Here is a 72,089-nt window from a genome sequence, read left to right on the forward strand (position 1 = left end):
TGGGACAGACACAAAGAAGCTGTAAGAGACACATTTTCCAAGCTCATTTTGATAGAGGCATTCACATTAAAATGACCAGTTTCTGGGGGGAAGGTCGACCTCGCCTAAAGAGAAATGAGAGAGTTACTAATATTCACACTATGACTTTTTGATTTGGCTACTAAGTGAGAAGTTCATGGAATTGTGAATTTGGTCTGAAAGTCCAAGCTGCTTGTCATCATTTTCCAAGCCACTTGAGTTGCACGAATGATTCTCAAGCAAACCTGTGTAAATGAGAATTACCTGGAATAATTTTTCTTCAGTAGACCTTAAGTAAGTGTCAGGCATTCATACTAATTAACTTGCTGATGCTCATATAATCTTTTATTCCTTGTCCATGAAGCAGGCTCCCAGCCCAACTGCATGTGTGCTCTCAGCAAGACTGTACTTACATAACTATAAACAAAAACTTGTCCTCATCAAATGCTGTCAGGGACTAAAATAAAGTTGTATACTATCAGCATAAAGTGATAAAGACTATTAAGTGAAAGCAGACAGCTCAGGGAAGAAACAGCATTTAAAAATAGGGGAAAGAACAAAAGTCATAATAGAGATACTTGTGGAAAACTGAATTGAATCAGGCAGAGGACATCTCCATAGTCACTGACTGCAGGAAATTTGTTAGATGAGAGTGAAGATCACTCACAGCAACCCCCTATGATCTGAAGGCCAAATGTTTGTGGTGCATTGCACAACACAACACAATTATGTCAATGAAGCAAGCCAAATAGACATAGAGGCTTCTGATTCATTAGTCCTAGAGGGAATGTACAGCTCTGAATATCTTTCTCTCCTTCAGACACACATCCCTCGCTCTCTTCTTTCTCCACCCAGAGTAGATAGGCAAACAGTGTTTCTGGCTACAGTTTAAAAGATTATGGGATTCTCATTACTGTAAATACTCAAACATAATCACAGATAAGTTTCAGTCTGATGTAATTAGCAGTAAACTGTTCAAACAGCTCATGCTAATATAATAATATAATCCCTGACAACAATATGAAAACAAATCTCCACTAGGAACGGTAAAAACTGAACACTCTAGATGGACCACTAAAGCTAATGCAAGCTCAGAGCATCTAAGGGATTGCAAATAGAAGTAAAATGGAAATAAATTCACATGGTAGGCTTAGCTGATGAAGTAAGCCTTCTTTTGTAACACATTGAAAGCCCAGTATCACGGCTGAGTTATGGACTCCATGATAATATGGCAAACACAAGTGATTTTTTCTGGAAATACATGAGGTGACTTCTGCAAGTTCCCCAGAAGGGCAGCAGGCTTGTTAGCTGAAGGCCAGGAGCAGTTTGTAACTGAGGAGGACTATACCAGGGGCAAGTTGCTGCTCCTCACTCCAGCCACAGGTTACAGCACTGCTGTATGAGTCATTGGCTTGGCCCTGTGCAGTGAAGGAACAGATCATGAGCCTGATGCATTTAGTATCATACATCACTGAGCATTTGGTAAGGATTTACTAAGGGCATAGCAGTGATGAATAAGTGTAACTTAATGGCTGTCACATTCCTTGGCACACTTTTGTTCTGGGATAGAGATGGTTGAATAAATGTGTTAGCCTAGTTGGGTTGGTGGGTGGGAGTGGGATGGAAGATGAAGGTCAGAGCTGAGCATAGGAAAAATATAGTAGAGTATCTTTTTTCCTTTTTAATTTCCTCATAGCGGAAGAACAACAACAAAAAACAACCCAAGATAAACTTTTTTAGGTCAATCTTCAAGATTTTTCTCAGGCAAAAGAAAAATCGATGTTTCAATTGTGTTACTCTCTTGTTACCCTTTCTTTTAAATGTAGATCAATTTTAAGTGAAAACAGTGTTGTCTTGAAATGAAAACGAGAAACCTTTTGTCTTGAAAATGTCAATTCAATATGGGCTGAAATTTTCATTATTAAAACATCTAAATGAATGCTTCTGTCTATCAGTATCGTCCTCCTTTCCTCCCCCCAACCCAACCCCTCAATAAAAAGCATTAATCCAACCTAAAGCCATTGGTATCCCCAACAAATACACTACTTTTCATCTGGTGAATGGCTGCAGCATCCCCATAGCTAGCTGCTGAGGCCACTCCCTGCTCTCCATGCTGATGGGATTTCCCAGAAGCAGACTGGAGCTACTGCATCCCTCAGAACTGAAGGGGAAAAGACAGTGAGAAGGGAAAACAAAGCTTGGCTGCTTTCAAAGTTCATTTCCCACTCTCCTTGCTGCCCAACCCAGTGTCTCAAGCACCTTCTCTTTCTATTGGCTTTGGTAGGAACAGCTCTATTTTGCAGCAGCAAGGATGGAGATGGAAATCTAGCTCTGCATCACCATATTGTTTCATGGTCTTTGCGAATTCATCAAGGGAAGGTTCAACCCCTACTGCCATACCACCAACATCCGCCTCTGATGTCATGAGCCAACATCATAAAACAGGAACATTACTTTTGGAGCAGCCATCGTAGCTCTTTGAATGCTGTGATCAATATACAAGAGACCAGAGATTATTTGAAGTTGAGCTGTTCTAATTAATCTGCTTTGTTCTGTATTTTCCTTATTTCAGAATAATACAATTTTACTCCGAATTTATTTCTTGTATTAACTGGTACTGCTGAAGCTGGGGCTTGGACAAGTTGTTCAGCTTCATATTTCTGAGATACACTACAGAGAAGGAGCTAAGCTCTGAGCAGCATCCTGCAAGAAATAATTGTATATACATATATATATATATACATACATACACACACACACACACACACACACACATATATATGTATATATATGTATATATATATGAAAACATATTGACTTCTTTTGCAAATTCCTTTTGATTATCCTGGGCTTACAGGCATACATAATCCTTAGGCTTTTCTTACAGCAGTTTCTGATGTTGTACCAAGCCTTAGCCTAATACAACATGCCAGACTGGGATTCCATTACAACACTTACAGCACGGTTACTAAACATCTTCTAGAAGGAGCAGTGAATGTACCCAGAGGCTCAGGGTAAGTAGCTGCTGTGTTTAATTGTGTGACATAACTGAAAAGTACATAGCAACAAAACAGGTATGCAATTAACAAAGGGCAGGCAACTTCAAATATATTTAGGTATGTCATGTTAAGCATGTCTTTTGCTCAGAAGAGATAATTTGCTGAATTCAAATCCCAATTAAACCTGAAAGTACTCTCTGGGTCTATACATCATAATATGTAGGTTCAGAGGTCAGATCATCTGGGTTGGAGCATCTGAAGTCAGACTCATATATGTCCAGAGCATAGTACAAATGAATAGTTTACACTTGCAGCTGTCTGTGGTGTGGGTTAGTATCCCTTGACTCTGAGGAGACAGCAATTGCCAGAAGCCCCTGCCAAACTGAAAATTAAAGACGGTGTTATTTTGTCATTGCAGGCTCTGGGTAATATTAAATATGCTGCACAATTGTAGTGAGATCCCCAGAGTATGTCTTATACTGTACATGCAGTCCTCAGAGTCTTCCCATACTGCTGGAAAGAGGATGCTGTGAAAGGAAATGGGCATGTGTTTACATTATTTGAAGGACCACGCTCCAACCTCTCAGTGCAAAGTGCAAAGCTCTGATGGTACAAACAAACTTACCTTAACCTTACATGCTACCAATTGGTATACCTTGCAAACTTAACAGTCTTTTAATGGAGACCTTAATGGAATCTTATTAAACATGAAAAAGTATTGGCATCTGGAGACAGACAGCTCAACAAATGTTAATGAAAGTCAGCAAATAAGGAGAGCGGTTATTAAGCATAATACTCTTTAGCACATTGCCCTTCTGTTGTCTGGGCGTTAGGGGATCATTACATACATTGGGATTGCAGCCATGTACTTAATTGCAAGATTTTACTAGTAATTGACAACAGGATTATCTTCCAAAGTAAAAAAACTCATCTGATGTATGTGTAAGATAACTGGAGACTGTAAAGCTTAAAACAGAGCAGAAGTCATCTTGAACTGATGGAAAATTGCCAGGATAATAGAATAAGCAGTGGTTTCACTGGCACTTTAACCAGCTTTAACTGTATTTTTAAAGCATATCCAAAAGTGATATCGTATATTCAGTGGCAGTAATTTACTTCTAGAGGCTTTTAATAATAGCCAACTGGTCAGGAGCATTACAGTGTACAGATAATTAATTACCTATAAGCATCAATTTGCATGTAGATGACTCCAATGTTCTTTATAGTTTTTTTCATCTTTGCCATGAAGACTTCATTTCAGTTTGAAGATGCAATGTTACTTTTTTCATGCACATTGCCATTAAGCCATGGATGAGCAGCTGCCTACTAGCTCTCAACACTGCTTCATGTGAATTCAGATAATAATATTTTGATTGAAACCTAGAGGGAAATAAGATAGACCTCAATAATGAACTGAGAGGTTTGGGCATGTATGAAACTGCCTGGGACCAATTAACATCACTACTATTGGTTCATAAATTGGAGCTATAAGGCAATTATTTACCTTTAGATTTTTCCCCTTTAGATTGGCTAAAGAATATACTTTTTTTTTTTTTTATATAGACCTGTTGCTGTGCCACGTTGACCCCCTAATTACTAACAGCCCCTTCACCAAACACTTCATGACATCAGTGAGATTCCACCCATGAAGATTCTTTGCATATCATGACCCTCATTTTCATCCTACGTGTGGCAGAAATATCAGAAAAGGAAAGGCAAAAGTAAATAAACAAATAATAGTGACACAGAAACTTGTGATTAATCTTCAAACATTTTATCTAGGATGGAACAGCTACCTTGAGTCAATTATTAATTACTAACATCTGTTTCAGCAATAGGTGGACCTGCCGGAGCTCTCCAACACTTGGTTCCAGAAGGCAACTTTCCCATGTTCATCAGTGTTTGGCTCTGCTTTGAGTTTGGGTTTATGCCATCACTTGTTTCTTCTATTGCCTTTATAAATAGAAATCTCTCTCTGCTGTATGGGAAACTGAATTGTAGCTAACATTAATGTATTTCTCTTATCAATGCTCAGGGAGGGGACAATCATTAACACACTGACACAAACCTGTTAAACTACAGAGAGGATGTTTATTTCTCCATGAATGCCCACCACTAACATGTAATAACCATAGAGGAAAAACAGCTGGTCCTGAGCCCTGCTATGAGCTCCATAGAGGTGGAGTTGTTTCCAAGTTTGTAACCCACTGGGATGCCCTATCGCCCTGTGGCTTCATGGCCTGTCAAGTCCATGGAGTGACTCCCACTGATTGCAGGAAGCTCTGGGTATTCCTGATAAGACTGGTTTTACCAACGAGCTCTGGGCACACTGTGTCCCCAGTGCTCCCAGGGATGCGGTGGTGGGTTGAGTCTGCAGTAGGCATAGCTCCCCATCAGTGGCTGGAGTGGACAACAGCCTGCTGCAGGACAGCATGTTTAAGGCTGTTTAAGAGATGGCTTTGCAAAAACTTGGGCGTTTGCATTCAGGTAGCCAATTCCCTCATGGATTACAGATCACACTCTGTGACTGTGTGCATACTTTGGTGACTCACTAGCAGCAACTGCTCATTAATTTGTCTAAATATTTTCCACTGTATGCACTTCCAGCTTCTTCACCACCCCTTGCTTGCATACATCTACCTGAACCCATTCCCACTGAGGTGGGCATACTGCTGCAATGGGCCTGGGATCCTGGTGGTGAGGAGTGAGGGGATGGTGACCATGCCACAGAACTGCACATCCTCAAGCAGGCACTGGTGTCTGCTGCAGGTGGCCGAGGAGCTGGAAGGAGGCATCACACTGGGATTACCCAGAGTTGCAGCAACATATTGGGGCATCACAAGAAAAAGCTTAATGTTATGGGGGTAATATCCCCATAATAAATCTGTCTACAAAATTAAAAATCATTCATTATTTTCATAAAGAACTACAGAAAGACTGCACAAGGGTAACTTCATCTGAAACTAGAGAAAGTAGCAACTCTAGCAGAGATCAGCTGGGAAAAAGACCTTATGCAAATATATGAAGATGGAATATGAAGCTCACAGCTTATTATTCTGCTGTGGGGTTTTGGGAAACCTACCTAATGTGTCTGACATTTGGAACATGAGAAACTCAAGGGATTTCAGATAAAACAGAAAACACAATCAGTGAACTTTATCCATTTGCCAAAATGTCACAGTTGCTTTTTAATGAATTTCTCAACACTGCAGCACTTTTACGGACCTTCCAGTTGCTTAATATTGATGCCTGATATTTTTTCTTCTGGTGCATGTCAGGGAAAGGATGAAGAAACCTGTACTCATCTCAGTGGACTCACAGGGTTCTGAATGCTTCAATGCCAAATCAAAAGCATTAATAGTTACTGCATGAGTTATCTCACTGAGTTCTCATATCTGACGTAAGTCTGAGCATTCAGATTTAATATCAGAACACACACCCCTGGTCCAACTCATGATAGGAGTAGAGGGTGTAGCCATCCTGCCAACCCAGAAGGGTTCCTGTGCATTCACTGCGTTGAGAAGCGTACCTAAATGCCCAGCTGCAGGACTATTAAATGCACTCACAAAATGCTTTTTGATTATCTAGGGCAGTAGCTTGTTCAAATGTCAGTCAAGCCATATTACTTTCTGTTGGTCACTGTTCCATAATTCATTTTCAGGAGATGGCATTTGAGGATTCAGTTTTCAAAGTTTTATTAAACAACTTGAAAAACAGCAGAACAACAGAAGGAGTGAAATATTAAAATCCTCTAGAAATACATAAAAATACTGGTCAGTATTTTTATATATAAGACAGTGATAATTTGGAAAATAATACTGCTTTTTGGTCCTATAGGATCTTAGGTGAATTAGCTATAATCTCGTGTCTGCTCTCACATTAAGCTGTCAGATGAAGCACTAAAGTGGAAATAAAACAAATACCAGATTTCCTTTTCTGTCTGGCTTTTACAAATATAAAACAAGAGCCCCAAATAAATCCTCATTATGTTGCTTTTCTTAAAATAAGATTAGTGAGAAAATAGTTTGGTTCATGGAAAATTCCTCTTCCATCGTAGATCAGTTGGCAGGCCCCAGCAAAGAGACTAGAGACATTCCTTTTATCTGATGGAAAATCTTTCTTCCTAGACTGAGCTGTGTCAGCTTAATTCATTATTATTTTCTTTCTTTTTCTGTTGAAAAAATGCCAGTGGGTAAACGCTATCTTGGGTTGGACATTATTAACTGAGAATTTGGGAAGCTGTAGCTCATTGCTTCCCACAGTCCTGGCAAATTACTGAAATTCACACTTTCATTGACACCAGTTCCCTGATGGACCTGAGACATCACATCACTCTGTACCACACTTCACTACCTGGAAAATGAGAGTCAAATATTACATCACTTTGAAAAGGATGTGAAAGAATGACACTAATCTATTTCCCTTGGTAAGATACCAAGGGAATCTTGGTAAGATCCTTTAAGAATTACAAAGTTAACTGTCTCCTGATTGCTTCTCTTAAGCCAAACAAAGAATTTGAGAGCATTTGTCACTTGATACTGAAAAAATGTTTAAACAAGCACAACAAAAAACAATCTGATAGAAAGCGGCATTTGGAGGGTTAATTTCCTTAGGACAAAAGGATGCTGGTGCCTTTGTGACCTTCATGCGTTTTGAGTCCTTGATTATCTTTCTATTTGGTGCTTGTACAGTCATCAGTGTAATAGCTGTTCTGATCTGTGACAGGCACTCACAATAACACAGGTCATGCTAACAACGAACAGGCTTACAAACAACTTGGAAAACCAGGTACCTTCTGCTGATTCACAAGGATCAGATCTGTGGGAATACAACAACATACATTCCAGGGTACATATTTCTTTTCAAAATTTTAGTCTAGAGAATGTCAGGTCCTGATGCCTTAAAGGCATGAGTCAGAATAAACAAATATGGAGCAGAGGACAGCAGCACATTTGTCAAGTGAAGCGGGTTATCACAGTGTAGCTGGGAAGGTACTTCTGTCTGTTGTGGCAGCATATATTAGAAATCTCACCATTTATATGAGAAAATATTATTTAATATTAAAGGTTATGTTAGTGTTATGAACTAAATGAGATTCTTTTGGAATTTAATGTCCTCTAAAAAACCAAGCAACACAGGCAGATTTATCCATTGCCTAGCAAGAAGAATTCACAAATCAAGGCATCAAAAATAGCACAGTGCCATTTCTGACTATTGTGCTGAGAAACAGTGAATAAAAAAAACTTCTGTGACCAGGCAAATCATTGCATACTCTCAGTCATAGCTCACCTTGATGGTAGATGTTAGGACATTCTTCCTTTATTTTCTGAAGGATAGGTTATTGCTTATTGTTATTTGTAGCTCCCACTACAAGCACCTTCCCACCAGCCGTGGTAGAGCCCTCCCACAATTGTTGCTTGTTCCATCTTCCTACTTCTGACAATAGCTTTCCATCAAAACTTGAGCTTGAGAGATCCAGAAACTAAAGACTCAATATGAATTGTTAAAGTACAAATACATCTGGCAGTAACTTTGCCATTGCTTTGTCCTTCCCAGCCTGAGTGACACACATACAAAATCTCCAGATGAACAGCTTTGTGCTCAGATGAGCTTCATGACTAAAACTGCTGAACTAACATCCTATTCATGGCTCAGTCTTGCACACCAATCTGAAATTGCACAGATCATGAGGAAAACTAGATCAAGACTTATGTCTCATATTTCTTGTTAAGAGATGCTTTCCAAAAGTTTCCAGAAGACCAGCTGAAATTTTCCTTCCTGTGTTCAGATGAGGGGCTGATGGAGATGGAACTCTTCAGAAAGGACTGTGTTTATCCATTACAAAACAGATGACTTTTTGCAGGAAGTTGTAACGGGGTACTAAGTAGTCATTGATGTGACTGAGCTGCAAGTGTTCTGATGGATCAGACTTCCTATGTGATTCATGCTCATAGTTAAAGATGAAGAGAAAGACAGCATGGATTTACCTGACCCCCTATTTCATCCTCCAATACTGAAAATAAATCTATGTTTTCAGTTCAAGTTAATGAAGAAATAGAAATATTGAACACCATTTAGGTAATGAGGTAGATTACTTAAGGATTTTGGGCTCTGTTACTGCAGATACTTAACTGGTCATTGGTTTTCTTCTAACAGTTTCAGTACCACTGCTCATACTAATTATTTGCATGGCTGGCAATGTAAGCCTGGATGCAGTCTATTGGTAAGGTGACCTTGAAAGCCAAGAGTTACTAATCAGGGGCGGGGAGCGAGATCAAATTTGGGTCACATGATTTATGTCTCCATGATATAATTCACATTAAAATGTAAAAATAGAGCTAATAAATGTAAATTTGTTTGAAAATTTATGTTCTATGAAGCCTGATTCCAGAGTTAGGCTAAGTCAGCATCTTCTGAATGTCCTTTCCATTATTCCTCAAATCCACAGATATTCCACAGAATCCACAGATTCCCTTGTTTTATCGTTAAAAGCACAACACATCCTTGGCTAATTAGTGTATTTATACTGTATTAAGTTCCGGACACCAATTCTCTGAATCAGAAGCTCAGCTCTAGAACAGGATATACACATTCTAGGAGAAAAATTAAATAGAAGCAAACTAAAATATAATAAATAAATCAATTTAAGTGTTTATAAACAGCCCTTCACTTTAACTGATTAATTTATGTCACCTACGTAAAAAGTTTGCAAATGGCATATGAAATTGGGCATCTGACTGAAAGCTAAACAGTGATTTTAATAGATCTCAAAAACAACACTCCTCTTACAAAGCAGGACTTTGTAAGCTCTCTTAGCTCACACTGAATAATTGGCCTCAGTAGTGACAAGCGGCTTCCAAATGAATTAGCATCTAGTAGGAGACTCAATGGAAATCTGATCATGGGAAAAATGTTCACAGGAAACAATTGCATCATGCAACACTTGATACATCTCTTCAAAAAACAAGATTCCTTGGTAATAACTCCTTTAATAATAATGTTGTATAAAACAAAAGCTAAAAGTCATATTTGTACTAAGCAGTTTTGATTTCTTGCTGTTTTCAGTTGATTAGAATGCATTAATATTTGCATTAAGGTATTCAATGTTTATCTAAAGCTAGAATTTTACTCTAGTTTATACTCTTCAGTTCACTCTGGTTTTGCACTTCCAGCTTGATTTTCATTTTAAGCTAGACAGTAAATAACATGCCTTAAAAAAACAAATGAACAAACCCTAATCATTACTGTAGCTTTCTTTTGCATGAAACATATGCATTTTTTTCCTCATTGGAATCTACTTCTTCTAATCATACTTCTACTTACATCTTAATCATAGAGATAAATTTAGGCCATTTCTTTGCAGGCAACAAGAAGAGATTTCATCATTTTATAACATAAAATAGCTACTATTACTCTTACTAGGTGAGACGTAGGGCTAAGCTCTTTTGCAGCTCTGCTCGTTTCGTTTACTTGCCTAACTGGCAACAGAGATTTTGGAAAGGTATGCACTTCTCAGGCTGAGTGGGAAAGGAATTATTGATGAAACGCTATGAGTATTGATAGGATGCATGAATGCAGTTGAAAAGGAAATGCCTTCTAATTAAATATCTGGCTTAGGATTTGAAAATGCATGCTGTCCTAGATAGCCCATTGATCTATTCAGTGAAGATTATTCCTACAAAGGAGTGTATCATGTGCTGCAGGACATAGTCTCGTGACAGGAAAGAAATCACTTATTCATTAAGAATTTCAAACTGGGAGTCTATAAAGAATCTTTTCCCCATTCTCCTCCTGCCTTCTTTGCTGCCCACCTCCCGTGCATAAACTTCTCCTCTTTTAAAGGACAAGCTTGATAAGTCAAAACCCCCTGAACATTAAAATAAAGAAAGAAAGAAAGAAAGAAAGAAAGAAAGAAAGAAAGAAAGAAAGAAAGAAAGAAAGAAAGAAAGAAAGAAAGAAAGAAAGATCTCAGATACATTTTGTGCTTGATTTAAAAGGGGTGAGATTACCCCTACTACGTGGCCTCTTCCCCTTTGCACCTAGAAAAGACACCCTATTGCACCACAACAGATCTTGGGGATGTCGGCCCAGGCTGCCACACTATGAGCTCTGAAGCTGCTTTTTACAGTCTTGAGGAGAGCATATCAGATGGGAAGGAAAGCAGAGAAAATTCCCCTGGGAAAGCTGCCTTGTTTCTGCTGAGCAGATCCCCCAAATGACATGATTCTACAGGATGTTTTGATTTCTTCCATACTGGCTTTTCCTTACAGAAAAACAAAGAAATGCTCCCTCTGAAAAAAGCCATGGGATTAAATTCCAGATCTTTTACAGCAGCATGTTTGTTGTCAGATCCTAGGAGCTAAAGGAAACAGATCTAAACAGCCTGGTGATCAATAGTTTATATGTGGCTGATGTTAAGGAGGCTTCTGTAGGTCTCCAGACAGCTTGCTCAAAGCATACAGCGAATTGCTATAAATGCCCTGACATAAAGTAGTGTTGTTTCAGTACCCCACCCTTAGAAAGCTTACCCTTTAACCACGAGCACTAAGGAAACTGCCACATCACCGATCTCTCTGTATAGCTTATTTCTGTTGAAGGGCAAGCACTCACCTGCAAATACAGGTGAGCTGTATATGCCATTTATCTGAATCCAAACAGATGAAAAAAAAAAAAGGTTTATCCAGTATCTGCCATGCTCACTAAATAATTCAACAAGCTATTTTTTCTTCAGGCTGTTGCCTGAAGGTACATGTATTTTAGGTCTGAGCACACTGCTGTTTGTTTGGGTTTGCTAATTTCCTACTGCTAAATTGACCTTCTACTTTTAATTTTTTAACATAGGCAGGATTATGATTTTTCCTACCCCAATTAAGATAGAGAAAGTCTGAAGCGTTTGAATATTGACCTGCTCTATCAAGATTGCTTTGAGGAAATAAGCTGTTATTTGATTTCCTAGTGGGATTAGTTCCTGTCAAATACATTTTTAATGCACTTCTGGTATCTAATGAATTATGTAGCACACTCTGTTTTCTTCTGTCAAATGAAGTTTGGAAGAAACCAGGTCAAGTCTGATGGCAAAAAAATGACATAGTATTCTGAAATAACCCCAAGTCTATGTGGAAGAAATGTTCTGATGGAAACTAATGCCTCATGAAAGAAAGGAAAGCGTTCCAAGGAAGCTGGACCTCCCTATTTTCTGTATCCACTAACAACAAAGAAAGGGCTTCCAATAAGGCAGACATCAAGTGAATTTTTACAGACATTGAAAAGAAATTAATGAAAGCCAGGTTTAAAGCAATCAAAGGAAAGTTGTTCCTGTGTAGTGGGCCTGCGGCACTCATAGATCCTGGATGCTGAGGACATGAGAAGATTATGAGTGTTGATGTCAAGAAATCACAGAACACTCAGGAAATTCCTTGAGTTCAAAATGCTCAGATCCTGAAAGAGTATTAAGAGAAAAGTCACAGCAGTCTGTCCTGTTCCCTCTTCTCCACTGAGCACCCACTTCTCATCACCGTGGATCACTTGTCTAAACTATTCTTGTTCTTTTTGTGTTCTCATCATCCTGAATTTGTTAAAATCTGGAATAAGAGAAAAATTGCCCAAATGCTTTTCACAATTCAGTCATAGGTCCAAAAAAACCCCACCTTTTTCAGAGAGGGCTGACTAATATTGCTGTTAATAGCGCTGTTAACTCTGTTGTTCACTGAGAGGTGCAGAGATGACTTCCAATATCTCCTTCCACCTGGATTTGCTTCTGTAGTGCTGACAGACTGATTCACTCCTACATAAGCAACAGGAGCTCTGGTTAGAAATGAGGCTACAAATATGTATTCAGGTGAATCATTTTACCAATGTCAACTTTTCTGAGTCTTATCAGTACAGGTTTTACTTTTTTTCTTTTACAAAACATTTTGTCTATTGCAATTAAAACCTGAGCAGGTACATAATTTCTAATTAAACTTTGACCACAGTCACATTTGTTCCATTTTAAAAATTGGTCATTTATAATTTTCTTGACAAGAATCAAATTAACAGCTTTGAATTGCCTTGAGCTAATACCATTCTCCAAGTCTCGTATACCTACATGATCCATTTTGGTTGGGACAATTGCTATTTCCAGATCAGACATGGAAGACTATTTGTCATGTGGGTTTTATACTTAATTAAATGGGAGATACACTGCTTTTTGAGGGAAGCAATTGGAACTCAAATCTTCCCTAGGGAATTCTGGGGAAGAAAATTGTTCTTCTGCTTCTGTTTTCAATACAGTGATGCTTCTTTTTCAGCGTTTCTGTTTCTGAGATGACCAAAGACATCACACACATCCTAAAGGAAGATAATAGTACAAGTTCTTTCAAACACAGAACTTTTTTTCCTACCAGCAGTACTGCTTTTTAATTTGCATTTACTTTTTCCTGAAGAAGTTGTCCATAGTTCCTGACCAACAAGAAGGACTCAGCTAATAAAAACCTGTTTTGTCACAATATCTCGTAACAACACTTCGTTCTTCTTCCAGGTCAGTAATTATCCATTTCATTCCTATCTCTGTGGCTCAGAACTGGATCACGAATTTAGCTTATCCACCCCTCAGAAAGTGGCATCATCGGCAGTTTAGAGTGTATGGAACCAGGTTTCTCCTAATTTCTTTGGTTTTGAAATTTCACTTTCATGTGGATACATTCAGTTGAATAGCAATTGTCCCCAGAGGCAAAAATGGGGAGATGGTGACTTCTGCTGGGTTAAAGTGGGAAACACATGTTCCTGTCTAGAGTCTGATGACTGCATCATTACATATTTAAAACATAGCTGTCTTTTTACAGGGAAAAGAGACAATTCTGATGTATCTCTAGGTGCAGGAGCTCAGTTTTACACCAGTTTCTCTCTCACTGAAAATGTGTTCCCTGATGAAAGAGCTGGAAGAAACAGATGCAGCATTAATAACAAACTTCCCTGGGCTTTTTGTGCAGGATGAAGTGTATTCTGAGCTTGTTTATTTTTAGGCAATATTGTATGCAAGGTGTCGTGGCAGAGCTTGTGGGCTGAGCCACAGGCTATTAAGACTGGAATAGTTTATTAAATGTACAGAATTTTTGAGCAGACCATTCAAGGTCCCAGGCACGTGTGACTTTATTATCCCAGATGGCTAGAAGGCCTTCACTAACTCAGAGTAGAGGTCACTCACTGCCAGCACATGATGCACATGGAAATTAGACAGAGAACTTCATGCATGACAAATGAGACAGGGTTTACTCCCATGCAGTACAAGGAAAGCTATGGATGTCTTTATTGGATCTGACCTTAGTCTCTCATAAGAGAGAATGAGAAGCAGAAGACATCTGGACAACAGATGTGTAATGCAATCCACCCATGTCTACTACATTTGCACTGTTATATACGGAGCAAAACCCAGGGACATAAATCATCATTGTAAATGACTACAGAAAGTGAAAGATAACAGGGACTCAGGCAATTCACCTCCAGATGGGCAGCAGAGACATACAGGATCAAAGTAATCAGACAAACAAGAAGAGCTAGGAGTGAATCTGCAAATTAACATATAGGAAAGAAAATTTGTTACTGTAGGAAACACTGAATTGGGACTGGTATGATCTATTTTAGTACCTTTTAGACAAAATCACACATGTGGTTATTATCAACTTTTGTTTCTCTTTTTCTTGGCTTCTTGCTTCCCCTGGTGGCGTAGATAGGTGAAAAACTCTTGTGACACAAACTTTCTTTAGGGATGCTTAGAAATTCACAGAACCACAGAATCTTGGGGGTTGGAAGGGACCTCCAGAGATCATAGAGTCCAACCCAGTTCATTGAATGTCAATTCATGCAATGACATCGGTGGGAGGAGGAACTACTGGCTGTTATACTGGGGTGGCTGGGGTGGGAGGAATCCAGTAAGGTAGCATGTGGATTTGTAGCAATTTAGCAAGAGAAACTGAACACAGAAAAACACCTAGGGGCTGAAATAGGTGGGCATTTCTAACCTCACTAGGCTGAAAATCCTGGCCTTGTATTTCAGATAGACATAAAAACCACAGTAAGAGAACAAAATCCCATCTTTCTAGATGCTATCTAATCACAGACAGAAGAATCTGCTTCAACGAGATAACAGTGGGAACAGAAAACACAGCAGAAAACTCCAATGGACTCAGATTTTCCACAGAGTACTTTTTCACACTGAGAAAGAACAGTATATGGAAAGACTAATATGAAACATTTGTGTTTTAAATTTATCAGATTAGCTTGGTCTCCCATGAATGAAACAGAACTTCAAAACTGGTTAGAATCGTTAACATCATCAGTTTAACAATTTTGTTCTTCTTTTTTTCTTCTCATTTTGAAATCTTTAGCATTGTTGTTTGGAATTGTAAATATAGATATAGATAAGACAGTTTAAGGGAACTTTAAAAACCACTGTTAACCCTGTCCTCCTAGAATGACCTGGAAAATCTTTTTCAGGCAGAAACTGAATTTTGGTTTGGCTTTGATGAAAAAAATAAATAGTAAAATACTTTGGTTTCTACTATTTTTTTTAATATTATTATTATTTACTTTTTAGCTACAGAACTGAAAACTCAGTTGCTTGCAGCATTGCAAATTAGGATGACTGCTTTAGTACCCCACAAGAGCAAAGCACTTGTCATGTCCCCATAGGTATCACAGAAGAAGCTAGTTTTCAGAATTACTTAGTAGGAGAGCAGTGCAGCCACTACCTGGATTTTGGCATGGGAAAGGATGAAAGAGACAGATGGAGAGTCTGACGAAGAACAGGATCATCAGGAAAGGGAGAGAAATGGGACAGAGGAATTGTGTCAGGCTAAACTACCATGGTCTTCCCAAGGCAAAGACTGTGATCAGAAGGTTGATGATAACATTCTCCCAAATTTGATAGGAAAATAACGCTAAAGGTAAGGCAGTAAATATTTACTAGTGCAATTGAATAACCATTCAGAAGACAGGAAACTTTACTTCAACTGATTGAAAGAGCAAAGCAGGCTTAGAAGTTACTGTAGGACAGCCTCCTTTATGAGTTTCCCAGGGCTTCTCGCAGGTTGTAGAGAAGTATCTCAGATTTGCCAGCTGGTGGGCTTGCACTTGTAGTGCTGATTACACAGTATGTCTCCTGCAACCCTGCACCTTCAGTATAAGGCAGAGGGTAGAGGGGGCAGAGAGACTGGCATGGGGACAGAGGATCTGAGGAAAGAATCCTTTCATCTGTCTCAGTGCTACTGCCTGTGCCAGAGGCACTGCAGCTGTACTGTGATCATTTCACACAGCTAGCACTAGGAAATGCACACACCTGGTAGTCCGGGAGTCACAGTTCAGTCAGGAAACTAGTAACAATAAATTGAGTTCTACTACAATAGAGACAGAAAGTATTGATAAAACCCCAGAGGCAGGGCCAGGCATGACTTTTTCTCTTTCCCTTTGAGAAACATAGTTTTAAAGAGATTGTTTATAGCACAGAGGAGTACTATTACTGGCTTTGAATACAGCATTGAATTAGTGCCTAATAAGCAAGTGTAACAACTGCACTGTACAGAGATCTAGACCATCTCTTTGCTTGATAGGTGGCTCAAGTTGCTGCAGTGTACTTATTTTCAAAAGCTGCATAGCGTAAAGGCTTGCTTCCCCTTGCTAGTAACCATACCTTGCAGGCAATGCATGTTCCTTAGGGCAGAGCCACAGATCTGGCAAGGCTGCACTGCTTCCAGGACTTATGTCACTATTACTACAAAACACCGCGCTGAGCTGTCTGGTTTGAGCAGCTTGCATGGATCTGTCCTGGACTATTTTGCTCTCTAGTGGGCAGTACAGGGAAAAAAAAAACATGAAGGCACCAGATGATAACTTCTGTACAGGGCCTGGAAGATTTTGCCTTTATTTTATTTTTATTTTTTCTCTAAATCATCTAAGTTTTTGGGTGAAATATGACTTTATAAGAACTGTCAATATCTCAGTGTCTGAAGTAACTTGGGACAAATCCTTTCTGAGTATTTAGAAAGCACACAGTAATAATACTGTATTAGTATTGCTGACTGGCACAAGTAAAACATGGGAATTCACCTCTTCATTTAAATAGCACATGGAATAACTAAAAACAGAGATTCTTGTACCTTGTCATCTGTTTACCATCATACTAACAGAGTTTCAACAAGTTCCAAATTAAATCTTCATAAGGAGGAGCGGTGTTTTTCCTTCAGCATATATTTTCTTCAAAATACTTGTGCATGCTTTTCATTGGGGAGGGGAGGAAAGAACAAGGCAAGGCAAAGGCAAGGTAAGGGAAAAGAGAGGAAAGGGAAGGGAAGGGAAGGGAAGGGAAGGGAAGGGAAGGGAAGGGAAGGGAAGGGAAGGGAAGGGAAGGGAAGGGAAGGGAAGGGAAGGGAAGGGAAGGGAAGGGAAGGGAAGGGAAGGGAAGGGAAGGGAAGGGAAGGGAAGGGAAGGGAAGGGAAGGGAAGGGAAGGGAAGGGAAGGGAAGCTGTTTGTGGTCAGATCTAGGACAGCATTTCAAGAACTGCAATACCTCTTCCTTGTGCAATAACTACTTCCGTATCTGTCTCAAGAAGGATGCTCTGTATGGCTGATATTGAGATGGGGAGCATACACATATTTTATCTTAGCATATGCCACTAGCATTTTACAAAAATCCCTGGGCAACATTTAACTTTCCTTTTTCAAATCCTCCTTTCCAACAGTTATTTGGCTAATACTGTACCTCTGAGCAAAGTCTCAATAAACTGTGCTGAGATTTACTGAGAACTGTGAGGCAGCTTTTCATGCTGGGGCACTATAGGCCTGGAGGCTTCAGTGTGAGATATGGCTCAGAGTGAGATATGGCTGAGAGAACTACTGGGAAAGGAGTACAAGTGAAGGCTCAACAACTTCTTGGCCAGGAAAAGGCATAGAAGCTACTTGAACTCTGCTTCTGTTGGATCCTGTGCCTACAGTGCAGTTTCACATCATAGGAAGTTCTAGCTGATACATGGAAAACCATGGCTTTTGGAGAAACAAGCACCTGTCAGTATCCTTAGAGAAGACCCTGGAAGACGTATTTTTCCCATTCTTGGGAGGAAAATATCCTATACATTTCAGCCTCACCTTTATGTACTAACTTTACATAAAGTTAGTAACTTTACGTAACCACCCTCACATGTAAGATGTTGTCACAGTACTTCTGAATCTGACATATTTCTCCTGTTTCTGATTCCATCACTGCTTCTTCTGGGAAAAGGCTGAGCAGACAGAATGGTGCCTCCAGAACTATTTCTGCCTGATGATCTTTATCTGTTTCCCTTTCACAGATGACTTGTTTTCCAAACAAAGCACTTGAAAGCAAGAGCATATGCAGCTAGGTTATTTCATGGAAGTAAAAAACAGCTGAAGCAAAATCCACCCAAAGCTCTAGGTTTCTTCTTTCTACCAGTAAGAAAACACAGTTTTCATGTCTTGAATGCCCAGAGTTTATTTCACTTTTGCACAAGAAGTCCTGGAAGTAACCCACTAAGTACATGACCAGAATCTCCAGCCTGTGTGAAATCCTCATTTCATCCTCATACCTGTGCATTTGTTGATAAGTATTGATTACTACTCAACTAAGGGACTAATAATAGCATGCTGTCTCTCCCCCAAGTATTTCCATGCATTTTGCAATGAGAAACTCCACCAGCATTTTCACCTGCTCACATAAAACCACTGCTTTCAAGTCATGTGGCTGTAAGTATATTCAGCAGCCTCTCCCGTTCCTCACCCTTCCTTTTGCACAGTAATCCGTCACTTTGGAGATGCTCTTCCAGGAAACTCCTACACGGGTACTTGTTCAAAAGAGATTTACTCATCAAGGTACCTTCAAACAGCATAGCTGTGATGGACCCTCAAAGCTGTAGCCACATGGTAAATTCACCCAACTTTGTCAATCATCTTCATCAGGAGATGCTTCCAGAAGGAGCAGGCTGTCCTCGACTGAGTTCAAGCACAGCACAGATGATGAGGTTGCTGGAACTCATATTGCTGGTGGAGTTTTGGCTGCTTCAGTGGAGTGCTGAGAACAACTGTTTTAGAAGAATCAGATCAGCTTTTGACAACTTGTCAGCCTCTCTAGGAGAACACAAACATAATGTTCATAAATTAGATGTGGGCAAGATGCATCATCCAAGCTTTCTAAGGCACATGGAAGCCTGGATACAGTACTCCAGGTGAGTCCTCACCAGGGCAGAGTAGAGGGGGAGGATCAGCTCCCTTGACCTGCTGGCCACACTCCTTTTAATGCACCCCAGGATCCCATTGGCCTTCTTGGCCACCAGGGCACACTGCTGGTTCATGGCCAACCTGTTGTCCACCAGGACCCCTAGATCCTTCTCCATAGAGCTCCACTCCAGCAGATCATTCCCCAAACTGTACTGTACCTGTAACATGCTGCTATTCCTTCCTAGGTACGAGTCTCTACACTTGCTTTTGTTAAACCTCATCTGATATCTTACTGCCCACCTCTCCAGTCCATCCAGGTCTTGCTGAATGGCAGCACAACCCTCAGGCATGTCAGCCACTCCTCCCAGATTTGTTTCTTCTGTGTACTTGCTAAGGTTGTACACTATCCTGTTCAACTGTTCAATCACATTTCCAGGGACAGTTGTGAGGCTGACTGGCCTGTAGTTTCCTGTCTCCTCCTTCTTGCCCTTTTGTTCTCACATAGATTATTAAATAATAGCATAGAAGTGTAGATAGTAAATAGCAGATTATCTGCATTAATTGTGCTAATGGTATTGAAATTAATTTGCTTTTATGGCCTGAGGCAAAGAGTATAAATCAAATTAATCTACTGAACTCAGTCGTCTACTTATACGCACATTTAATTTCCTATGTTCAAAAAAGAAAATACGTACAAGAAAGACATAGTTTATCTTGAGTATTAGAACTCATGTGTTAGGAGCTATAAAGATAAATAATACATGACTCTACCCTCCCCAGGAAAAGGATTGGAGAAAAAAAAGGTTCCACTTCTAAAGCAATGGAACACTTAATAGCCAAGTAAATTTCCCTATGTAATTACCATTCAAAGAGCTACTTCATCTTACATTCTGCCCCAGTACCAATATAGTTCTTCAGGTAAAATTAATCAAATAGAAAAGTTATATATTCATCCACACCATGCTATAGAAGACATAAAATTCTTCTTTGATTCAGAACTTTCCACTTACATCCAAAAACATATAGAGCACTGTCACTTTACAATCTACAGGTACTCACCTTACACACAGGCAAATCTGTGATAATAGATAACAGAGAGCATCTCTTCCCTGTCCATTCCTGTCTGTTCTTCTCTACACCAGATTTCTTATCTCATCTGTCCCAGGCCCCACCTTGCAGTTTTTAAGGTTCAGCCTTATCTGGTCTCAAACTCCCACATGGCCATTCCACGTCAATGTACATTGCAGCTGCTTCTGGAGATTGATCTTCTGCTAGCATAGCCATGTTAACTTTATATGAATTAATACAGGTAGTGTCAAGAGTGAAACTAGAACTGAAAGCCTTCCAAGGCACTGGTAGACACTTTGTGGGAGCCTGAGCTGAACTCCATGTCACCCCAGCATTCAATGCCAATGTAGCACTGGGACTACCACTCCCATTTGCTGATGCCAGACGCTTTCAGACTCCTTCTCTTCAACTGTTTTCTCTTCCAAGGCTCACATCAATTTTAGTCTCTTCTGAATAGATTTCTTTTTCCACTGTGTTGTCTGGATGTCATCATGGGAAATACAGAAACATCCTTATCTAGACAACAGCAGAAATGGCAGTAATACCGCTGTTCATTTCTGTGTCTCCTAAACAGTTCTGATTTCCCATTTTGGCAGAGGTTTCCATTTTGTCCTAAGAGCAGAAACATTGACCTGTTCAGTCCAGGTCATACTCACATGCGTAGTATTGCTGACATCAGCTGAAAACTAGAAAAGAAGCTCTTATGTGACCTTGCCTAGACATTCTGTGGGTAGTCAGAGCAGAAAGCAGATGCTCTCAAGAGCCTGCCCAGAAGAGAAAAGTTCCATCTCAAACTGGTGCCAAGCTCCCAACCATCTCCAAGCATTGCCCAGTTAACTAACTGCAGAAGTGGGACCTTCTGCAAAAATGCAGCGTAAATTGGAATCCTCAGTGTAAATGAACATGTGGTCGTAGAATCATAGAATCATAGAATCACAGAATCATAGAATGGTTTGGGTTGGAAGGGACATCAAAAATCATCTAGTTCTAACTCCCTACTAGGAGTAGGGTACCAACCAGTAAATCAGGCACCAGATCACACTGCCCATCACGTTCTATCCAACGTAGAACATTTCCAGGGATGGGGCATTCACAGCTTCTCTGACAGCCTATGCCAGTGCCCTTTCACCTTTTCATGATAGTCGACATCACTGCAGTAAATGCTTATATTCCTGGGGACATAAGCTCATTTTAAGTTTGCTTACCCAGGATTTACTTTGTCTAAAATAATACCAAAATACAAAATTTTCTTCAGCCTTTTCATAGAGTTACATTTCAATCTTCTGCATTTATTACTTTGCACTCATTGCAATCAGTCAAGCATATTGCTTTCATAGTAGCTATATCTAGGGAAAAAAAAACAAAAAACTGCCTAAATAATCTCTAATTTAGTCCCTCCAAAAGAATTTGGCAGCCATTTCACATGATTAAGCTGTGATTAAGTAGCTGTCTAAATTGGGAAGAAAGATGCTTCTCTATGGCCTCCAAAGCTTTCTCATAAAGAGCTGACTTGTGTTATCCCCATTACCCTGGGAGGATGACAATATGCTGCATGGTATTCAGTGGAAATAAGACTCCACTCTTTCCTTATTTTCCTATCATCTTGCAAGTGTGGAACATGTCTGGCTCTCTGTTTCCTTGTTTTCAGACTCACCCTGTAAAGCCCTCAGGCTGTGTCTCTTCCCTGCCATGTGTTAGTGCACAGCCTGGGCTAACATAGCTGAAGAATGAACTACCCTGGTGGGTTGTCTGTGCCTTTTCTCACCAGAAGTCTAATCTGACAAGTTTCCATCAGTCTGTTTATCAGATTTTGGATTCAATTAGTGCTTCCAGTTGAAGTATCTACTTCAGTCACAAGTGGAGGTTTTGTTCATATTTTTCTTGGCATTAGAAAGATTTTGGCAGGTTTCTTGGGGCTTGGGGGCTTTTTTCAGAAGATTCTAGACTGATATATGTATATATGCCTAAACCTGCTGATAATTTTCTTCAGGAGGAAGCTGATAACAATTTTTGCATCCAGCAAGACACCGCGTGTTGAGGGCATGGGGTTTTCCCATCACTTTTACTTCTCAGATAATGGATTTTTCTCCACCTTCGATTTGCAAGTTGATATGCTGTTAGCTTTATTGAGTATGATGCTGTTCACTTCAACTTGTGCTTGACCCAATGTACACAGCTGGACCTCCTGGTGTTCCCCAGTCAGATCCAGCAGGACTCTGCCAGGGAGTGTTTGCATGGATTCCACTGCACTGGTAACAAAGAAAGGCAACTCAGTCTGTATGCAAGGAATCATGATGTCCTGGGGAACCTGGCTGCAAAGACTTTTTTATTTATGATGTTTTTATTTACTGATGTTTCATCAGCTCCACAATACATGTTAGGAAGTTTCAGCTTCTGAAATCATACCATTAAATAACAATATTTAATAGAGGTTATTTGTGACTTCAAATACAAGGTAATATAGACAGAAATACATGCCTATTAAAAAAAAAAAAAGGAATTATCCTAACAATTAAATCATCAAATACTTGCTTATGATTTTCAAAATTCTGCCTGTGTTCTGGTAGTTATCTTTTTAGGCAGCTGTTTTCACACTATGAAGCTCCTCTGCAGGGATATATAGCATTCACTGAAAATATATGTACCTCAGTCTCTATTTCCTTAATTCTCTATGCTGACTGTTACCTGTGTGGATTTTTCCTGACTTTGAATGAGCAAAAAGCGTGAATAACATTTCAGTGGAGGTAGAATGTGGATGATTTACATGCACTCTGTAATCAAACGTCAAGTACCTAAATAATATATAACCTTCCTACAGCATTTGGGCTGTATGCTTTGGTTTTAATTTGAACAGACTTTGTGAGGAAAATCCTCACATGATGAATAAACCAAGAATGCCAGCAATATGGAGGTCCTGAAGTAGAAAGTATTTCAGTAAGACTGTGCTATGTCTTAGCACCAAGGCATACTAAGAATGGCATTCTGTAACATACCAACACTGGTGGTCTTGCCTGAGTTGGTTTTCTCTGCTTAAGAAACATCAACATCACTTAATATCAACGAGGAAGTTATATGACTTTAAAATCGCAGCTTCCAAAGTCAGAATCTGTTCAGACTGAAGGCAGCATAAATGTGAAGTAATTTCATTGCTATTATTATTATCAGTGTAATCCCAGCAAGCTCTGCTAGCCCTTACTATAACAGCTCATTTTAATTCGACATAGAAGTTTTACTAATGCAGCCTGAAGAGGAAGATAGAAATAGAAAGTGGAGACAAGTCACTTTCAAATGAATGCATATATAATGCCTCCCAGTGAAGCAGCTCCTCATAGGCTTTTTTATTATTATTATTTTTAATTGTAACTAATGTTAATTTAAATACCATTTTAGTAACTGTGGAAAAAAAATTCTACATGATTAAATTTTATTGTGATTAATTACTCCAGTATTTTTTAAGCCTGATGTGTTAGATTCTGATTTCACTCACATTTCTTCCCCCACCACTTTAATTTCATTAGCTCCAGAGAAATCACTCCAGAATTTTATAAAGAAAACTTGGAACAGAAATGGGTTCTGTATAAATTTAAATATCATTAAGTTGTGAATATGACTGTTTTTCACACCTCCTTCTATTTATTCTGAAAACAGGAAAAATATAGCAACTCAGTTTAGCTGAACAGTATGCAGAGCGTGACTATTTAAGTGTAGATCTAAATAGGTAACTTTAATGTGATTCGTTTTCTCCTTTATTGTGTAAAATGATGAAAAGCCTTCAGGTCAAGTCACTTCAAAGGGGGACTTCTGGAGGATGAGGTTAAGGTTATGGACCTCCTCAGCGTCTGCAAAGATGCTGAGTTGAGCCCCTACAAGTGAGACATGTATACTTAGGAATGACCACTCCTTTCTCAGGTCTTAGACTCTCCAAGGTGTCCATACGGTAACGCTACTTAAGTAACATTTTAGAGTGATGCTAAATTTGCCAGGTGCCCGCAGCAAGAGTTGTGTAGAGAGACTTCTGCGTTTCAATGATACTTTACCACCAGCTACGATTACCAGCAATAATGAAACAGGAAAAATAACACTCCTTCACATATATAGTGTACCACATCTCTCCCTGGAAACATAACTGCCGTTCAGTCTTCACTAAGTGAATATTCTAGAGGCATTCAGAGCATTGCTTTCATGAGTTATTGATGTATTCTGTTAGAAGCTCAGGAAGTGAGACATGATTGGACGCAGGGCAAACGCAAAGAGCTCCAGTGACTGATTTCCAACCCATGAAACACAGCTGATAGACAGGAACACAGTGAGAAGGCTTGAACACAGAAGGAGATGCTCAGAGAGCCATAAATGTCCAGCTGTACTTGAACTTGGTTGGTGAAGCATGTAACAGAGTTTCTGAGCTCAAGATGACTGTATTAGCAGTTTACAATTCTATGATTTTTTCAGTGCATTGGTTAATAGCCACATGACATTCTGGAATATTTTGCTGCTATGTTATGCTTTATTACATTTACATATCTATATAGCAATATAGAAATATTTCTCTAACTCAGAACAAATAAATGTCCTAAAAAGTGATTCTCTCGAGTCTTCCAGCAGTAGCTGATATAGAGTGACTTCAATGAAGAAGCTGTTCCATTTACCTCTTCACTCATTTTAGCATGTCTTTACAGAAGTTCCAGTAATATGCAGCTTGTGTCATTTATTTTTGCTGTTGCTTCTGAAGGGTTATAACATTCAGTGTTAATGTACCCATCTTTTTATGGATTTTAATCCACCTCTACGGTGGATGCTTCAGATGCTGCTCACAGATTCCATTAGTATTGACTGTTTATCACACCAAACACTTTATGGGCACTGTCAGACTTAATCGGGTGTTTGCTAAAACAAAAATTATTACCTTTGTTGTACTGCAGAGTACAAAATTAGCAAGGTTTCTCATCTCATGGATTATTGAATCTTTTCTATGAACTATGCTGATTGTTGATGAACTGAGTTTTATGCCGAGAATTCTAAACAATACAAAATAATGTTTTCTGGCAGCACTTTGAACTCCACTGTCCTTCAGAGCAAGTCCTAGTACACAATGAATTACAAAGATAGTAGTAGCAACTACTGCTCTCTGTGTAATACATACATACATACAGAGAGAGATCCCTGAAGCACTGGCTAAATCAGTTTCAGTTTAGGCAGAGCACTGTGACAAATTTAAACATGGATATGGCATAAACTGTTTTCTTTAAGATCTCTTTCTGGACAAATCCACCTCTCTTGAGCTCCACCATGAGTATGTTAAAGTGCTTGTTAAGATTGCATGTAGCCCTCTGGTGACAGCATTGATGGATGATAGCTTTCTGCTGTGGGAAGAGATGGAGTGCCCAGGGCTGATTCTTTCACATGTGTTAGTGGTTTTTTTGACCATGAGGTTTTGTTCATATGTCAGTCTCCTAGCAACAGCAGGCAGCCCAATCTGTGAAGCTCACTGTTTCCTCCCTGGGAAATTAATACAGTGGTGACATCTCAGTTTAATCCTCTGTTTCACTGCATTTTGAGGTATGGATGATCAATTTATTAAGTGCTGCACATTACAAAGCATCAGTTCCAGAGCAACCAGCCCACAAAGGGTTTGAGTAATGTTTCTCTAACAGGGAAAGCAATCATTTTATTAGAAATATACTGTGGGTAACAGGCAGTTCTTTGGCAAGCTGCTAAGTTCATAACCTAGAGGATTTAATGACCTTAGAAAGGTTAGAAACCTTGGTTTGGTCTCCATTTCTTTCTAACACTGATCGTACTTCCATTCAAGGGCACCACTGGATGTATAGGAAAGAAGTGTTGTATCATTAAACGCACACAGAACAGGACCTATTTTAACTCCTTGCTTATAGACACTGATCTAAATATTTAGAACAAAAAGAAAAAATGTTTGTAGGGCATTACAGCTAGATTTGTTTTTATACTCCTGTTTTAAGAACAAGATGTCATCCTACCTTGTCATAAATATCCAAAAGTTCAAGGTATGCTATAGAGGATGCAGGGAGAACTCAGTTCTACAGCCCCTACTCAGAGGAGCAGCCCTGGGTAAGAAAGCTGAATAATGTCTGAGAGGGATATTACTCTTCTACACATCATGTATTTTAAAAATAAATAATTAAATAAATAAAATTAAAAAGAGTTAAGTCCAGGCTTATAGTTTCTTGTTCAAACAACAATACAGTGTATAACATTCATCTAATATCTGAACAGCACTGCCCGTCCATCTCTATCTTCTGTTGTTCATATTTACTAATTCCTCTAGAGTTCGGAGGCATTTATTTGGTTGCATTCACACAGCAACATATCTGTGCAAGTTTCAGCCTGTTACACATTAGTGACATTAATGCAAGAGCATCATGGGTTAGAGACTTGTACTGTAAGCTCTAACTGACTGAAACAGGTGTAGGAGAACCTGATCTCTTCTTCTGAAACTACAATACACCTTTCACAGCTTCCTGCCAGTTCATTTCCTGCAAAACTCAATATTTGTACACTGTGATTGAGCAGCAACAGCAAGAAGCCTTCATAGTGTACAGTATTTGTAAATTAGCATGGAAACCTGAAGAATTAAACGTGCTCTTGGTGATGAGACCACACACTGAACAAAAGATTAGCATGAGATGAAAAGTGCTTTATTGAGGGTGGTTGCATGTTCAGAGGAGAGACATATTCTTCAGGAAATATTTACTTAAAAGAGTAAGAATGTGGGATCAGAGGGGAAATCCTTATTGAGTTGGATTCAATATGCTTGAGGCCTTGGCACTGTATGTGCCTTGGAAATACTTCAGTTTATTTCTGAGAAATACTATAATTGGCAGGAAATTAATTAAATTTTGTTTGGGGAGGGTTGATCCTTATGAGCAAGTGTCATACGTAGCGGTGTCCTTCTAGAAATACAGACCGAGGAACTGACTGCATCAGTAAAAAGCAAAAAGACACCACTCCTATCAGATATCCACAATTAGCCATGCATGACATTCACGATGTTAGTACAAGCAAAAGGACGGCTTTTTTAACAGAGCAGCTGTTACTTAGGAATGTTTCAGCTAAAAGTCCTTCAGAATTCCCACTGATATCTACAGAGATAAAAAGTTTCCCATAAATAGACACTTGAGAGCATGTGGTGCTATTTTACACCCTTCAGCTCCTTTCTTCCTGCTACTTCTTTTTATCTATGTTGTCTCAGAGCTAAAAAAGTATCGAAAGCACAAAACAACAGTTATTCTTTCTGTTATATTTTCCTGGAGAGCCTTAAATCCAACCTGTAATCTCCTCATTTTCCTAATTAAAGCCATAAAAATTAGCAATTTAAAAAGTATGTTTTGAAAATTAAGTATTTTAATCAGAATCATACTAGGGTGATAATCAGGCATGAACATATGCTTTTCACATTGTTGGAAATAAAATTAACATTCTTAAGCGTATTAATAATAACAAGGTAAACAAGTGAGGACTTGAAGAGGGATTTCAAAGATATGAAACAAGATACAAGTATTGCTGATGGGTGATGCCGAAAGCATCTAATTACCATGGGTTTCAAGAAGATACTTAGAATGTGAATAAGCTGGTGATCATTTAATATCTCTCCATTTTATAAATATAACCTTGTGTCTCCTTATAGTGAGTATGAAAGCTATCATGGAACTTACAAAAGAGCAAAGAGGAAACTTTAACTGGAGCCTCTTCTTTAAACATTCATTGGTTCTCTGTCATGCTGATGATCAAATCATACCGAAAACAACTGGCAACATGAGAGCTCCAGAGACCAGGTACACAGTAGGGCCTTGCGCAGGGAGCACTGACAAGTATTTCTGATATGGCACTACAAACAGAATCAAAAATATTCACAAGCTGACAAGAAAAGCCCCCTGAGGCATCCACAAAAAGTGTGAAATCCAAACACAGGTCCAGCTCTGAATACAGAGTTGCTGGACAGCTGGACCTACAGTACCTCTTACAATTTGTGATTGTGGGAATATAAGAAGGACTGTACAGAGCAGCATGTAATTGCTCCAAGTCCTGGGGGTTATTTGCATTGTAAATCCTTATTCCCATGAAAGATGATGTGGGCGCCTTCCCAAATGGAGGAGTACTCCAAACTAGACAGAACCAGAACCAGACCTTTTCTAGTGCAGGCAGAGGTCATCCTATCAAGCTCTGTGTAATTCTTAAAAAAGCTGTACTTCATGTGTAAGGAAACAAGCAAGTGAAAACAAATTTCTCACATCCTGAGGAAATTTTCATGATAAGCAAAGACAATCCAGTAGGCATAAGACCCATTGCCCTGTGCAAGTTAAAAATGAAATACAGGTATTTTACCTGTGATAACTATGGAGACCAGAGAGTGGACGTGAGCACAGTGAGGCAGTGGGTGGTGCATTTCAACAATGGTGACAGTGATAGTGGGTCTTCTCCACAGGTGCAGATTTCTACAAGTGCACCATGAAGTATTGTGCTTATGACTGGTGAAAATGCGTAGGTAATGGTGGTGCCGTTTCTAAGCCATAGCACAGAACTGGACTTCTGTAAGCAGCATTCCCTGAATGCAGCTCAGAGCACTGAGATGAACACAGGGTAGAATAATCCCCTGGCAACCGGACAGTGAGGAGCTTTGCTGAATCATTTCTGTCTGAGCATCTGAGTACTAGCACTAAGTGGACCTGGAGCAATGCAAGGAGACAAGCTCTGAGCAGCATGCACCGGAGGACTACAAATGTTCATGACAGCTCCAATTCTGGTAGTGTAATCTGCTGCAAGCTCTAGGAGTTGGATCCTGTTCTGGTGAGGAACAGAGATGTAATTCCCACATACAGCACAGGCTTTTTCTTTATTAGGATTTGGGCCCATTTCTTCCCCATGCAGCTGAAAACTGGGCTATGGGAACTAGGAGCTCTTCAGTTCTTCAAGCCAATTCCAAGATCAAGATCAGATAAGAAATTCCCTCTGGGGGACTTTTCTTAACAAAGTAATCTCCTTTTCTTGTCTTCTGGGTAGGCAGCCATGCCTTGGGCATTTAACCAATGCATCAACTAGTGTGCTTCACCCCCAGCAGTGTCCAGCATTGTTGTCATCACTATGCTCCCAACTCCTCCTGCATTTATAAACAGACCCATTTAACCTGCACCATAAACGTTTTATTGCCAGCTATGAAGAACTGAGCCGCCGTGCTCACAGAGATAAAGAAAGCTTGTCTAACCCACAGACAAACAGATAAAACTGAACGAGACATCAAACAACCCATCCCTCTTAATGGACTACAGTTGCACATTTGACCTCACCTAACATATTATGATCTATGAAACCATACTGTGGTTTGGTTGATATTATATTTCCTGATATAATGGACTTCCTTGCAGAGTGGCTGTGGGTAGCTCCTTCTGCCAAGACAGTTGCTCTACCTATCCTGCTAAGCCATGAGCCACAGCAAGCAGGGAACAGATATGTTATCCCGAGCTGACCCCAACGCTGGTGCTATATCATGTAATATTGGATTTGTCTGCAAAGGGATGTTCTGTTTCCATTGCACTCTTTTCACCTACATATCCACCACATACATATCCACCACATACAAGTCCCTCGCAACACCAGCAAGCAACATCCCCATCTGTTGACCTGTACCTGGTTCCATTACATCCAGAGCTTACAGAGACTCAGCTGCAGCCTGCACTTCTGTGGGCACCATTCCCTGATTCATGCAGCTTGAGAAGTAACCTATAAAACCAGGAACAGGTAAAAACATACAGAAAGGATCTGTGTCATTAGCAAGGCTGTGGGTAGAAGTCTCTAAGTGGCTCCAAGAATGCACATCACTTCAGATTATGAATCTTTGGAAGTGGGAGGGCAGGAATGAGACTACAGTTGTAATAGAAAAAGTATGAATGAATTTTCATGCTCTTAGCAGGGATGGATTGGATTGTTCCATGGTGGCCATGGACAGTCACATGCCAAGTACTATGATTTTGTTTCTTTCAAACAGGCATAAAGTTGGTTATGGAAAGGTGCAGAGATAACAAAAGTTGTCCAGTTAAGTCCCTGCAACAGCCATGGAGTACTTCTGTAAATCCCTTATTACTTTACTGTTGGCTTCTATGCTATATGTACAGCTTCTATGGCTGGAGTTTTGCATTTCTCTCCCATGCAAACTTCAGAGCACTCTTTTCCTGTTCTGCTTGAGCAAGAGTGGGTAGCAAAAAACATGGCAGAAACACTAGTTCATTCCTATTTGGGATACACTCTAAAACATCCTCAAGCTTTGTACATCCCTGCATAAAGCTCCCAAGGCTCTCACACCATGGAGACAATCAGGATATAAGAAAGACTGGAACTGGGGCTGCTATTGCAAACAAGATGGTGAGATGGAGTTACAACCAAAATTAGCTGGAAAGAGCAGGAGATGTAAGAAGAAAAGAGATGGAAAGAAGGAAGAAATGACTTAAAGAAAGTCAACAGTGACTACTAGTCAGATCTTCCCATATAAACTGCAGCTGGGTTATCCAGGTGCTGCCCTCACATGAGGCTGAGTCTTCACCTAAGACTGCAGCTATCACAGTGCCCACATGAACTTTCAGATTTACATAAGGATGCCAGCATATTGCCTATTGGTTATGTGATTGCATTCAGCAACAGACACTGTGAATGCTGAAAGCCAGCAGTTAGTACATACAGTACCACTGACATAAAGAGCACTCTGTGCACTGTTCACTTCACAGCTTACATTAGCATCAGTATTTGCAAGCTGTACTTACCACAGCCATAGAAATCTTTGCAGAAAGTAATAACTCCCTTATTTTTCAATGCCTCTGAAAAGTCTCTGCAAACTTCAGTGGCTTAAAAAGCTGAATATTTTACTGTTTTTCTGTTAAATAAGAAACCAGCTCAGAAAGCCACAATTCAAAAAATAAAGAAAAATTCCAGGTCCTTTCCTTCTCCGGCGTTTCCTCCACTCATAGCTTGAAATTCCAGTTCAATGAGTATACGAACCATTCCTGACAGCATCATGGGGCAAAGCTGCCTTTTGCATTGGCCAGCATTTTTAAAAGGGGCACTTAAAATTATAAGGGCTGCTCTGAAAGCAATGTGTTCTGTTTTATTATGTCGGCCAGTAGTATCAGAGAGAGCTGTTGGTGGTATGGCAGAAGAGGATGAACCTTCACACCAATTTCCTGTTATATTTTGTTGCCAATGACAAATGGCAGCAGCAGAACAGTCTGACAAAATGGTATCCAATGTGGAAGTGCGTATGAAGCAAAGGAGTGTCTCTGAATTCCTTCACACAGAACAAATGTCACTCGTTGACGTTCATCAATGCTTGCTGAACATTTATGGAAACCAACCAGTGAATGTGAGCACAAGACAGTGGGTGGTGTGTTTCAGCCAAGGTGACAGCAGGCTACATCCAAGTAACTGTGAACCAAGATGAGTGTCGGCTTCAGTGCATTGGAAACGATGGTGACAATGCTGGAATATCATAAAGTTTGCACCAGGTGGGACCCATGAGTGCTCACATAGGAACAGAAACATCATGTGTAAGTTTGTCAGAACCTATTAAAAAAGTATGAAGCTTAATTGGGCAGTTTTCAGTATCATCACTCATGATGAGATATGGTGTCACCACTATAAGCCTGAGTCCAAACGGCAGTCCATGCACCAGCAACATTTCCCATCAAAGAGGAAGTTCACGACACAGCCCTCAGCAGGTAGTGATGTGTGCTACCTTTTGGGATAGAAAAGTGGTGATCTTTCTGGATTTCCTGGAACAAACCACCAATTCTGAAGCTATACTGCAATGCTAACTAGACTGAAGGCTCAAACTTCCAGAGCCAGGCCGGAGAAGAAACCAACTTTTCTCTTGTATCACAATGTCAGGCCTCATATCAGTCTGAAGACCAATCCTGGCTGTGCTGTACCACCACATCCATTCAGTAACCTGAATGTAGCAGCCTAGGAAGTTAAATACCAGCACTGCTAAGAGATACAGCACCTTCAGTTTGCAAGGGCGATCTTACAGTGGGGCTAAGCTTTCATATTGTTGTTTCAGGTCAGACATTAGGAAATGTTTGGCTGGCGAGGCAGTGGCACAGGCTGCAGTGACACAGGCTGCCCAGGGGAGCGTCAGAGTCACCGCCCCGGAGGTGGTCAATAAACGTGTAGATGTGGCACCGAGGAACACTGTTACCGGGCACGTTGGCTGGACTGGCCGAACTCGGAGGTCTTTTCCAACCTCGGTGATTCTATGATTCTAAAAGTTTAACACTTCAAAGAAACACAAGTCGCTACGAGCACCGCTGCGCCGCACATCCCACCGCTCCCTCCTCCAGACCCCCCAAAGCCGATCCCACATCAAACCCCCATCCCCTTCCAGCCGCCGGGACATGCTCAGTGCTGACGGCGGCGCTCCTCCCCCGCCTGACCCGGATACAGACGGGCTGGGCTCCGCTCCGCCCCGGCCCGCTGGGAGCTGGAGCCGGCCGGTCCCGCAGTAGCGGAGCGAGCCGAGCCATGGGATCGCACTGAGCGCCCGGCATCGCCCCGCTGCGCCCGGCCATGGCGCCTATGGGGATCCGCCTGTCGCCGTTAGGCATGGCCGTGTTCTGCCTGCTGGGGCTGGGCGTCCTCTACCACCTCTACTCCGGCTTTCTAGCCGGCCGCTTCGCCTTCTTCATGCTGAGCGAGCCGGCGGCGGGCGGGCCCGACGGACCCCGTGGTTCGGCAGTGGACCTGCGGGAGCTGCTGGCCGTGTCCGTGCTGGCGGCCGTGAGGGGTGGCGAGGAGGTGCGGCGGGTCCGGGAGGGCAACGTGCTGAACGAGAAGGCCAAGGGGAAGACGAGGGAGGGGGCCGAGGAGAAGCTGACGAGCGGAGACCTGCTTTCCAATCGCCGCATGTATCACCTGCTGAGGGCCGCCTTCCCTACTGTGCAGGTAGGAGGGTGCTGCCTGCTGCCGCCGCTCGGGGAGCGACACGTGTCACCGTCCGGCTGGGGATGGGGAGCAGAAAACCTGCCTTTTTCCTGGCTTGGATCTCTTATTATTTGGAGGTTGAGTCCTCGTCGTGTGTGTTAGGAGGGTGAGGAGTGCGGTGACACCGTAGGTCCAAGCCCTTCTCGCTCCTCTGACTCTGTAAATACACATTTAGTCAGTCTTCGGTGCCTGGATAGAGGTTGCTTCGGGTATTTGTCTGTCCTTAAAGTGCTGTACAGACTGTGGCTGCTTGAAGTAACACATTATGATCCCTCTGTAGGAGGAGGGACTGTGTTTGTGTAGGTATAAGGGCTCTCTGTGTTAACTGAAGGCTGGGGATTTGCTTTGGGCTTAAAGCAGTGCCTGCTCTGTGTGTGGCTGCCTGTGTGAGCCCCTCTCAGATGATGTTCTGACATGGGTCTTTTCTCCTTGATGGATATGAATATCAAACTTTTTCTGCTTAAAAAACAGTGTTCCTCTGTATTTTCCAAGTAGACAGCATTTCCTGCTAGTCCTCAAAAACAGAAATCAATCACATGTGTATACGTCACTGAACCAGGTAAAATTCAGGTGTATGACCTTATCTCCTCCCCAGTTCTCTGCTCCATTAGACAGAATGAGCTTGAGAGTTGTGGAGGATGAGGAAGAGTGAGTTTGACAAATCCTTCAGATGATTTAATGTTACTAAGTCTGACAAGCCACCTCTAGGATAATTAAAGTACATGATCTGAAAAATAACACCTTCTCTTGTTATGTATGTAAGAAATATCTACCAAACTGTATATGCTGGTAGGGCATGCTGTCTCAGGCTGTAGCGTGCTGAAGTGGTGAGTCTCTGGCACAGAGAGGTACGCTGTGGATGCCTTAACCCTGGAGGTGTACAAAACCAATTTGGATGGGGCCCTGGGCAACCTGATCTGGTGCCTGATTTAGTGGCTGGCAACCCTGCCCACAAAGGAGGATTGGAACTGAAAGAGCTTTGAGATCCCATTCAACTCAGGCTGTTCTATGATAAGTATTTGTCCAAACCAAAATAACGATTAAAAAAAACACCCTTTTTTTACTACATGTGTGTTAGAGAACAAAATTCTCAGGTGTAAAGACAAGATCATCAGTAATTCTGTTATGTACCTCTTGCATCCTCTGTTTTAACTTCCTCAGGCCTGTCATTTGTGTTGATAACAGTATGAGGGCTACGTGGGGTTTTCTGAGACGTCTTTCATGTGAAGCAATAAAGCCGCAGCCTTATCTCCAAGTACAGATGGACACTCTGGTTTATAAATTGTTGCTCAAGTCAAATAGAAACTGTTTGTGCTTGAGAAGACAGTGGTTACAAAACAAACCGTCACACAAAAACTGAAAGAATTCAACAAATTTTTTTGAGTAAAGCAAAATACTTGCATCGTGGAAGCCCTGAGCTTAAAGGGTATCTCAACGTTAAGCTGATGACAAAGCATGGCTTTCCAGTGTTTAAAAATAACTATGGGGAGAAGTCATTTGACTGAAATGAACTGAAGTCAGTGAGCAGTTGTGGATGTCCTGTATCATGCTGCTCGGCAGGGCACAAAATGTGCAGTCTGTCTGAAGTACAACTTCTCCTAAGGCTTGGTTATGAAGAGAATACAGGAAGAGCTAGGCTGTCACGTTTTATATATGTATATATAAATTTGAGGGGAAGAAGGGGGAAAAAATGATGAATAGACAAAGAAAATGTTTTGGAAGTAAAGCCGTTTTCATTTACAGATTAACTCCACTGGTTATGTCACCATTTCAGTTTGATACAAATGAGCTTATTTGCATCAATTTATGAGCAAAAGCTGTTGCAGCAAGGTTAGATGAGGTGGAAGAGCAGCAGATCAATTCAGTTTTATGACTACTTAGGAAATGGAACAGTACTGAGTATCGTTGTTATACCCCTCAGGAACAGGTACAGGGAAGTGGCCAAGTCCTTGCCAACTCACATATTACCCAGAATTGTCTCCACATAATCAAATTCTAACAATGCACATTTGCATCTCCTGTGAAGCTTGTGTGTGCAGGTGACTTCAAAATGCATTTCATGGTCCAATATACACAATGGTTTCTCTTGATGAAGTCTTCAACTGCAGTCATGGGCTTGAGACTTACCCTCAGAAGTGTTGTCTTCTTGTATTTGCTTGTCGTGCTAAGAAATAGTTAGGGATCTGATCCAACTAAAATCATCTCCTCTGCTTCTTTCTACTTTATTCTCCTTTTCTGCGTTACTTCGCTATTTGGTTGTTTTTCTTTTTTTTTTTTTTGGTTGTTTCTCCATGCAGCTCAATTTATTCCTTGTCCAGTGTTTGTGAAATAAGGACTGGGATGGGAATTGGGTGAAGGCTTTAAGGTGATGCTCAAGCCAGCCCTGATAAAGGGTTCAGAGAGTGGAGTGGAGAACCTGTGATTCCAAATCCAGTTGGAAACTGGCAAAAAGCCTAGATATGCTCTGCCTGGAAGAGCTGCTCTCTTTGAAGAGGTGACTTGTTCAGGAGTTTCAGTAATGTTACCCACTACAGGAGCTTCTCTGAGCACAACCTATCAGGGTTTTCTGTTTTGACAGTGCTGCCTGTGCGGAGGTTGATGTTGGGAGCTTGATATCTGAAGGCATCCAAGGTAAAAAGTGTAAAATAACTTAAGAATACTCTGCTTTGCATTGCGGCCCTACTGACAGCCTGCATCAGCACATCTGAAGGAACAGTGTGCTTACACAAAGGGGTGGGAATGATTTACTAGGGAGGTGCATTCTCCTTAAACCTGAGCTTTGGCCAAAGTCCTGTCCTCACACTGAAAAAGCCACTTTTAAAGCGGCACACACAATTCTGCTTTTTTGCTTCTGCACTATGCTACCATGACTTTCATAGGACGCAGATTTCAGTCTTGCTGACTCAGATAGGCTCTCTCACTTCTTAGGCTGTTTGTGCTTATTTATTTTTGACCAGTACTTTGATATTTTTGCTCTCTAGTTGTGCCAGCTGTGTGTCTTGTTTCCTGGTGTGAATACTGAGCAAATAAATACCCTTATTTTCTTGGTTTATTGTGACTATGATGGAAATCAAGTCTTCTATTACAAGCCTTTCTCTTCAAGCATCTTTTCATTGGTCTTGACACTGCCCTGAACCTAATGGTTCTTCTATCTATTTAGAATAGAGTAGAATCATAGAATCCTTAGAGCTGGAAGGGGTTTCTAAAGGTCATTTAGTCCAACTCCCCTTCCCTGAACAGGGACATGCATAGTTAGAACAGTTGCCCAAAGCCTGGTCCAGCTTAGCCTTGAATGTCTCCATGGATGGGGCATCTGCCACTACTCTGGGCAACCTGTTCCAGTGCCTCACCACCCTCACTGTAAAATAAATTTTTCTTATGCCTAATGTAAGTCTATTCTCTTGAATAGATTGTCTTGAAGCCATTTCCCCTTGTTCTGTCACCACAGACCCTGCTACAGAGTCTGTCCCCTTCTTCCCTGTAGCTCCCCTTTAGGTACTGAAAGGCTGCAATCAGGAGCCTTCTCTTCTCCAGGCTGAACAGCCCCAGCTCTTCCCAGTTAGGACAGATAAGAACCTCAGTTCAAGTTTGTGCATGGTAATGCTGGAATCAGGCATCAGTGTTTGAAAATGGGAATCTATTAATGTGTTGGTTTTACTTTAAATGAGCTATTTCTATATGTTAATTACTTTTTTTTTTTTTTTTTTTTTTTTTTTTTTTAAGTTTGATGCCTCTAAGCACTCCTTTTTTTGTTGTTTTGATTTTTTGTTTCCATCAACCTGAAATACCTTCTAGCTTTAAACCTACTGTTTGTGGATTTCTGACCTCAGTATCAACTCCCTTACAAAACTGGAACCTCAGTTAAGATGGCAAGTTCTGCATCTGATAAGCAATTCAGTGGGGTAAGATAGGAATGTCAATGAACTAGGTCTTAAGAATTAAATGCTACTTAGATTTCAGAAGGATTCTGGTGCTCTCCAGCATAAACACAGTAATTTGTTTCTTCATGTTGGAAGAAAGGCTTTAAGAACATTGACATTCTTTTGACCATCACGATTGTAGTGATTACAAGCATATTTGTAAGTAAAGCAAGAAGCACAAATGTTAATCTGTGTTCTCATCAGTAGGTGTTGGCTGAGCATGCACTTTTTCATATGGGTTTTACCTGATGCTCATTGACTCTTGCTGACTCTGTACCTAAAATGAAATTAAACCCCCCGACTTTATGGTACCAGCCTCTGTGATGGTATCTCTGCAGGTATAATTACCAGTAGCACTGTGCGTGCAGCTGAGCTATCTGGTCTATTAGCTGAGCACTTGGAGCTCTGTGCTGGTGCTGTGCTTCATAGACCACGATGCTTCTTGGAGCTGCTGTGTATGTGCATTTCTCTGCTCCTGCGTGGCTGGGGTCTAAGGTTGACAAGTAATGCTGTGCGTTCACAACAAGCCAGTCATTCCTTTCTTTCTGTTGAACTTCTGTCTGTGCACAACTGTGAATGTGAATTTTGTGATGTCTTGAAACAATTTGTGAACTGAGAATGGAGTGACTTAATTACTTCTATTGCTCTTAGGTTTTAGTTGTTTCAACAGGTGTGTGACTTTTGTTATCCACACAATTTCCTCTGCTGTGTTTCTGTTGTTTTTACCAACTTCTATTCACTGTAAGTCAGGAGAGGTGGAATTGTTACCTGATACGTGTTTACCACATGTGAAAACCTGTTAGCTGCTTAATGACCAAAGTCATAGAATGTGTTTTCATGAGCATTAGCTGTGCTTTATGATACTTAGGCAACTCTATATTCTTTGTGTGCTCTCTCATCGTATACTTGTCATTAAAATTAATGAAGATGTAGTTGATGGGAGGGAGCTCCAGAGCTTCTGCCTGTCTGGACTTAGCTTCTTTAAAAATGCCTGCCTCCTTTATCCCTGTTGTGACATTATTATATCTTACTTTCAAATGAGTGTCAGTGTAACCTTATTGTATAATGTATATTTATTTGCATTGCATGCTTATATATTATTATTAAAATGTATACTTAATTAACAAAAACAATTGTTAATAAGAAATTTAGTTGGAGGACCATTTCATTTTGCAAAGCCCTTTCTTTCCTTTTGTAACAAAGTGTGCCCCACTTAAACTCAAGTGGAACCTTTCTGAAAGGCATGGTGAAGCCTGTCTGCAAAAACTAATTTAAAGCTTAAAGACATCTTAAATAGCAGATTCTGATTTAACTTGTGGCATAACAAACCTAGCTGAAAGCTTGTTAGCTGTCTGCTGAGGCAAACAAGGCAGTAGTATTTTGATTTCTAGTTTTTTCTCTCTTTTCAGTGTCAAGTGACAGAAGCTTTCAGAGAGCAGCTTTAACTTGTAGTGGGAATTGCTGCCTGTCACCCTCAAGGTCTAAAGCTGGAAGGGAGGGATCAGGGTGGCCATTGCTGCAGGTGAACTGAGTCTTGGTGTGAATGTTGTTACTACCTTCTACAGCAGACTCTGAAGGCCATTTCTCAACCAATACAACTAGACAGATACTTTTCTCTGTTACTGCAAATGAAGTGCTTTCACTGCTGCTTGTTCACCTGGAGGTTTTTCTGTTATGCTGCTGCAGAAGGCATATTTGTCCACCATGACTTGTTGACTGGATTTCTACTGTGAGAGGTTTTGGCACATGATCGTAGAGTTTGCATGTATACAGATGCTGCAAGAAAATGAGGCAGCTTTCCCCTGTGGTATGCTCGAGGGAAAAGTCAGCAACTGAGCAAACAAAGGTAAAAACAGCCTGACCTTTGTTGTGTGGGACTGTGTTCCTCCTCAGAGCAGGGTGGTGTGGGAGGTGTGCGGCTGTGCGAGGGCAGCTTTGGTAAATGGATTGAACTCAAAGGCTGCTGAGGGAACCCTCTGAACACTGGCCTCTATGAAGTCTAACCAAGTAACTGATCACTTGAATCACCTGAATACAAGTAGCAAAATTCAGCTTGAATCTTAGGTGTGTTTAATGCAAGTGTTGCATGATGGTTGGTGAGTTGACTCTGTGTGTTAAGCAGAGTTGATGCCCTAAGAAAATCAAAAAGCAAAGTAAAAAACCTGTTAGTGTTTTGCTAATGTTCTTGTGTGCTGCTTCATCTATCTGGGTCTTTGGGCGTTTTGGTTCATGTTCCAGTTTGAATCTCTGGTGTTACCCATTCAGCTGATCTCTCTGTTCTTGAACTGTTGTACCTGGAATATCCTTGTATTCAGATTCTGATTTTGTTGTTACCTGAACTGTCCTATTTATGTTGAGTAGTTTTTGTTTTTTAATAATACAGGTGGGATAGTAATTGTTTTTTATTGTAATAAAAAAGCATCAAGATTTGGATCTGAGAGCACTTAATTACCAGATAGGGATCTAAAAGACCTTCAGGAATAAACACATGAAAGATGGATTGCTATTTAAATCTGACTCTTAGGAGTAGGTGATAGCAAGTGTACAAACTTGAAACTTTATAGTTAGGTACCAGTTGGAGAGTATCTTGCTTTGGCTTAAACATTTAGCATTGTGGTTGTTATCTATGATAGCTGAAGACTGTGTCCTCCTGGCTTAAGCTCTGCTCAAGTGAGGACATCATTGGTAGGGTGCCGGGCCCATGGCCAGCTGGCTTCTGAGTATCACCAAGAAGGAGATTCCCAGCCACTGGGCAAAATCTCCAGGGCATCTCAGAGAAAGAAAAATGTGAGTCACAAAGTTCATACTACCACATCCTCAGAACCAAAAGCCACTTGTTGATATGGGATTTGGCACTGGAGGTGTCTTTAATTCCAAAGATGCAAAGCAGTACCTCAAATCAGCTTCAATAGCGTTTTAATTTCAGAACATAGCCTTTGAAACCAGAAATCTCAGCAGTGAGTACTATACAAATCTCTAATTTCACTGTAATGTAATAACAAGTGTAACAAGAGGTTTCTTTGCTTTTTTTATAGGATTGATTCCAACTCTTGTAACTTTTTTGGAAGCAGCCTTTGTTCTGCGCACTATTGAGGAAATACGTTTTGTTGGCTATTTATTTTTTTTTTTTTTCCTTTTTAAAATGTGATTTCTTACGGAGGTGCATGATATGCTATAGCAGAACTTGAACTGCCTGGAGGTTGTGTTGAGCCTGCCAAGTCTGTGAAACTACTTGTTTTGACTCTGCAGAACTGTTCAGCCTGGGGAAAACACAATCGTCAGGTTGATAGTACAATGACAGATGTTTAATTTGTAAATGTCACGGCAACTTTAAGGGATCTGCTTGGCATGTAGTGCTTCAAACACTGGTTTTACATGAAAAGACAGCTGTGACGTGTGGCTGGGGATGCTGTTTGCTTCCTTATTCTTCAGTCCCCTTGAACAAGATGCCCTTAACCCTTTGCTAATAATCTTTTACAGCTGAGGTGTGTGTGATGTCTTGGCATGCAAATCCAGTGAAAATCCTACTGATACAAAGTCTGTTACATTCAAACACAGAATTATGGAAATATGGAAGGCTCTTTTAAAGGTTACCTAGCCCAGCTCCCATACAATGTCAGGGACATCTACAGCTATGTCAGGTTGCTCAGAGCCTCTTTCAGCCTGACCTAATCTGATCACTTCTTTATTTTCACTATTATTTCAATGTCACTTACGCATGACATCTATAATAAGAAGTTTATTTTAGTTAAAGGTTATTCATCTGCTCTAGCAATTAGATGTCTGGGTCCAAGCTAATATGGTTGTAGACTCCTTCTGTAGTCAGTAAGGTGAAATAGGTGGCTGTAGGTGGTAGACACCTTGCATCCCATGTCTGCTTGATGTTTTGGTGTGGCTGGACATCAGAACTAATCAATGCAGCATCCCTTTAGAATTGCATTAGATTTAGCTTGCCTTTAAACTAGCATTTCTAATATTCTGGAATGTCTTAAATCCAAGTTGAATATACTTCAGGCATTTAAAAAACACATCTGAGCAACAAGCTTCGTTGTTCTACTGAATAATTAGTGGACTGATGCATTTCTGCAGGCTTCTTATAGGCTAAAGCACAAAAGATGTAGTAACAGTGCCTTCCTTTTTACTGTCAGTAGAAAGAACAAAGAGGTACCAGTCTCCTGATGTAGCTGAGGTGCTAAAAGGGAATGAGTTGTATTTATCTGAATTCCATTTGGCCCTGCCTTTGTTCATTTATATTACAGCTCTCCTGTAAACCATGCATGAAATTGTAGCAAGCTAGTATGTTTGGACTGAGGCAGGTTGACCCATATAACCCTGCACAAATAACTGTGGGGTCATTTGTTTTGTAGTGTAAGGTATCATTATGTACAGTATTCTGTGTCAAACGAATCTGCTGTGATTCAGTACTATCATATCACTTCAACTGAAATGACACTGTACTGGGTTTTGCTGAATGTTCATCCCTTCAGCAGAATGGGGTCATGTGTTGCACTAAAGTACTGAGCTCTGTTCTCCATTCTGAAATGGGCAGTCTCCACTATCAGTGTGGACTGTAGGATAAGTAGGTTGAGAACAGCCCTATGGAGAAAAACCTCTGGTTGTTTATGGATAAAAAGCTTGATGTGAACCAGCATTGTGAGCTTGCAGCCTTGAAAGCCAGCTGTACCTGATCTGCATCAAAAAAAGGGGTAGCCAACAGGGCATGGGAGGGGATTGTTTGTCCCCCTCTGGTTTGCCCTTCTGAGTCTCCAGCTGGAGTATTGAATCAGGCCTGGGGCCCCCAGCACAAGAAAGATATGAAGTTGTTGGATTATGTCCAGAAGAAAGCTACAAAGATGATCAGAGGGCTGGAGCACCTTTCCTATGAAGACAAGCTGAGGGAGGTGGGCTCGTTCAGCCCAGAAAACAGAAAGCACTGGGGAGACTTCATTGTAGCCTTCCAGTACTCGAGGGGAGCTTATGAACAGGAGGGAGGTTGACTTTTTAGACTGGCAGATAGTGATAGAACAAGAGGGAACAGCTTTAAGCTGAAAGGGGAGATTTAGGTTCGATGTTAGGAAGAAATTCATAGGGTGTGGTGAGGCACTGGATCAGAAGAGCTGTGGGTGGCCTGTCCCTTGAGGTGTTCAGGATTTGGTTATATGGGGCTCTAGGCAGCTGGATCTAGTGAAATATATCACTGACCATGAGGGGTTTAATTATGTGATTCTATGTAATACTCTGTGTTCAAGAATAAAATTCAGTAGGCCAGAAAAGTGACAACAAGGTTAATATTTAACTGCTGTTTATGAATGTTATTTCTGGGTTATCTTAGGTTCTTGGCCTAACTTATCCTAAAGACAGATGAGGAATGTTACTAACTTGTTTATAAAATAAAGTGCATCTGGCAGCTCTGTAAAGGTTACATCCAGTTGAGCTGCTTATTGCTAGTAATGATTCAACTTCTGAAGCAGGAATATAACCTAGGATTAATCCCATACAGTCTGCAACGTACTTATTGATAAGAATTGTATGCTTGAATCTTCATTTACTGGTCAGTGTAAGTACAGTATTAGATCTCTACTGCAGCTGTGTGCTGTACAAGTATCCAGAACTGAATATTCTGCTTGTACTCTTTGAAGCAGCTGCATTTAAATTGTGATTAAAAGATAGAATTCTTACAGTGGGAACAATCAATAGGAAGAGCTGAAATCAGAATCATGGCGTCCAACTGGTGTGGTTCATGACAAAACTGTGAACTGTGATTCTTTTCATTACTTATTACATGGTGTCAGCAACTTGTCAGTTGCTGAAAAATGACCAGTTTGTGCTGTTGTACTTCAAGGTGAAGGGAGAAACAGATGCATTCAAGATCTTCTAACTTTTTCCACTACTGCAGTTGCTGCATCTGATAAGTCTATGCACCTGCTTTTGTGTTCTTATCACAGATAAACTCTGAGGAACGTGTTGATACATCTGATCAGGAGACAGTCTCTTGGGATCGCAATATTCCTGATGACATAAAAGAAAAAATACAGCCTAAAGAGGTCCCAGCAGAAAGTGTTACTGTCTGGATTGATCCATTAGATGCTACGCAAGAGTACACAGGTATGTAATACTGATGTCTGTCTTTTTACTAGAGATAACATAAAAAGTATTTAAAGTAGCATCTCTTGTTAAAGCGTGCTCTGTCAAAGCTAATGTGTTCCAACTGAACGAATTTTAGAGTGAAATCTCTATAGCTGTCAGACCATAGCACTTACTTTTATGGGTACCAACACTGAAATAGCTTAGGAATTCCTTGCAACAAAGTAATTACTAAAATAGATGGTAACTGTCACTTAGGGATTCTGCTGGTATTGCATGTCATGATTTCAGCTATTACTGTGATAACACTGAACTCAGATTATTTTTTTTGTTGTTGTTGTTCCTTTCTGTAAAGGGAAAAATAAATAAATGTGTTTAACTTGATTAAAAAGACTTTTTGTTTTTGACTTTTAAGAAGGATATATAATTCAGTTTCTCTTTTTCATATGCTTCACATAAGCAGCTTAAGGCAATGCAACTGAAATTGTAGCTGAATATTCTGTTGATACAGTCGCTTATCAGGTGAATGTTCTTCAGTGTTTGATTGTTTCAGTTCTGAAGCAATACAAGTATGGAGCGTAGAAAGGAGAATTTAAGAGATTCTATGAAGATACATACTGCATAAGATAATTATTAGCATTGGCTCTGTCAGGAGTATGAGGTGTATCTACTGAAGAAGAAAAAATTCTGGGAAGCTGTGGAGTCTGTAAAGTCTTTTGCTATCTGCAGAGTTATTTGAAGATGCAACAAAATTATGTAATCACACCAGTTAGAAAGTAGGCTACGCTTCAAAGAGCAATATTTGTATCACGTCAGGTCTGCTTTTTTTTTCCCACTGAGTTCTGAACATCTGTCCATGAACTTTCTTCCTCTCATTTTGCCCACAGAGGATCTTCGGCAGTATGTCACAACAATGGTTTGTGTGGCTGTAAATGGAAAACCAGTAATAGGAGTGATACATAAGCCATTCTCAGCATATACAGGTATCTTTATCCCTTCATTTCTTCCTGATCTCTTCAGTCATGGTGTTAAATAAAATTTGATGTCTGAGAGAAAATCTCTGCATATAAATGAGGAAAGTAGCAGTTAGGTGCAAAAGACCTTGTATCCAGAGTTGTTGGTGTGCTGTGGGACCCCATAGGAAAATACAGCCTGTGTTTAACATAAAAAAATGATTCATTTAAAACAAACAAAAAACAGTAATGGAAAACGTGTTTAACAATTAAGATTTCTATATGAGTGCTTGTTGCAAACCAAAGAAAATAAAGCCTATATACATGCTGACTGGTCTTATATGTGCTGATAGTCTTTAGTAGAACAGCAGCAGAACTTGGGTTTGTGAAATTACATCCAGGAGCCACAGAGATAAATGAAAGATCTCAATGTTAACTGTTCCTATGTATCAGGCAAGACTGTCTAGGGCAGTCTTATTGAGTATCTGACATGCTTTATTAAGGCATGTTCCTGGCCTAATTAAGTTGCCAGTACTAATGATGTATGAGTAAAGATAACTTCACATTTGGCACTCTATGGGTATGTGTACTTCTGAATGCTTCAAAGTAGCTTTACTATTCACATCTTATATACTGTACACTTGAAACAAGAATTTCTCTTCTTGTTTTTTCCTTAGGCAATACTGACCTCTACAGTTGTGAAGTTATACAGTAGTTCTTACACAGAAACTGACTGAATATATGAATTTTTTGTTCTTCTTTGTGCTTTTTGAACACTTAATATTTTGTGCTAAATATTTTACCTTCTTCAAATATGAATCTAATCTTCAGTCATAGAATGACAGAATCACCAAGGTTGAAAAAAACCTCTAAGATCATCCAGTCCAGCTGTCCACCTATCAACCAGTGTTTTCCACTAAGCCGTGTTGTTTAAGTATGTGCTGTATTTTGGTATTCTTTAAGTATCCAGAAGGGCTTATTGGACTGTATTTTCTAAGTATCAACTTGTATGTAAATAAGTGTTTTTCAGCACTGTAATTTTGAGGATTAACTCTATTATAAAATAGCAAAGTGTGACATGTTCAGACATGGCATCAGATGAAATGCAATTAATTCTGTCATTCTGTGTGAAAAGTATTCATTTTCCAAGCTGGAAGTAACAGAATGTTGTGAGTAGAATTGCTCCTAATAGTACCAGACCAGTACAAAGCAATGAAAAAGTCACTATTGTCATTACACACAGCTCTGTCTGTTGCTGTACAATCTGGCCCTTTACTGAGATGAAATTGCTGCTTAGTCTGCTAGGTAAATGTTAAATTAGTGGTTAGGAGATGCCACCTACCAAGCTTGGCTTTGAACTGCATGATGGAATAGGTAGTAGGTTGCATATTCTAAATCCTGTCCTCCAAAACACCCTATCAAAAGTTTTTGCTTCCTTCGTTAGTATTGTTATCCTTTGTGGCAAAAGAACATAAGGTAACATTTTTGCTGTCTTCTTTGAAGGGTCACTAGGTTTTTGGTTTTTACTAAAGAATTGTTTGAGGAATAATTGGATCTAGGTCTGCCTCAGAAATATCTTCTAACTTCAGTGATTTTTCAGTTGCAAGTTATTTGTTGGGATTTGTTTCCTCCTTATTTTTAATTTGAAAGCATGATACAGGAGTAGAGCATATGCATGAAGCTGTGTGTGGAGCTGTTTCTTTTTCTTCTGTGCTCCTGTGCACGTGTGGACTTCCTTCAGTCAATCTTAAATTTTGCTCTTCCAGCAGAAAACTGAGTTACTTCAGTCTTCTCCAAAGTGTTCTTTTATCTGTACGCTTAACAGAGATAACTATTCATAAAGCTTAGTAGTATTTCTGTTTCTCTTGTAGCCTGGGCAATGGTGGATGGTGGGTCAAGCGTAAAAGCTCGTTCCTTCTACAATGAGAAAACTCCCAGAATTATTGTATCCCGCTCCCATGCAGGAAAAGTGGAGCAGGTTGCACGACAGACTTTTGGAAATAAGACTGTGATAATCCCCGCTGGTGGAGCAGGTTTGGTTCTTTAAACATTCTATATGTTTTACCGCTTTCAAACTACTTAAAAGGGATAGGCATTATTAGACAAAAGGAAATAAGTGTGACACCATTAAAGATTCATACTATTGCTTTCATTTACATCAGAACAGAAAAGTTTTGTAACTGAAGGCCATTGCTATCTGTCCTATATTCAGTCCAAGGAGCTTTTAGCTGCATTTCATAACATTACACAATATCCTTTTGCATCTTACTGCCATAATGCAAATATGTGAAATATATTGTTTCACTGGTGTGAAGCAATGGCTGTTTTTAGATCTGAAAAGTCCATACAAAATTTGAAGTTTACATAAATGTATCTTTTTAAGTCTTTAACATGGAAAGCTAGAGAAGATGATCTTGTTCAGGTTCTTGACAGTGAATCTAAATGAATTTTCCTATGACAGAGATGATGAAAGTGTAGCTGATTATATTAGGTCTCCTGGGCTTAACTCTGTAAATGAAGGATAGGTTTAACAAAACAAAAACAACTGGTTGAACAGTTGAATTTTTTTTGTTAAATCTCTGTAAAATAAAGAAAAGCATGCTATTTTAAGTGATAACTTTGCACTGTGTGACAGGTGATAGACATAAATGGCCCTGGACTAAGTTGCTGTGACAAAGAGTGGTGTATATCTATGCATTTGTAATAAAAAGCCAGGAAAAGTAGACTTCACTCTAATATAGTAAGGAATAAATATTTGAATGAAAGAGCAAAACTATATGTAAGTTTATAGTTTAGTTTAATAATGTGTCTAAATAAGTCTATGGTAACACATTGGTAAGGACTGTCTAGAGTCAATCTTGAGGAAGTGGTTTTTTTTGTTCTTGTGGGTTTTTTATTTCAATGTTCTGTATAGGTCAGATGGCAGGCAGGTTTATTGATGCTTTCAGTTTTGTACTGGACTGGCAGGATATATAGTTCATGATGTCACTTTCCTGTATTTTGCATGTGCAAGTTATTAACACTGTTAGATTTTTCCTTTGTGTGCAATTGGAAAATGTGGTTTAACTTTCTTATTCTGACCAATTATTGTAGGTTACAAAGTGCTGGCTCTCCTCGACGTGGCTGAAAAGAATCAAGAAGAAGCTGATGTGTATATCCATGTCACCTATATTAAAAAGTGGGACATATGTGCTGGAAATGCAGTGTTGAGAGCGTTAGGTGGCCATATGACTACTCTGACAGGCGAAGAAATTAGTTACACTGGCTCAGATGGCAATGAGGGAGGACTCATAGCCAGTATCAACATGGACCATAAAGCACTGATTGAAAAACTTCCAGATCTGGAAAAAACATCACACAAATAAACGTGGTTGCTGGAGAAATATCAGTCATGCTTTTGTTGCCTCCAGATGCTCTGTCTAAAAAAGCAGGTTTGAAAACTTGCTGGGAAAGATGCACAGCAAAGCAGTTTGGTGTGGTTATGGGGACTGTATCATGCATCGGGTTTCTTCAGTGGCGATATTTGAAAACAAACAAAAATCAGCAACAATAATAATAAGCAGAAGTAGGAAGAGGACTGACTGCCTCACACCTCAGTTTCTGTGTCTTTTTTTTCTTTTGGGCTGTTTTCATGCAGTTCTTACACTCAAGGCGCATATGCATTACGTAGTTGTGAACATGGGTGATTTAAAGAAAAACCTGAGTTGATTCATAAAATAACCTAAGTAGTTCTCACAGGAATTGCTTGGAAGCTTTTTTACATCATGTTACTGTAGTTTTAGCAACTCCGTAATTGATTAGGTAGAAACAAAGATTGATTTTTGTAGGTGTTTGATTTATGTAAACAATCTAGCAGGACAGATGACCCAGTGTTCTCTACTCCTTGAACAGAAAGCACAAGAAGATTGACACAAATGTATATGCTGCAAGAGTCTCTACCTTCTGATAGAGTGGCCCTCTTTCTGCCTTTAAAGGGTGAGGAGGGGGAAAGTTCTGTACTATTTTGACTTCTTCCTGAAGATTTAAACCAGTTTGATTCAGATGAGTTGTGAATATCACTCTTTTATTAATCAGAATAATTATTTCCATGTACCTTTTTAAAAGAAAGCAATGCTTCCTTGTATAGTTTTTAAACTGTTAATTCTTGTCCTTGCTGACTTCTTTGTACAGTGTTGAAGAGGCATGCTAGCGTTTCCTCTGATGTAGGTCTTGTTTGTCATTGGATGTTTGTACTTACAGAAGCACCCTCTACAGTACCTCTTTATTTTGCTTTATTCCACCTTTGGTTATTGTCATATGGAATGAGTGTGGCTGTTTGGTTGATTCCTATTACAACATGAGCTAAAAGTAGCACTTATTTTATTTCTAGAGCTCCCAAAGTGACTTTCTGTCTTCTTAGGTTAAGGGACATTCTTTTCTGCTGTTCTTGAGCCATCCCAAATTACTTACGGTTACTTAATTTATACATATGTAGACTGTTTTCTGTTAACTTGAGCCTATTCAAGCAAGCTTGAAGAACAAGTGACACTTGAAGTCCAGCAGAATCCACAAAAGCTTGCTGAAAAAATGTTGTTTGTGAGTCCAACTTACACAGAATAGAACCTGAGCTCTTTGATACTAAGTGGTTAATTTTAGAGTACTTCTAAAATGGGTGGTCTTGTATGTACAGGAATGTAACCATTGGTTTTGTTGTTCTGTGCCACCCCTTCAAAGGGATTTTAGAAAGTTATACCTGTTATTTTAATTATCAGTAGGCTCCCATTTCTTCTCGCAAAAACTAAAGTTCTTAATTAATACGGCTGTTTCAGTGTGACTTTCTAAACCAAATTCTCATATTTGTTTTTATCTTAACTTCTTTTTTCACCATCCCTCTGTTCTGATGGAAAAAGAGGTTTTTCTCCTTATGCCAGTTGTGGAGTGTGCCACAATACATCTTTTAATGTTCTTGCTTGCTTTTGTGTTTCCAAAAGACCTCCTCAGATGTTTCATAACTACAACTATAGACTTTTAGTTTGTAAACTTACTGGCAAGGCAGACTGGTGCTTATTCTCACTGGCCTTTTAGTACGGGTAGATTTTCTTCAGATAATTTTTTTTTCCCAAAATTTATCCTGTTGCTGCTATTTGTGCATATTATAGCTTTTACATGTGTAGATAATATATGAAACCACTTAAATTACAGCTGAAGTTTAATGAACAGCTATATGCTATGACGGAGGAGTGAGTATACCATTTTAGAAAAGAGGCTGATCTTTTTCATAAACAAACCTTGTTGAGCTTCCAGACCTCAATGAAAAACAAAAATCCAGGTATTTAACAAGTCTTTAGTAATGTTCTACAAGATTATTGCAGCTTCTCCCCCCACCCCCATTTCATGCTGATAGAAATGGCTTGAAGCCTAACAATAATTTAATTTAAAAAAATAATAATAATAAAAATTAAAAGCTTTAACTACTAATAGAATTTGGGTGAAAATTTAAGCATGAGAAATAGCTGTAATTGGCCTGGTGTTAAAACTTGAGTGTGTCACAGAGCTTGGATGCACAATACTTATGTTAATTAATGTTTGTAGGAGGTGGTTGTTTTAGATTCAGATTGAAAGCATGTATACATTTACCATGTGAATACATAACTGCTTTTAGTTTGGGTAGGATTCAGTCACTTCCTTGCATAAGCTGTGAGAAGACAGCTTCAGCATGAGAAAGGAAAAATTACATTACATGTCCTAAGAGAGCTTACTGGGATTTTAGTTGAAGGCATGCAGTGTTTGCCTGAATTATTTTTCCTTAGGAAGCTAAAAATGGTATGAAGAAGAGCCTCAGTTCTCCTTTCCTTTCTCTCATGTGCTGGCAGAAATACCTAGTTTTTCATCAGGAAGGTGTTTGCTTGTTCAGACCTACTTGTATTCTAAATTGCTTTGTTAGATGTGATCACAGTGTTTGATACCTTTCCACTTCTGGCCTCCTTTTGGTCCAGTCTCATTTCCTGTGCTAGTGCAGGATAGGTGGGAGTGAGGTCCCCATTTAGTCACCTCTAGCACAGCTGGACCTTGTGTAGCTGCAAGCACAGGTCTTGGCTGTGCAGAAGTTCCCAGTATGGCTGAAAGAGAAGCCATTTAGGTGAGAGGATACATGAGCCTCTGGTAAATTACTTGGTTCTGATGTAAATGCAACTCTTGCACAGTGCAGCAGGTGTTCAGAAGTGCTTGTGTGGTACACATGTGCCAGTGTACTTTGATGTTTGTATGTATGTTATTAACACTCTGTTCTCCTATTTATTTGGCCATATTTATGCTCCATTCTCAAATATTTTGCAGTTCTGGCTGAAATGCACATTTTTCATTTGTGGTTTCCAGGTATGCTTATGCTCAAAACAGAGTAGGCACTTATATTGTACTGGTGTCTCACTACCCAGATAGGACTTCGTTCTACACATTCTAGCCTTTTCCATATAAAGCTGTAACGTTCTTAGGGATGAGCTCTGTGAAGAAGGACTCTGGGGGTCCTGGTGGGAAACAGCTTGGCCCTGTGAGCCAGCAGTGTGCCCTTGTGGCCAAGAAGGCCAATGGTATCCCTGAGTGCATTAAAAGGAGTGTGGCCAGCACGTTAAGGGAGGTGATCCTCCTCTACTCTGCCTGGTGAGGACATATTTAGAATACTGTGTCTGGATTCCCCAGTTCAAAATAGACAGGGATCTCCTAGCCTAGGAGTCTGGTGGAGTGTCACAAAGATGACAGAGGGCGTGGAGCATCTCCTGTATGAGGAAAGGCTGAGTAACCTTGGACTGTTCAGCCTGGGTAAAAGAAGACAGAAACAGGATCTGGTAAATGTTAGTAAATATCTAAAGGGAGGTGGGAGGCAAATGGACAAGGCCAGGGTCTTCTCCAGTGGTATGTAGCAATTGGACAAGGAATAATAGCCTAAAACTTGAATATAGGTAGTTCTGTACTAATGTGCAGAAGAACTTTTTAGAGTAAAGGTGACAGAGCACTGGAACAGGTTGCCTAGAGAGGTTGTGGAGTCTCTTTCTATGGAGATACTCAAGACCTATCTGGATGCCTACCTGTGTCACCTATTGTAGGGATCTTGCTTTAGCAGGAGGGTTGGACAAGATGATCTCTTGATGTCCCTTCTAAGCCCTGTAATTCTGTGATTCTCCTGCTTTACACAATTGATCAATGCAGGTGAGTCCTACAAAGGTGTATTTTCTAAAAACAGTATTTAAAAAAACACCAAAACTTCATGGTACCATCCCAGCACCAAGCAAGGAAAGTAAGAGAATGCATTATTTTAGCACTGGTGTGAAACTAGTGTTTCCTGAATAATGGACACAGAAATAGAAGGATTGAATATTGTACTCAATTCGTCTTGATTTCAACCTATTTGCAGGGCTTTTACAGACGGGTCAGGACAAACAGCACTTAAATAAATCTACAGAGTGCATAAAAATAATGAGCAGAGATAGCTTACTCGGTGAATGAACTGTGCAGATTGTTGTGATATTTCATATAATTGCTTTTCCTCTACAGTCTTTAAGAACTGAAATTTTCAAACTAGTTTTAGGTATGAGATTATTATTATTTTAAATTGCCAGTTGTTCGAGATCAAATATTGAGTGCAGTCAGCACTGAAGTTCCTCTCTGCTTTTTGGTTGATAACAAATGTACTTTGTAGTATCCTCTTACCTGCTGGAGTTGCACAGCAGTGGTGTGATGCTGCGTGCTCCTGCCAATAAACATACAGAACAAGTGCTCTGCACTCCCCAGTGGGCTCTGATGAGAAGGGACTGACTTGTGCTGCATGTCTTCTGGGTTACATGCCTCTGTTTTTCCCTCCTGCTTTGTGGATCAAGGATCAAATTTCCTAAGTAGAAAAACAGAGGGGAAGGAAGCAGGTGACTTTGCTGGGGAAACTGTAGTGGAGAACACTTATTTCTATCTATTGATTTAAGTTACGTTTTGATTACTCTTTCAGAGTTTAGATAATCATACAGTTAAGATTTAACTAATCTGATAAATGTCTGTGTGAATGTAGGCTCTGGCAGGGTGAGGGGGGCATACCTTTAACCTAGAAAGCTTGAACAGCTTCTTTACAAGCCAATCAAACCAAGTCTTATTTCAGTGCTCTCTCATACACACTGAGGTCCATAGACACAATTATGAATTGCCAATATAGTCTTAGTCCTTCTTCTGTCCTGCCATCTTCCATCATAAAAACAGCTCTGAATGCAGTTCAGTGTATAAGCTGCTGGGACATGCTGGTAGTAACTCTGAGGTCTGAGACCTTCTGTGGGGGTGTCTGTTACAGAGGGGTGCCAGCACCTGCTGAGAGGGTCTTCCAACTGCTCAAGCTGGTAATGCCACTCACAGGTCATACCAAGGGGCTGCTGAAGCCTTATGCTTTGTGGTTTTCTGATGACAGTGGAGAGCTACTTTTCTCTTTTTGCTGTTCTTTATTTGTCTGTGTCTTCTTGATCCTTGCTTCTTTCTTAGCTCATGTGAACAAGAAGGACAAGGGATTGGAGGTATAAATTTTTGGATGAGAGGACCACAGCAACAAACTCACAAGCACATTTTATCCTGCAGCTGATAATATTTGGGACCAAGGTCTAGGGTGCTGAATTTACCAAAGATGGTAGATAGTGATAGATGCCAGCGAAATAAAGGCAGCTTGAAGAGAATTTCATATGACTGGGAGCAGTGAACATGCAGAAAAGATATAAATGGCTTAAAAAGAAATCACACTCTTATAAAATGAGGGAAAGAAAACTGTTTTCTGGTGAAATGTTACAACCATTTGGCCTTTCTGATCCCTTGGGTATAGAGCTGTGTTGCTTAGGAAGAGCTCCACTGGCTCACCGTGAAAGGCCTGATGTTCCTGAAGTACATTCCCACTGATGAAAACGAGAGAAGAAGCAAATCAAACGCAATGGCAAACAGAAAGCTAAGCAAAGTTGTGAAGAGCTCAGCTTCGACCAACAAAAAAACAACCTGGGCTGTGTTAAACTCACGTCTGGTGGTTTATTTCTCCGTAGATTAATAGATGGAAACATCATCCAAGTGGCTTAAGATTCAAAGTTTTTCATTTCTTCATGGTCTTACAGCTGGTAAGAGCCTACCTTCAGATAATACTGTTTTCAGCCCTGGTTGTTCCTTATTTGTAAATCATGTTCCTCTTCCTCCCCACAAAGGACCAGCAACACTTTGGCATTTTTCCCTGTTGTCCCACCAAATTGTGTTCCCATTTTCCAATTGTGTGCCAAATTGAAATGACAGTTCTATAAATAAAATCTCTGACAATATTGGACTGTGAGGATGTTTGTATATATTGTCTTTCTGTTGGGTATTTCTCATTTCTTTATGCTCCAGGTTCTTTTTCTGGTGATTCATCTTGGGCTGCTTCAGCTATATTATGTGTGCGTGTGTGGCTGAGGAACCTGAGGAATTACTGATGGGTTCAACCAAGTTTTATAATGAGTATAGAGATCTCTACTGTGTTGTTTTTGTATATGATGATGGATTTGTACAATGGAGTTCTTGGAAACTTCACATTCTTGGTTCTGCAGAAGTTCCCTGACACTCATCCAAACTGTCTTATTCTGCTTGAGTCTCTGCTTCCATGATTTTCTGCCAAACTCTACCATTAGTACTTCATATATATATATATATTTCTGTTCATGCACCGTTCTTCATAAATGAAACCACGGAATTAAGTCAGAAGGTGCTTTAATATCTCACATCAGCATGGCATGTTGGCCATGATTTTAGACCCCAGAACTGAGTGGCTGCATGTGGAGAGCTTAATGAGAAGAGTCCTGGGTTCGTGCATTCAACCAAACTGTGACTGGGAAAGTTTGAGGGATAGAACTGGTTTGTTTAAATCTAAAAAATGCTGAGCTCTGGAGCCTAGGACCTAGACAAATGTGACACAGGAACTGTATGTGAGTGTTTTTAGAGGCCTTGTATGTGATGTAATCAAGTAATCAGCCTAGTATATGCCAGTAATTTCATAGATTCACAGAACGATTTGAGTCTTCCCATCTTGCAAAGTGTATGTGCAGGGTTGGAAGGGGGTTCCGTCAGATGAAGACTCAACCTGTGCTTGGACCTGGAGAAGACACCAATCAGCCACCATTGCTGGTCCCAGTCCAACCTCACCACTAAGCAGAGCTTACTCTTGCTTGGCTTAGAATCATAGAATTACTCTAGTTGGAAAAGACCTTAAAAATCATCAAGTCCAACCACAACCTAACCATACTACCCTAACTAGCAAACCTCCACTAATTCATGTCCCTGAGCACCACATGCTAACAGTTTTAAACACATCCAGGGATGGACTCAACCACCTCCCTGGGGAGCCTATTCCAGTGCTTAACAATCCATTCTGTAAAGAAGTGTTTCCTGATATCCAACCTAAATTTACCCTGGTGCAATATAAGGCCATTTCCCCTCATCCTGTCAGCTGTCACCAGTGAGAAGAGACCAGCCCCGCTCTACCTGTAAGTGCCTTTCAGATATGAGAAGAGAGCAATAAGGTCTCTCTTCATCTTCACCTGACCTGAACTGGTACAAAAAAGATGAAGGCCCAATAACGCAGCCAGGAAGGGCTGTGGGAATGCTTTGCACTTGGGTAAGATTAAGTAGAATGGGCACCCAGCACTTCCACTATGTGGCTAGACTTAGTGATCCTTTACTTATTGCATACTTTAAGTAAAATGACTCCGAATTACAGGAATTCTTTCAAATTATGTGGTGTTTTCTGAATGAAAAATGCAACCTGCTTTGTGCTAGTCTACCCTAATTCAATTTACTCTTGTGAAACCACACAATTTTGTCTTTCCTGCATTTTTCTTCCAAAGGAACACACTATAAAGTTCTGACTACAAGTCTGTGCACCTCTCATCTAAACTCCCCCCAGGCTGGTTGATGTCCTTCTATTTGCAGAGAGCAAATAGCTCAGTGCAAACCTACTTTCTGTATGGGTCAATGTACAATTGAAATACATCAAGGGGATCAAATACAAAAGGTGAGTGTTTTAATATGCTTTCCACAATTTTCTGAAATCTTAGAAAATGTTGTAGATATTTGAAGCAAAAGCAAAGATTTCCAATCTTTTAAATTCCTGTTATTATTTTCTTAGCTAGTGAAAAGTTAAATCTCTCTTGTATACATATGTAGTTTCCTACAGGCCTGAATTTACACAGATTTTTAAAAATTACTTTATTTTGCTGTTATGATAAGTATTTGTTCTTTGATTAAAATCCTGCTGGTTAGTTAGGTAAATTTTCCAAAGCCTTTCTTCGATCGACCAAACTTGGGGAAAGAAATGGTCAGTAGAGGGCTCTGTCTTTTCATGAATGCCTTGAAGAGCCTGAAATACTGCAGACTATGAGTTCACCTACCTAATTTCTCCTTCCCCTTCCTCTTCTCCTTCCTTTTCTCTTTCTCTCCCCTCCTTTCCCCTCTTTTTCTCCTCTTTTTTAACAAGAGAAACTCTTTCACTGGTTTTGCTCAGATGTGGTGGATGTTTTCAGTTAAAGGGACACCCACAGAGTTCTGGGGTCAGAATTGTTCCTCTTCAATTTTACAGCTTGTTTTTATGTTGAATGTGTGCTTTTTCTTCTACTTATTATTTCATATTGTAGCAAAAGTGCAAATTTTTGTACAGCAGTTCAAGATACTGGCAATATTTCCATGAAGTATCTTGTTCCAGAAGGGAAGGGATCGTCTTGCTCTATACCACACTGGTGTGGCCTCACCTTGAGTACTGCGTATGGTTTTGGGCACCACAATGCAAAAAGGACATAAAACTATTGGAGAGCACCCAAAGGAGAGCTACAAAGATGCTGAAGGTTCTGGAGGGCAGGATGTTTGAGGAACAGCTCAGGTTTTGTTGGTTTGCTCAGTGCAGAACAGAGGAGCTGAGGGGAGGCCTGATGGCGGCTGCAGCTCCTCACAGGGAGCGGAGGGCAGTGCTGTGTTCTGCTCTGTGTGACAGCGACAGGGCCCGAGGGAACGGCATGGAGCTGTGCCAGGGGAGGGGCAGCACCCATCACATGCATACATTTATTGGTTTAGATTAATAAATTTAAAGGCTGTTGAAGACCTCTGTCGTACTGGTCTGGGCTCTTTCTGGCCTTAGTAATAGCAGCAGCTCTTTGCTCGCTGATATTTTCTCAGCTACTTGCTACAGAAATTGTCTGAAACTTTTTCTTATTTCTGTCACTGACATTTGTTGTCCTTTTGTTCATTTCTCACATGGAAGGAAAAAAAAAAAAAAAAAAAGCAATTTTATCACCTGTCCTTTTATGAGATGCTTCCTCCACAACCATTTTCCAGCCTCATACTAAAAGAAAAGGCCCACCAAAAATGTAATATTATTGCTCTCTTTGCATTGCTTTTCTTTACATTACATGGCAGCTGAAGACATTTTGCTCTCATGGGGAAAGCTAACATAAATAGGTTCCTGCCTACCAGTGGTATGGTACAGATTCCAGAAAGCCCACAACAACCAAGAGTCAGAGAAAATATTAAAAAATCATCTTAAAGAGAGATGGCAGACAGTGAAAGAAATAGATTGGGATTTTATATATATACAATAATTAAAAAATATATAAAAGTTAAGTAGAAATTGCAGTGCTTTGTATCATGACACCTGTAAGCACTGAGCCTTTCATAACTCTTGTTAGTCACAGTCAGCTTTTGCAACCCTGTCTGCCCTCTGACTGCATCTCATGACCGTGCTCTGTGCCTGTGTGAGAGAGAATATTTTAGTTCTAGGCACTGATTGGAATCATCAGATCGACGTCCTTGATGAGTAACTCCAGATTTGTTTCCACGTCTAATACTATCCCCTATGAAAACTACTTTAAGGACAAACAAAGCTCCGTGGAAAATTATCTCCCTGATGCTGAGTCTGATACGATGTTGCCTCTTGCTACCTGCAGTTTGGCATGATCTCGATACTTATGAGAGAAGCAATTTTCCTGAGGCCATATCAGCTGAATCACTTGAAAAAGGATAATGAGAACAGTTAGTACCCTTTTTTGAAGCTCCATATAGGAGAGAGTCAACCTTCTTATGAAAATTGCAGTTGAGGGACAAAAAGTGCATGAATAATTCATACACTCTATCATTCCCTATTCCTTGTGGGAATGTGGTTTGAATTTCTGTGGCTTGAGTCCATATCAAATCATGTGTCCAGGAAAGGGAGAGAAGAAAGAGAGGGAGAAAGGAGAAAGATGTTGGAAATGAAATTACGATTGCTTTGTATGGACTTGGGTCAAACATTTAAAATCAAAATGAGATGAAAAACTATGATGGTAACATACTGACAGCCAAAAAGAAAATTTGAATCAGCAGCATTTCTTAAAGCTTTTAAGCCAAAACAGGGAAATCAATATAGCTTAGCCAAATCCCTTACATTTTGATTTGGTTTGGTTTTCTTTTCTCTTGAATTGACATCAGGTAAGCCGGAGCTTATCTCAAATTGAAAGGTTCTTTCTTGTATATGTCATCATTTCAGTGTCACAAGATTGATACGTATTAGGAAAAGCAGGAAGGGTTTGCTTCTGTAATAATAAACAACTAATGTTACAAAGATGGTTTCATTGTTGGAAGGCGCATCCTTTTCTATTTGTCTTTGTTGTCCATGTATGTGAGTGCCTCTGTAGGAAACAAAGACAAAAGTGATACAAATAATACAAAATAAAGATTTTGAGGATTGGCAGTGCGGTGTTTGCAGTAATTCTAGTAATGAGTTTTTTCTTGGAAAAATCTTGTATTTCACTCTATTAAAAACCTCGACAATAGCAGACTTCCCATGTCAACCCTTCTTTAGCCTTTGAAGCTTTTATTTTGATATAAATTAAAAGTTAAGGGTCTGAACAATATTACAAATATCATATTCTGTGCCTTTTGTTAACAATTCTGCCTTCAGCAAGTACAGAATGAAAATGGGCAAAGGTCTACTTAGTCTCAGTGTGATCATATTCCTCTTTGAGAGATTAATTGCAGTATTCCTTTAAGAACGTACTTGAAATATACAGACTCAGTGTCTTGGTGTTGGGAATCTTCCACCCAGACAATATGAAGAGAGAGGCTTGAGCTTCTGTGTCACCACTACAGTGCCCTCAGTTATGGAATGGATGGAATATTTCAAGTCTGATGCACTTAGAATGCTCCAGTTTTTACCTCCAGGTATGGCTGTGGTTTTCTACAGGAGTAATTCCTGAGTTTCCTTTCTGTGTGGGGTGATAGGATAGGTACGTTTCTGAGCACTTTTATAAATGAAGCTGTTAGCCAGCTGAAACTTCAGAGATAATGCTTTCTTTCTCTTCTGTCATAGAGCTCTTGGGAACTCAAGGCAGTGCACGCAAAAAGAACAGGAAACAAGTCTGTGAAACGATTTGTGTTGCAGAGAAATGAAAAGTGAAGGGAAAAAATGTCTGTTTTTCAATTTCTCTCTTATTGTGAGGCATTAAATTACTTGTATCTGATCTAGAAACCTTTTTTTTATTATTATTATTTTTATTTTTTTATTTTTTTTACCAGATTACCACTTCCTCTTTTCTTCTCTTGATGCATTTCCATCTCAGTAAGCAGTGCTGGGAGATTAGCTGGCAAAGGGTTAGGCTGAGGTTAACTGAACTTGAACAGCCTCAGTTCTTTCTTCCTGTGCCACAGACAGTAAAAGTGGAGGTAAGAGTGCATTTAACCAGGGGCACAGTGTGTCCTCCACTTTGCAGAGAAGGGACTAAATTGCAGGGAATGAGCAGCTCTTCCTCTTTGCAGCTATATGCCTGCAGTTTGGGACTGACCTGGCTTGTGTGCTCAGAGAACAGCTGATTCTCTTCATTTGGATTTAGAAAATTTAGAACCATACTTACTTAGAAAATTCATTTTGGAGTGCAATATAATGGCAACTTGAAAAATGAGCATGAAAATTGATTTAATTTAATACACTCATTGATTTAATACACTCATTTCTGTCTCCTTGCAATGAAGCTCAGCTTCACCTCAAATTTTCGCTATTGCAAATCAGTCTTTTGGGAGCACTCATGTATCACTCAGTCTCTCAATATTTGCAAAAGAGAAGCATAAAAAATGATGTTTGAAATACATCTACATATTTTTGTGAGGTGAATAATTGATCCTTTTTAAAGAAAAGCAAGTTTATGGTGAACATCATAATATGAGTAAAATGACAGTCTTGTTGCCAAATAAATAAATGAATAACAGGCAAAACGCACACTAGGTTTATTATAGAGCATGGACAGTAGATTAAGGATGACAATAAGATGACACCCAAACACTGTGCTCAGGAGTGACCCCCACCATCCTGCAAGCTTGGTTTGGAGAAACTGAAGAGTCACCAGGAGGAGGCAGCTAAGAAATTCATGTCCTGTAGCAGATGATCTACCTGGGAAGGCTGATTATATGATTCTATGAAAAACTTATTCACTATGAGTATGGTATGTGCAGAGAGAAGTATGGGTTCTCCAAACTTGGAGGTTTTCAAGGTGCAGCTAGACAAAGAAGCAGAGACTAGATCTAAGGCTGACGATGGTCATGCTTAAGCAACCTACTGGACTAGCAACCTCCAGAAATCTCTTTGACCTGACATTTCATAAAAACTTCGAAAATTCCAACTAATTCTGAGGAAGACTCTCACAGAGCTATTGTGGAGGAAGATGTCCACCAAAGAGCTTATCTGGCTCTTTGATAGATTCCATCACTGTGAAATCCTGGGAGACCTGAGCATGAGACAAAGAGCAACCAGTATCTGTTTGCGTCCAAGGGTAGACAGGAGGTTCTTTTGGTATGCACTGTTAATCCTGTTTCTCTTAAGAAACCTTTCTTCCTTTATCACTGTTGCTTGGGAGAAGCTAGGACAAATTAACTGATCAGAGGAACTGTTAGAGGAACAAGGAATTCTTGTTTGAAGTGAATGGTATATAAGATGCATGTTGAACACAGTAAAGGAGAACTTCTCTGATGCTACAAGAAACTAAGAGCTCTCTAACACAACTGAGTGCAGACAGGCTATTGGATGCCTTAGCATTATAACAGACTTCCTATGGTTAAAGTGCACTTCTTACTGCCCGCTCTAAAGCCACGATCATTCAGTCTTTCTGCTTATCATGGATCAGGTCAGTAGAGGATGACCGTGGAAGGAGTCACCTGTAGCTTAATGCACAGCCAAAGGACTTTTGAACTAGATCTTTAGAGCAGACTTGAATTCCAATATTTTTTACTGGGTGCTTGCAGCTCCTTAAAGGTAAGATCACAGTCTTTTTCTATTTCTATTGCAGTGAAGAAGCAATGTATTGCTCTTCAGAACCACTTCTATATTAGACCCAGAAAATTCTTCACTTTCATCGTTCTGACCAGAAGTGTTCAGCATTCCAACAGTTAGGTAATAACCATAGATCATCTTTACACCCTCATGACTTATCAAAAGAGGTATGGAAGAGATTTGTGCAAGGAGGGCTTCCACAGCTCTCACATAGCTTTCAAATGTTCCCAGGCTATTCCCCGAAGTTGCTGTAATGCTGTTCCAAGTTTTGGGCACCAAGTTTTGGCTACATCAGTGACAAGTAGCCAGGAAACCCCAAATGACTGGCTTTCATTGCAGAATTCAGTAAAACAGAGTATCTGGCCCAGCTTTATTCATTTCTGATTAAAGTGTTCAAAGATGTCCACCATATTTCCCCAATCCCCTTTGCCAACACACAGTGTCAAAAATTGTGCCTCTTCTCCCAGCTGATGACAGTTAATGGTTTCAGAAATGTTTCTTCAGCAATTAACAACTGAGCTGCCTCACCTGTTACCATTGCAATGCACATTTCTTACTGAACTGGGTCTTTTGGGATATAGTTCCGCTTGCCAGGATCCGCAGCTGCATCATATTTTCCTCTATCTGCCTTAGATCTGTGACTCCAATGGGGCTTGAGCAAGAAAGGAAAATCATGAGCAACATCTTCTTTTGTTAATACTGTCTAGTGAGGATAAAATGACAAACCAAGGGAAAAAAAGGAAGATCACAGAATCACCAAGGCTGAAAAAGACCTCCAAGATCATCTAGTCCAACAATCCCCATAGAAGAGTAACATGAAGAAGAGGTATGCACATGAACCAGACTTTTATGTAGATCCCTGTAATGCAGAGAAAAAAAAAATCAGCTATTGATCCATCAATATTTTTAAAACTGCTGCTGTATTTGTCTTTTTCTTTCTTATTAAAATTGTTTATAAACAGAAGTGCAAACCTCCCTCTTTATTCCTTGCCATGCTGCTGCATGACAAGTGAGCTATCAAACCATGCCACAGAGGGGAAGTAGAGTACTGTTGTAAATCCATGTCAGAACAAACAGCTGCTGCTCTCTGATGGAGTTAAAACATCGTTAATAAAAGCTGAAATTCTGAAACATTTCCTGTGCCAATACATATGTATATGTAATTGAGACAGAACAAATAGAAAACTTACTCATCTGTATTGTAAATGCTAAGCTTTCCATAATTTCTCTCTCCTTAGTATGAGAGGAGAGTGACAAGTTACAAGTTACAAGTGAGAGGACTCTACCTGAAAACAGAATGCTCTTGGCTTGGCTCTCATGCGGTTTGTAATAAACTGTTTGACTTCAGGAGAGTTTCCTCAGCTTTCTGCTGCACTGTCAGGGTTGCAACCTAAAATGAAGACTGTTATTTTAGAAGGTACTAATTAACTGTTAAGCAGGGCTTTCTTCTCTGCAATGGCTGATGAGGAGGAAAGTAGAAAATTAATGTTGGTGGAACAAAACCTTCATTATCATCTAAGAAGAATTTATTAATGCGTATCATTCCTATGAACAGGCTTGCAGGTAGGACTGCACTACTGAATGATATTTCCTGTAGTCAGACTTCTATCTTCACCTCTACAGAGGTGAGAGTGAACCAGAACAAGCTATCTCTATACATAAGATCTTTAATAAAAGCTTTCAGTTATCAGGAAAGCCTGGAAGTTATTCTGGCTCGGTTCAAGTGCAAATGAGGTTGTGGCAGAGCTGCGTGGAAGCCACAACCTCCAACCAGAGCCAACTTGTTGCTTTTGCTTTCTAAGGACTGCGTGTGCTTTGGAGGTTTTTCAAATTCACCTGGAAGTCTGGAAGGCTGCAAAGTGTTTGCAAAGAGCTGCTTTGCCTTAAGCAAGGATGAATGAATGCAAATGCAGATACAGCAAGAAAGGTGAACAGTAAAGATAAGAAATGCACAAGTTATTTCAAGAGGTCTCTGCTCCAAAAAAAAAAAATAAATAAAAAAATCTTAATTTGGAAACTAGATCCTGCTAACGCCATCAGATTTACTGACGCCATCGTATTCATGCTCTTATTATTTTAGAATTACAACTATATCGACATGGAAAGACAAGAATAGCCCTGCTGCTTCTGCAGGGACTGTAATGTGCTCTCCAATAAGCGTAATAAAATTAGGGCTGCAGCCCAAAAAAAATCTCACGTGGAAAACTGTTCCCATCAAAGTGAGGGATGCTTCAGCACAGATGCTACTATGGCAGGATACCATCCTCTGATTCAGGCACACTGTGGAGGGGTTTGCTAAGAGACAGCAAAAGCCCCCTTTGAGACCTGTTATATAATTTGCTGTCTGGTGAAGGCCAATGCAGAAAGTTGGATTGTTGGTCTGGTTAAGGCATTAATCACTTTACTGCTTTTTCCTAGCTGCTAGCAAACTTCTGGGAGTCTTGAGAGCTCCAGAAGCAAGAAATTCATCTTAAAAGAAAGAAAGGAGTTGGAAAACATCTGCAACTACAAGCCAGCAGGTGGGCTGTGTTACACCCTGCCCACAGCATGGTTTGAGCTAGAGTCTTCCCCCAGCAAGATGCAGGACAGCAGCAGGTAGTAGGTGTGCACCCATTGAGACCAAGATATCAGGTGTGCACCCAGTCAGGACTGAGGCCTTCCATCCCAAATGCAAGAACTAGTTCCTCTAATCCCCACAGTGACTCATCACAGCAACACACTGTGAAACCCTAAGTGGGATGTGATGCACTGACCTATAAGCACTAGGGATATGAAGTTAGCCTCTTTGCTACCATTAACTGACAGTCTTTCAAACAGTATTAACGACTACTTCTAGTCTATGCTCACACCTCTTTCTAAGATACTTCCCAGAAAATATGTCTCTCTCTTTCAGGCTGCACTGTAGAACTGATATCTTGATCTCTATGGGTGCAGAAAGTGCTTAACACTGAGGCTAAATAGAGCTCAGCAAAAATGAGTTTCCTTGTCAGGATGAGGTGCTCTTCACTGTTTTGTTGCACTAAAGAGCATTAGAGCTTCTGCCATTTGCACCATGAAGGCATGTATCTGCAGCTGTGCTCTGAGAAGCACAGTCTGACTTCTGGCTCCCCAGCTGGCTTGTCTTCACCTTACTTGTTTTTTTGGAGAGGACACATAAAGACAAAACATCCTCATTCCAAAGCTTCTTTTTCTTTGCTGTGCTACAGATGACAGCTCTTGAAAGTGCAGGTATTTACTATTGGAAAGGCTCCCAGAGGCACCCCTCAAGTTTTTATACCAGAAAAGCTAAATACTTTCATAATGAGTGTTTGTGTCTCAAAGGCAAATACAGGCTCCTGTAGTGATCAAGACATACTTTTTCCTTTATTTAGAAGTATAATTCTAAGTAGTATATCAGAGGCACAGCCCACCTAGTAGCTCACTTCAGGCTGCTAGTTCCATGCTTTGGCATGAACCTCAAATAACAAGGGAGAATTTATATGATTCCACTTGTTTTCCCACAACTTTTGATCATTCTCTTGCTTATACAGAAAACCTGGAAATCACTTCATAACCCCAAAGCTAGAGACCATTTTTTTTGTGCAAAGCCCTGTCTCTTTGATTTCCAAAACCCATCCTGACTATGCTCTCTTTCATGATGCTTTATACCAACAGCTTTACACCCACACTGCCTACCTTCTGTGGGCAGGGTTCTCCATGACACAGGAAGCAGAAATAGCCCCTTTTTTACTTTTTTACCTTTCCAACATAATTTTCCATTGGCCTTGAACACTTCCCATCCGTGCCTTTCCCCTCTCTCCACTTCTGGTGGGGTCAGGCATCTGGCAGTGCTTTTTGGATTAATATTTTGGCCTTGTGACATCCTCTTCCTTACCGCTTAACCAGCCTCTCATCTTTTCCTTCAATTATGAAAGATTTCCTTGCTGATGCAATTGTCCACTCAGCTGCAGTGAAGCAAGTCCCTCATCACTTCAGCTCTCCTTGATTGCTTCCTAACCAAGTAGGATAACACAGAACTTCATGCAAGAATTTGAAAATGGATCATGAAGTACCACAGACATTCAGAAAGAGAGACTTAATTTTGATCTGTGCCCAGAAAACAGTTTTAGTGAAGATTATTGTAACAGAAGAATTAAGTCAGAGTGTGTGGTAAAGCTTCTGCTTTGTTTGTTTTTATTGTTGTTGTTTGTTTGTTTTGTGCGTTTTCTTTGTTTTGTTGCGCTTCAAAAGGAGAGTTTCTACTCAGAGTTTCCCAGCCACTTTAACTCCACTGCTTTATTCAGATTGTTTTCATCTGTCTTGCTGCCTTTGCTTAGGCAAGCTGTAAGCAAAACACTTATGTCAAAACAGAATGTAAATTCAACTCTTTGTACAATACTGGAAATCTTTTGTGCTTCCTAAAGTACAACTGCTATAAAGGGAGGAGTTGTAAATAACTGTGATTCTAACATGATATACCAGGATTTCCTGAAAACATTCCATATAGATGATAATATTTGTTTTGACTCTGTAGATTTCCCACAATCCTAATTCCAAGTGGGGAAAACTTTTCATTCCTGTCTGTCACAGTTCTGAGTTACTGCTTTTCTTCCTCATATCTAGCAGAAGGTGGCATAGCATTCAGAGCTATTTGGGGGTGGAAACTGTGCCTTTATATGTGCATAAAAGAATTACTGATTAGCACGGATGTTTGATTCAATGTTATTTGTGACCTTTGTCCAAAGTTTGAGTTAAGGCAGTGATTTCAGGCAGACAAATCTATTCGTGTTCTAGGTCACTGTATTTGGGAGCTTGCCACCACAGTACCTGCTCAGGCTGCACCTCGCAGCACTTCAGCACATCCACAGTCACTTTTCATTAATGAAACAATTTCAGAAGGTGGAGCTATAATGAATAGTTTATGCTCCTTTCGTAGCACTGGTTTTGGTTTAGTGCTAAGCAAAACCAGTCTAGTGATGGCAGTATTGCCCAGAAAGGTCAACACACTGTTCATCTGTAACAATAACCCTTTTCTTTCTTCCACATTTACTGAGCAAAGCCCTCAAATTCAGTGCCATGAATTGTCTGGTTTAGGATAAGTAACCAAGAGCACTGCTGAACATACTGCTATAACACAGAGTTAGCTCCGCACAGCCCTGTCTTAGGCTATGTTAAAGAAGCCCCAGGATCTGACAACACACACTTGTACCTCTCCACTGTACCAAATTCACAGCCTCTCCCATAAGGAGCATGTCCATCGGTCATGATCATTTCTCTGCCACTGAGAGTAACCATGGAGAACACTGCTAGGAGAGAGGAAATGGGATGCTCAGTACAATACACTATATATACTGTATACTATGTATTTTCCACCCCTTATTTATTTATTTATTTTTGGAAAACTGAACACATTTCTCATCATTTTCACCACTGCTAGATATTTTCATAGAGGGGTGGTGTTGTTAATACTTCATATCTTATCTATCACCTTCTGCTCAGTGGTGGGGATTTCAACATCATCTCAAAGAATGCAAGTGCTGGAACCTTTGTTATGGGAGCACAGAGCTGTGCAGCTCCCTGTTCCCTGCCATTTAGTTTCTCATTTCTCCATTCTATGCATTTTCTAATGGATGCTTTTGTTTCTGAAGTATTGCTAATTTTAATCAGTATAACTTTCTGTATTTGGGGGTATTATTCAGAGAAGAAAAGGAGTTGGTTTTTTATGAACAGTATGGCATTATTGGAGAAATGTGGCATTTTATTCTCTTGGGGGGAAGTACCTTATGAACTGAAAAGTAATTAGCAGTAATCAAGCAGGACACGTAACATGACAGTGAAATTTATCTAATAAGGCTAAGCAGTAAGGAGTGCAAAATATCAAATGGATTAAATCTACAAGGAACAGATCAAGAAAAGAAGCTCTTGGTGTTCTGCCCTTGAGTCTGTTCCCAACATGAAGACCTGCAGGAAGGTGGAGGATTTCTAAGAAAACTGGGAAGAAACCGTTCAACCTGCTGCTGTGGTTTGGCTGACAGTACTAAAGGAAATTTCCCCTTGTCACCTGCAGAACAACAGATGCTACTTCATGGAGACCAAGCTCTGCACCCCATCTTTCTTTGGTGCCCAGGAGCAGATCCCAGCCTTCCTGGGGAAAATGCTGCTGTGCAAATTACAGCAGGCAGGACTGAGATGGAGGATGGACACAAGGGAGGTTTTCTAGTACCACACTTTGGAAGATGCACCTATGTATGAAATAACACCCCTCTTTCCCAGTATCAGGATGATGAAGGCTAGCAAAATAACCTACAGCAAGCTTCAATCCCCAAGACATAAAGCAGCAGCTCAGCAATTGCAAAATAAATAGCAAAAGCAAAACAAAAACCAAACTGGTCCTGAAAATGAACCCCTCTAGCTTTAGTAAATCACACCAAATTATAGTGCCCAGTCCAAAATGAATGCTGACATGTAGTTACACCAATGTCAAATTAAATTAAAGGCAACACGTATGAGTCAGAACACTATTATTATTAATATTAGTATTTTATTATTATTCTCTTTCCCCTTTAAGCAACAAATAGGAGTTGAGAAATATTTCAAAGAGGCATTTCAAATTCTGCTCTTTAAACATTCACCAGCATTGTCATTTGCCTGGAAGCGTCAATGCCAAAAAAGTTACCATGGGAACAATACGTGGTTCTGTCGTGCCTTTAACGTCTGTAGTCCCAGGGGTTGAAGACTGGACTGGAGTCCTGAACTCTGGCAATCGTGCTTTTACTAATGGATGGGGAGGGGGGGACAATACTGGGGGATGGAATTGTATTAATAATGTAAGCTGTACCTTCAAGTGTCATTAGGAGCACCCGTCTCTCCTACTAAAAATAACCAAGTAGCCACATGACTCAGATTAAGAAACCATTTGGAAAAAAAAAGAAAAAAGACTCCCAGAATAAACTTGATTTGTGTTCCCTAGCTAAGGCGCTGCAATTGTTCTTCATCTTGATTAATGATTGCTACTCTCGGTTGATGTTAAGAGAGAATATTCTGCATCTCCTCATTTCTTCTGTGTTATTTGGACCTTGAGCTTTAAAGAAAGTTTCTGTTGAAGTCTATAGTTCTTTGAATATGTATCATATGAATCATATCCAATGCAACAAATGATCCTGGCCTCATTCTATTTAGCAAGAATATGTGAAAACAGAAAGCAGAAAAACTCAATCTGAAACTAAAGCATCATGCCTGATAAAAGAGGCACAGTGTTTCATTTTTAATAGCTAGAAGGAAATGTAATACATTATTAAATCTTAGTCATTGCAATCATCTCTCTTATTTTCTATAGAGATTTTGAAAGGAAACATGGCAAAGAATTTCATCCTTAATTTGTAAACGTCCTGAATGTGATACACAAGTAGTTCATTTTAAACTGCTCTGACACAGTAAAAACTTTACTTGGAGAAAGAACAACTTGCCTTAAAAAACACTGTTAAAAAGGTATGTCATTAAGTATATATGTATATATATATAAGTGTGAAATGCAATGTCAAAATAGCCATTTCAGGATCTCTCTGTCTCAGCACCACTTGCAAACTGTTTTCTGTGCTCTCACTAATTTTGGAAAGTCTGAGTTGATTATGATTTTATTTCTTCTTTACAGGTTCTTTATTTCTCTAGTTAAATACTTAGTCTGTATTTCTTGTAATTTAAATATTGCAGTAAGTTCCCGGTCTTTCTGCTCACACATTGTTTGCCAACACTTCTATAGAACTGATAGTATTCTGTATCCACTTATCCCCATCTAACTTGTATGAAAGAGCACAGGTGGAAAGCTTGTATTAAGACATGCCTAGAATACAACTGCTGAGGCTCAGATATATGAGCACGGAGACTGCAGAAAATGCGTCTTGTTCACAAAAGATGAGAATAAAGTAGTCCAAAGTGGGTCACATTTAGCTGAAGAAAACCAGAACAATTTATGACTCAGGTGGAGACATTAGAAATAATCAGATCTGAATAAATTCTTGACTCATTGATGGTCTGAAGAATTGCCTGGACATGAAGGTTAAGATTTGGCCAATAATACTTATCCCGTTTTATCTTTAGCTGTATTACAATGTATTGCAATGCTGCTTCAGAAGTCTGCCCTGCTTATCCTGAGTGAAATCACTGGGATTTTTAGGGGATTGAAGTGCATGGGGGCATGGGCACTTGCTAGAGAATGATGGCTATGGGTAAAACATCTCAAGTTGTAGCAGAGCTTAAGAACTGCTATCAGAAAGGCCTGTGTGTATGAATAGATGTGTATACTTGCATTTATGTGCACACATTTATGTATATATGTATACATAGATATAATTCTGAACACAAAGATGCATGACTTAGGAGCTTAAATGTAGGATACTCCTGTTTCTGTCCAGGTTCTATCTGACAGAAATATGTGAGAATGTGGTCCATGGCAGATATGCAGAGTATATGCCTCGTGACATATAAGCAGCAAGTTCAGGACATGAAGCTACGTTTGACTAACCATGCAATTGCTGCAGAAATTAATTAAACATACACAGCTGACATATCTAAAATGTGCTGGACTTAGTGGGCACACACTGTAGACATTGCCCTGGGACTTCCACCAGCTTAGTCTGATGCTCTGCTCCAAGTGAAACTGCAGGAATTCCAGCAATCCCAAGGAAATGGTTAAAATTCCCATTCGACCCAGACTAAATTTCCAGATGAAAACACAAGGAAATAAATACTATTCTCCCAATGATCCTATTAGTAAGACACCTTTTTCCTGCCACTGTGCTATATCGTGGGGGAGTTCCTATGGACACGCATCTTTCATAATGTTTATTAGAAGAAGTAACAGGGCACAGGGCCCTGCTATTACTTCATGCAGCAGATTTTGAAGCTCTACAATTACAAAGATGGAAAACTATAATATATAAATTTTGTTCGTTTTTTTCTTCCCTTATTTTGCACTAAGTGAATGTACATAATTTGGAGACCAGAATGCACAACTACTGAAGAATATGTTTCTTACAAAAGTCTCCAGTAGAGAAAATCAGGAGTAGGAGCAAACAGACACCAATGAAATGCATAATAGCTTCTTTTACAAATGCTGAATAAAATGAAGGCAAAATTTTGCTAGGACTAACTTGGAAAGTCACCACGCTTATCTTATGTATTTCATGTAAACCACTTTTGTTCTGCTTCATTTTGCTTCTAAAAGTCATTTTGAAAATTGAAGAGATTTCAACCTGGTCTAACAATTAACAGTCCTGGCATGTTTTAATAAATTGTCTTATTTGTCCCTCTGTGTTTGTATCCTTGCACAAACAAGGAACATAAACTAATCATAAAATATGATTAGTTAAAAACAATAAGCTTATTAATCTCTATTTATTACGTTATGTGTTTCCATTTCTTGTTACTGATTCTATTAAATCTTTGTGGAGAAGCATTAGCAGTAGAGAACCATCTGGCTAACCTGGGAAAGAGAGTCTCATGTTGCCCTGCATTTATAGCAACTTCGTAATTGGAAAAAGTACAGTAAGATGAACAATTCAGGTGGCTTGGGAAAGGCCTATCCCCAATTCAGTGATTCTGCAGTGAATTAATTATCCCCCCCCACACAGGGGGATACCTGGCAGGAAATGTCAGTCTTTAACAAAACCGTGGGAGCATTTTTGATCCAAGCTTTATACCATCCATTTTCAGAACAGCTGTCAGGTACAATGCAGTGTTTATGAATTGATTTAAACTTTTATTAGGCTTATTAAATTATTTCAATTTAGTGTATATCTGTCTGTATTCTGTACAAGGAGGTGGAGTTTTTGTCTTCCGTGTTTACAGCTCTTAGGTGATTCCAAGTGGTATCTGCACTACACTGCAGATGGCACTCATTTCTGTATGAACGTAGAGGTATGGGGTTTTTTCAGAAATGAGCTGGAGTTGACATGAAGAATAGTAATGAATCAAACCTATTGAGTTTGACCTTGACATTCAAAGCCACTCACGGATTTTAAATCTCTTCATTGTTCTATTTCAGAAACAGGAACACAATATAACACAAGTAAAATATGGTAAGAAGTAAAGACTAATTTACAAGTATCAGGATGAAAATAAATGAGAAATGCCTTTCACTGTTCTTGATCTGTGTTTTCATTTGAGTCTAGAGGATGGTATAACTTTAGAGAAGCAGGATGAAGTACTGATTCCATTATATTACTTCTAAGCCATTACAATATTGTATTATAGTCAGTAGCTTCAAAAAAGTACTCTCATCGCTGAGTTCAAATTGGGTTCTTGAGTCCCAGTTGCACTCTCTGCAGGCACTGATCTGCATACGTATTTGCTTCTCATGAAAAATGTATGACCTGTATTGTGTGAATAAATAAAGAGAAGGGAAGCAAAGAAGTTCAATTTTCAGCTAATTGCCATCTGTCAGACAGCGCACTGTTTCAGCTCGCAGTTGTCCCTTGGTCTCTGTAAGTGCTAATATTCATGTTTCCTCAAACATCCAAAGCTTCTGTGTGTAGATTCAACCCGTCTCAGATGAACTGCCCTTTGGGTCTTGCCTGCAAAGGATTTTCTGAAGTCAAAGGGACTTTGTGCAACTCTGGAAGCAGTACAGAGGGAAGCTATTTTAGTGTCACATCCCGCTCACAAGGGGAAGGAAGAGGTGGCCAGATTTATAATTTGCTTCTTTACTTTTAGCTTTTTAAAAGTAATGTGGATTAAAATCACAGAATCATGGAATCACGGGGGTTAGATGGGACCTCCAGAGATCATCGAGTCCAAACCCCTGCCAAAGCAGTTCCCTACACCAGGTTGCACAGGTAGGTGTCCAGGCGGGTCTTGAATATCTCCAGAGAAAGAGACTCCACAACTCCCCTGGGCAGCCTGTTCCAGTGCTTCATCACCCTCACCGTAAAGAAGTTCTTGTGCACATCCATGCAGATGGTATTGCAGGCAGTGCCAGGTGGTGGCGACTTATTCCCCCTTCCCATCCAATGCTTTTCTGAGGTGTGCCACCCTGCCTCTGGCACAGGCCAACAAACGGTCCAGAGCCTTCCAGTGCTAAAGATTTCCTTTAGGAAACCCCTCATAGGGTCAGCAGTGTGGTATCTTCAGCCACCCCAGAGAAGTAGAAATCATGGAGGTGAACGAATGTGCCTAAGTCCACAGACACTGTTAGAAGATAAATTCGGAAAAAGGACATCAAGATCACGTACAGAAAATCTTAATATCTTATTAGAGGATAAGTTTATATTTAGATTGTTTATTTTCTTCTATTTTTAGCTTGCATTGTATATGGCATTATATTCAGTTTGGAAGAGATGTTACTACCTAACTTGCAGAAGCAAGTATTTTTAAGTGAATGCAAGGTACATTTGTGAATGATTAAATTTCTTTATGCAGTTTGTGTTAGTATTAAGAACCTAGGAAAACTGTAGGTAAAGCTTTGCAACATACAATGCTTGCAGTGTGAGCCAAGTTATTTTGCTTTAATGTCCCCATGACCAGGCTCTGACATGAACCCAGGGATATGCATTCTTACTGATAGGTGTATGGATAGCCT

The 72,089-nt window shown here is 39.9% G+C and overlaps 1 protein-coding gene across 1 annotated transcript; it reads left to right on the forward strand.

The window, feature by feature from the left end:
• The first annotated feature begins 32,743 nt into the window (after positions 1-32,743).
• BPNT2 (3'(2'), 5'-bisphosphate nucleotidase 2) lies at positions 32,744-53,551 on the forward strand. The gene is made up of 5 exons (XM_015855631.3): positions 32,744-33,245; positions 43,150-43,309; positions 44,176-44,271; positions 46,113-46,274; positions 47,335-53,551. The coding sequence occupies exons 1-5, from the start codon at positions 32,871-32,873 to the stop codon at positions 47,604-47,606; spliced, it is 1,065 nt and encodes a 354-aa protein (XP_015711117.1). The 5' UTR covers positions 32,744-32,870; the 3' UTR covers positions 47,607-53,551.
• The last annotated feature ends 18,538 nt before the right edge of the window (positions 53,552-72,089 follow it).

The sequence above is a fragment of the Coturnix japonica genome, chromosome 2 (genome assembly GCF_054131305.1).
Source record: "Coturnix japonica strain WE chromosome 2, WE-NBRP24, whole genome shotgun sequence".
NCBI classification, from domain to species: Eukaryota; Metazoa; Chordata; class Aves; order Galliformes; family Phasianidae; genus Coturnix; species Coturnix japonica.

Bases quoted from the DNA above. Each gene is read 5' to 3' on its own strand.
- BPNT2 (XM_015855631.3), top strand. From the start codon at position 32,871: ATGGCGCCTATGGGGATCCGCCTGTCGCCGTTAGGCATGGCCGTGTTC. The intron at 44,272-46,112 runs GTATCTTTATCC...TTTCTCTTGTAG, and splicing joins GCCATTCTCAGCATATACAG to CCTGGGCAATGGTGGATGGT. The intron at 46,275-47,334 runs GTTTGGTTCTTT...CAATTATTGTAG, and splicing joins AATCCCCGCTGGTGGAGCAG to GTTACAAAGTGCTGGCTCTC.